This window comes from Eubalaena glacialis, chromosome 18, assembly GCF_028564815.1.
Source record: "Eubalaena glacialis isolate mEubGla1 chromosome 18, mEubGla1.1.hap2.+ XY, whole genome shotgun sequence".
Lineage (NCBI taxonomy): Eukaryota > Metazoa > Chordata > Mammalia > Artiodactyla > Balaenidae > Eubalaena > Eubalaena glacialis.
In genome coordinates, this window is record NC_083733.1 from 52,970,908 (window position 1) to 53,040,843 (window position 69,936).

Here is a 69,936-nt window from a genome sequence, read left to right on the forward strand (position 1 = left end):
CTGGCACATGCTCTCCGGTCCCCCAGTCCTCCCTTGGGCTGGAGACCTGAGTGCAGATCTCAGCGATAGAGCCCTCTGTGGGACTCACTCACGTGTACATCCCGCCCCCAGGGACAGCCTTCATTCAGTTCACACCCGGAGAGACGATAGACGCCCCCCCTAAACTGCTCGGGCACAAGACCCCAAGGTGGCAGGTGTGATGCTGAAGGCTGTGACATATGAGTCCCCTAGGATCTCCGTGTCCTCTCCCAAAGCCCAAGCACCAGGCCACTCTCTTGTCTGGAACCCGGGCATTCAAGCCCCACCCCACTCTCAGTGGGCCTTTGTCCCTGACTGGGAAAGGCACGGGCAGAGTCTGACATCATGAAGCCCGAGGTGGGGGTGGGACTCCCCATCCCCCTCCATCCAGCCTTCTCTGACTCCTCACTCCCCAGTCTGAGGGATTTCCCCACCCATCACCCCCTGCACCTCCCCCCCGCCCCCCCCCCACCCCGGGGGCCGGGTTCTCCCTTGGGAGAAAGGACCCTCCCCGCCTCCCTCCCTACTGCCTTGTCCTGAAGGAGGACAGAAGATGCCCCAGTGTGACTGAACAGCTCATGATCAAACCACTACTCCACTTCATCACACCACCATCACCACGCAAAGGTCATGACCAATGGGAGGGGCTGGGGTGGCAGGAGGAAGACCGTGGACTCTGCGCACAGAGGGTCCCTACCCAGCTCAGAGAGTCAGCACAGCGCTGGCTGAGCACCCTCTGTGCACCAGGCACTGTTCTAGGGGATACAATGGTGAACAAGACAGACAGGCAGGCGGAAACCTGAGCTCAGATGCCAGTGGGGAAGCAGCTCACTGAGGGTGCAGGTTGGCAAACGGCGTGCTGAGGGCCATGGAAGGACCGGGCAGCATTTAAACAGAGGAGCTTGGCTTGGTGAGAGGAGCCGGGCAGGCTTCCAGAGGAAGCAGCATCCACGCTGGGAGCCAAAAGGCTGCACAGGCTATGGCCAGCAGGGGAGTGGGGAGTGGGGAGTGCGATGGGGCAGGGGAGCTTTCCAGGAGGAAGGAAGAAGCGCCAAGGCCTCCAGTCAGGGTATCTGAGGATCACACCCATGTACCCACGCTGCGTTTAGGAATCTTAACTCTGCCAGGAGCCGGCCTCCCAGCAGGATAGATGGGGCGTAAGCAGCCCAAGCCCTGTCCTGCTGGAGGTCATGTTATCACGGGAGGAGACAGTCAACACATAAGGTTGTTTCCGATGGCAAGAAGTGGCTGGAAGACAATAGACCAGGATGTGGGCACCAAACGCGACACCCTCTAGAGAGGGTGGACGTGACTGGAGCCGAGAGTGAGATGTCCTGCCTCCTCCTCCTGGCCACACCGGCCTCTGTGGCCTCCCAGGCCCGGGGTTATCCCTAACACTGCCACCAAGATCCCCTAGACGCTGAGGACAATGCCTTCTGCTTCTCAGCCTGAGACTCCAGAGATCTTAGAGCACCCTCCCAGGGACCCAGAACCAGGGTACGCAGTGATGGAGGGGGGAATGAGTGAGGCAGCCGCCCCCAGCCCCTCCAGGAAGGAGCTCGTAGAACCCAGGCATCAGGCTGCCCAGTTCAAGCAGTGGTGACAAGGGCCCTTTGTGCCCCCCTCCCCCGGGGGCAGGGAGGAGCTGGGCCTTGGAGGCAGGCGGCCCCTGGCACCCAGGGGGAGGGGAGGGGCTGGTAAGTGGGGGCCTAGACCCTGGGAGGCCAGGGGACTGCGAGCGGGGCCTGCGGAGCAGAGAGTGCAGAAGCAAGAGCATCAGGTGAGTGCTGCAGCCGAGAGGGCCGGGGGACGGGGAGGAGGACAGAGGACCGGGGCTGAGAGCACGCGGCAGGGTCGCCCAGGGCATGTGCAATGCGAAGCGGTCTGGGCCGTGGATGGTGGCTGGGAACTGCCACTAATTTAGGGTGGGGGAGGGTGCTGCTTAGGATTGCTCTGGGCGTGGGCTGGGACCGTGGCGGGGATAGTGACGGGGCCTTGGGGAGAAACCACAGAGAGAGAATGAAGCGCCCTCCTCAGCACCCCTCTGGTGGAGGTTCTGCCCTGGGGCTCCTAAGTCTGTGGCAGATGGGGTGGAAGTCATCCAGGGACAGGTGAAGAGTGGAAGGATGCCCAGGGGATCAGACGTCTGCATCCTGCCATCTGGGAGGGTGTGGGCACGGGAGCTGTGAGTGAGCAAGTTCCAGCACCTGAGCACACGACGGGGGCACGTGTGCACACGTGCGTGCACCTCTCTTAGTGAGTCTTAATCCACATCAGTGTTTCTCCGCCTTTATTTACACCCCACTAAGGAAAGCTTTTAGACCTGTTTTTCCTAATCCAACTCCCCCCATGAAATCTTAATATTATGGATAGACTGTATATGTTTATGTACCGTGGCCCTTGAGAGAGCCACAAACCACTGTAATAACTAAGACTTTTCTGGACCCCACCCCAAGAACCAATTTTCACCCCCATTCAGAATGCATGGTCTGCACACTTGTCTCACACGTCTGCCCAGGCCCTGTGGCCCTCACCTGTCTCTACCTCCTGTACCTTCCTGTCGCAGGTGCAAAGGTGGCATCTGCCGCGTGTCCATCAGCATGTGTCTGAGTGGGTCTGTCCATAGCCGGTCCGAGTGTCTTTGCGAGCATGGCACGCAGGCAGGTCCGTGTGTATGCCCGATTGCCATGCCTATGCCCGTCCAGGTGTGTGGTGGGCAGGAGGATGCAGGTGTGTGTGTGTCTGCTGCACGGGGGTCTCGGTGCCTGTCGGTGTGTGCGGAGCCCTGATCGGTGTTATTGTGCGAGCCTGCTCCTTCTGGCTGGGTCCAGATCTGTCACATTTCATGCCAGCATTTGCATGCGTCTGACTGCATGCGTCTGTCCGTGGGAAGAGAGTGTCAAAGGCCAGGAAAAGCAGCCACTTGGAAACACTGGGTCCAACCCTGAGGCAACCCACAGAGGAGCTGGGTGCCAGGGAGTCACTAACCCCAATCCCTGGTCCTTCCTGGCTCCACTCAGAGCCCAGCCAGGCTCGCCCAGCTCTTCCCTCACCCCCACCTACCCCAGAAGCCCCCCAGGATGAGGCACCCTAACCCTGAGGGAACAGGGCTCTTTTGTACCAGGCTCTCGCTTCTGGAGGGTGGGGACACCAGGGGCCGTCTGTAGGGTGGGAGAGGGCGGCAGGAATTCACGCGGCATGTTGGGAATGCTGATGCTGTGAAACCCAGTCATTGATGGGGCTGGGTCCCTGCCTCCCACCCCCAGCCCTCAGCCGTGGGACATGTGCTCCCTCACCGCGTTCACTCGCCCCGCCTCCCCCCACCCCAAAGCTCTGCTGCTCCCCTTTTCTTCCCGAGAGTTCTCCTCCATTGCAACTTGCCTCTGGAGGTGACCACAGAGTAGCTTTGAGGCTGTGTGGGAGGGTCCCAAGCATCCATGGGCAACAGAGACCATGTGGGCAGCCTACAGGATCTACTCACAGTAGATTCTGAAAGCGGGGCGGGGGTGGGCAGGGGACCCTCAGGCCCCCACCTCCTTGCACCTGTCTGACTCTTGTTCCAGGTTGGCCGGCTGACAGCTTCAAGTGGGACCAGAAGACATTCCCAACTCAGGGAGACGGAGGTGAGGGGGAGCGTTCCAAATTCCCCTTCCTCCTGGCTTCCCCTGCTTCCTGCTGCTGGTCCAAACTTGGCTCTCTCCTTACTTTTTGGAGATCCCCAAGGGCAGGATGGTGATGAAGATAATTATTAGCACGTCACTACCACATAGAGTCAGGACAGTTTGGTGGTGAAATCTGCAGACCTGGACAGGCGGACAGGGCTTGAATCCTAGCTCTGCCACTTACCTGCTGTGTAGTCTCGGGCAAGTTACTCAACCTCTCTGGACCTCGGCTACAAAGTGAGGATAATAATTGCACCTACCTCAAAGAGATCAAATGAATCTGTATAGTAAAGTACTGGGGGTGGTTCATGGTTGATGCCCATAGATGTGTTTGTGATTATAAATAATAATAGCATCAGTGGCTAACATCTGAACAGGCTGCTTCCTAAAGCCTTACTAGAAGCACCCTTTTCACTTCCCCTGGCCTTTAACCCTCTCCTCTCTTCTCCTCTATCCAGCTGTTGCTCACTTGCTGTACAAAATGATATTCCTCACGGCGCTGCCTCTGTTTTGGATCATGATTTCAGGTAATGCCTGGGGGTCTGGGGCTCCTGGGGTCTTGGCCCCTGAGCAGGCTGGGGTTTATTCTGTGGGTCTCTGGACCCCGCCCCCGCCCCGCAGGGCAGTGGAAGGTGATGGGAGCGGGGGGGTTGGGGGCATCCGGGCAGGACATGTCCCTCAGCCTCAGCGGTCCTGCTTGCCCACAGCCTCTCGCGGGGGTCACTGGGGGGCCTGGATGCCCTCGTCCATCTCGGCCTTCGAGGGCACGTGTGTCTCCATCCCCTGCCGCTTCGACTTCCCCGACGAGCTGCGGCCGGCCGTTGTGCACGGCGTCTGGTACTTCAATAGCCCCTACCCGAAAAACTACCCGCCAGTGGTCTTCAAGTCACGCACCCAAGTCGTCCACGAGAGCTTCCAGGGCCGCAGCCGCCTCCTGGGGGACCTGGGCCTGCGCAACTGCACCCTCTTGCTCAGCAACCTCAGCCCCGAGCTGGGCGGCAAGTACTACTTCCGCGGGGACCTGGGGGGCTACAACCAGTACACCTTCTCCGAGCACAGCGTCCTGGACATCATCAGTGAGTTCCCAGGGGCTGTGCAGATGCCGTGGGGCTGGGGCCATGCAGGGGGTGCAGGGGGAGCAGGAAGTCCTCCTGGCACCTTTCCAGGGAGGTCTAGCTGGCAGGACCAGGGACTTGTTGGTTTGGCTGGGGGGGAGGGGTGCAAACCCCCCTGCCCACACGGACCAGGCAGATGACCAAAACGGGCAAACAGGGCTCTCAGAGGAAAGCAGTGCTCTTACTCTTCCAGAAACACCTGGGGTAAAGGCAGGGGGCCCCGGGTTGGGGTCAGGCCTCTGGATTCCTATGTTAGCTGGGCTACTGAGGGCAAGTTACTTAACTTCTCTGGGCCTTGTTTTCCTCTTCTGTAAAATGGGGATAAGAACAGCACTCAAAGTTCAATGAGGGAATAGTTGTCAAGTGGGCAAAGCAGTGTCTGGCACATGGCGCCCAGCTCTATCTAAATGGTGCTGGGTGAGAATGCAGGGTCATTGCTGTCAAGCATTCTGAGTTTTCCGTTTGTGTGTTTGTTTGTTTTGTTTTGTTTTTGGCTGTGCTACACGGCATGCGGGATCCTAGTTCCCTGACCAGGGACTGAACCCGTGTCCCCTGCAGTGGAAGCGCAGAGTCCTAACCACTGAAACACCAGGGAATTCCCAAATTTTTCAAAGGGAACTGTGTATTTTTCTATGTTTTTTCAACATCAGCTGCTGATTCAGATATTTTTTTTAAAAATACCCTAAATTTAGGTCAAATAAAGTGCAGCTCTGGGCCAGTTTTGGCAATTAGAGTAGGGTCTACTGCCTCATTTCTGAGAGGCCCTGAGAGGCATGGAACCCTCAGACTCAGGTTTGCCATCAGCTCTGAGTCTATATGAGGAGCCAGATTACAGCCCTGATACAGAAACAGAGCCCCCCCTTTCCGCCGCCAGGCACAGCCAAATAGCTCCAGGACACACCACACACACACACACACACACACACACGCACGCACGTGGAAGGTAAACCAAAGCAAACATGGGAAGGAGAGAGGTTTCTTGAGGAATATAATGTAGTGTCCAGAGCACAGATGGTGAAGCCAGAGTGACAGGGATTGAAGCTCAGTTTTACCCAATGCTAGCTGTGGCCTCAGTTTCCTCATCTGCAAAATGAGCAAAATAACATTACCCACTTTCTACTTTCGGCATGGCTGGAAGGACTGGCAAGTTACATACAGTAAAGTACTCAGACCACTATATTGTTGTTTCCGTTATTATTACATCTGCGGTTGGATCTGCGGAGGGCTTCTGGGTGAAGGGTACCCAGGAGGAGAGAAGGTTGTAGGGAATTCTGCATCCAAGGATGGGGAGGGGACTGGGTACCAGGACTGGAGTCGGACAATGTGGGGGTCCGATGCTGCTTCCTTCACCCTCCATCTCCCCGTCTCACTTAGACACCCCCAACATCATGGTCCCCCCAGAGGTGGTGGCAGGCACAGAAGTGGAGGTCAGCTGCATGGTGCCTGACAACTGCCCCGAGCTGCACCCAGAGCTGAGCTGGCTGGGCCACGAGGGGCTCGGGGAGCCGGCTGTGCTGGGGCGGCTCCGCGAGGACGAGGGCACCTGGGTGCAGGTGTCGCTGCTGCACTTCGTGCCCACCAGGGAGGCCAACGGCTACCGGCTGGGCTGCCAGGCCTCCTTCCCCAACACCACCCTGCAATTCGAGGGCTACGCCAGCCTGGACGTCAAGTGTGAGCCTGGGTGCGGGCCGGGGGGGTGGGGGGCGGGCCGGGGGCGGGGTCTGCGGCACGTGCCCGCTGACGTCCTGTGTCTCCGGCGCCGCAGACCCCCCGGTGATTGTGGAAATGAACTCCTCGGTGGAGGCCATCGAGAGCTCCCACGTCAGCCTGCTCTGTGGGGCCGACAGCAACCCGCCGCCGCTGCTGACCTGGATGCGGGACGGCACGGTGCTCCGGGAGGCGGTGACCGAGAGCCTGTCCCTGGAGCTGGACGAGGTGACGCCCGCGGAGGACGGCATCTACGCCTGCCTGGCCGAGAACGCTTATGGCCAGGACAACCGCACCGTGGGGCTCAGCGTCATGTGTGAGTCGCCGCCCCCGCCCGGGGCGGAGCTGGGGGCCCAGTGGGGGGCGGTCGGGACCATGCCCGCGGTTGAGATGGAGATGGAGAGGAAGTTGCAGGTTAGGGTGAGTTCCTTCATTTTTCCCACGAGTATCTGGTGAACACCTACTCTGCAGCACTCTCCTCGCTAGGACAAGATGGGAAGAGACAGAGGCAATCCCTGCCACCCAGGAAAGCCTGTTAAATTCAGTTTCCTGCGGGTAGAGCTGGGCCTGGCCCCGGGAGTCTGCATTTTAAAATGAGCCCCATTGCAGTTCTGATGGGAGGGCTGAGGAGAACCCAGGCCTCACCCAGCCCCTGAACATTATGGGGCCCCAGGGAGAGGGGGCCCGTCAGACAGGATTCTTAACTAGGAACCAAGGAGAGGTCATTCATTCATTCATTCATTCACAAATATTTATTGAGGCAAAGTGCCCAGGGCTGGGGATAATAAAAATGACAGCACCGGCCAACATTTACTCAGCAGTTTCTGAGTGCCTCCCACAAATACTCTTTCCCTGGGGCCTCCGCACGGCTGGCTCCTACTCACCTCCTTCTAGTCTCACTTGAGCCCTCCCTCACCATCCTAGTTAAAACTGTAACTACCCCGATTTCCCATCCCACCTTTATTTTTCTGCAAAGCACTTATCCCCATCTTGCCAACTATATGTTTGATTTCCTTATATAGCATCTGTCCACGTGGGCAGGGATCTTCATCTCCCTTGTTCAGGCTAAAACAGTGCTTGTCACAGTTGGTTCTCAGTGACCCCTATGAGGTTGGGAATATTATCAAGCCCATTTTCCAGATAAGAAAAATGGGGCCCAGAGGGGTTTAGACATGGGTCCACACACAGCTGGGAAAGGGTAGAGCCGGGATTCAAACACAAGCACTATAGCTGCAGAGACCCTGTCTTTGTAAACGAGACAGCCAGGCCTGGGGTTACCTGAGCCATCCTGAGCTGGTGTGCCCTGACTGGGGTGTCGGGGGTCACATTTGGGGGAAGGAGCTTCTGACCATCGGCCCCCTGTCCTGCCCCCCAGATGCACCCTGGAAGCCGACGGTGAACGGGACAGTGGTGGCCGTGGAGGGGGAGACAGTCTCCATCTTGTGCTCCACACAGAGCAACCCGGATCCTATTCTTACCATCTTCAAGGAGAAGCATATTTTGGCCACGGTCATCTATGAGAGCGAGCTGCAGCTGGAGCTCCCTGCCGTCATGCCTGAGGATGATGGAGAGTACTGGTGCGTGGCCGAGAACCAGTACGGTCAGAGGGCCACCGCCTTCAACCTATCCGTGGAGTGTGAGTACTCCCCTGCATCCGCTCCCCCTGCTGAGGGCAGCCGGGCTTGATTCCTGCCCACCCACCCCTGCGGTGGATGGCTCAATGGGGGGCAGCTGGGCTTGATTCCTGCCCACCCACCCCTGTGGTAGGCGGCTCAGTGGGGGATACCCAGGTTACCGGGAGGTACCCACGCATCCCAACCAGGGGTCAGCTTTGCTCCAGCAGATGAGGATGAGGAAGGGAGGGAAGCGGAATCCATAGCAAGAGAATAAAAGTCCCACCTGAAAAAAAAAAAAAAAAAAAGTCCCACCTGAGAATACAGTATCCCCACATCCTGGTGTGGGCTTTTGACCAAGGAGATTTCTGAATCCTGTGGCCACAGCCCCTTTGCGTTAACTAAAAGAATAACCACGACCTCTAACCCTTGTGGAGCATCGCTAGGCACCAGGCACTGTTGAAAGCTCTGTACAGGGACCCACTCTTTCGTTTTTGTTACATCCAATGAGGGAGGTTCTCTTACTGTCTCCAGTTTCCAGAGAAGGAAACTGAGGCCCTGAGAGGTTATGTCACTTGCCCAAAGTCACAAAGCCAGAAAATGGCAGAACTGAGATTCAAATACAGTGGTCTGGTTCCACTCTTCTGTACTGCCCATTGACCTCATCCTACGTTATGACATCAGAATACATTGATCAAGCGGTTGTTATGTGCACGGGCTGTGTGGCTCAGTGGGAGGTGGGGGGGGGTAGGACCAAGAGGACACCAAGCGTATTAACAGATAATAGTACAGCCAGAGAGATGAGACGGATGCATATAAAAAGCTAACTGTCTTGGGAATGAGGCCCATTGTTCCACTGCCAACCAGAGCCCTTCCCAACCTTCTATGGACATCACCACCAACACCCCACCCCCACCCCAGCCATCACTCGGGTCATAGCTCCCAAGTCGCAGTTTCCACTCCCCCTCCTCCAGCAACTCCCTCTGGAATGTCACCTTCATAGTTCCATTCCCCCTGCTTCCTCCCCTGCTCCAGCCTGGCCTCTGGCACTTGCCTCCAAATTATTCCACCTACAATGGTCCCTGCCACACAAGCTTGCCAGAAGGTTTTGAGCACAGTCCGTATACTCAATATGGCATGTGGCCATAGTGAGTAGAGACAGATTATTCCTGGAGTGCCATCTTCCAGGGCAAGGTGGTGGCCACCACTGCCCTGCTAACCTTTCCTCTTTGGGCACCTTCCTTCCCGGTCTCTGCTCGCTCGCAGCATCCAACGTGATCATGCATATGGGTTGTGCGGGTACCCCGCCTTCTCCATACATGCCCACCCTTCTGCCTCACGCTTTTCCCCGTTAAACCTATATCCCAAGCCAAGGGTTCTTAGGTGTAGAGTCAGAGAAACCCCTGAGAATCTGATGGAAACCTCTGATCATACACACACCTCCAGCTCACGAATGTTTTCAGTCACAGACCCTCCTGTATAATAAGAGTGGTGGCAGCAAACGATCATTAAGGGCCTACTCTAGGCCAGGATTGCATCCCCTGCACGTGTTTTTTTGCTGAGCCCTTGTGGTCACCCCTTGAAGCAGCTACGTGTTATCGTCATCCCCTTTGAGGAGAAACTGAAGGTCAGAATTCCCCAAGGCCATGCAGCTGGAAGGCTGGCCAGTGCCAGGATTCTTCTGGACTCCTGTCTACCCAGTTCTTAAACCTCTGGCTGCTTCATCTCCCCTGCAGTCCTTGGTACCCAAGGTACTCAAGGCCTTCAATCTGCCGGAGGGGAGGAGCAGCTGTGCCTCCCACCCAACCCTTGCTGAGCCAGTCACTGGGCTCCAAGGCCTGTGTCGCTGTGCTTGCCCTCTGGGTGTCCGGCTTCAGGCCCCTCTCTGTCCCCGAAGTCTGCGTCCCCTAGCACCGGGGCTTCCGTGCTCGCTGACAGTGGTGGGTGCTCCTGAGCGGGGCGGGTGCGGGGGGGGGGTTGGGTCCCAGCACAGCGTGGGACCTGCAGGGCACTCACCTCACTGAGACCTTGTGATGACTAGAAGACTGGTTCCAGCCCTTTGCGCATATTGACCTATTTCATTCTCACAACAACGCGATTGGGGGCAGGGACTGCCCTTCACACGTTTAATAGGAGGAAACGGAAATGTTACTGGTGTCCAGCACCCGACAGAGCTGAATCGACCTGGGTCCGAATCCCAGCTCTGTCTCCATCTTGTGATGGAGATGTGCTGTGTGATCCCAGACGAGTGACTTCACCTTTGCTGAGCCCCGATTCTCTTCTCTGAAAAACGGGTATGACGATATCTTACACTAAGGAAATTATGGTCAACGCCCATAGTGCCCGACATGTCCCATGTGCCCCGTAAGTCTTAGACATCCTCTGAGCTTCCCACTCATCTCTCCTTTGAACTCCTGGCTGGGTATCCGCCTGCCTTCCTGCTGCCAAGGCTTTGCTCACTTGCTTCCTCTGCTGGAATGGTTCGATCCCTGGGTGGGATGTTAAGCTTTCTTTTTCTTTTCTTTTTTTTTTTTTTTTCCGCTGCATAGGGTCTTCGTTGCTGCGCGGGCTTTCTCTAGTTGCGGCGAGCGGGGGCTACTCTTCGTTGCGGTGTGCAGGCTTCTCATTGCGGTGGCTTTTCTTGTTGCAGAGCATGGGCTCTAGGTGCACGGACTTCAGTAGTTGTGGCTCGTGGGCTCTAGAGCGCAGGCTCAGTAGTTGTGGCGCACGGGCTTAGTTGCTCCGCGGCACGTGGGATCTTCCCAGACCAGGGATCGATCCCATGTCCCCTGCATTGGAAGGCAGATTCTTAACCACTGGACCACCAGAGAAGTCCCTAAGCTTTCTTTTCAACACACTCATGTGCCCACTTCAGAACAGAGTCCCGTAGCCCCTCGCAAGTCAAGGACCATTACCCCTCTTTGCACACATGAGAAGTCCATCTCGGAGGCCCAGGAAGCTGAGTGGCCTGATCGGGGCCACCAGCCAGTAGATGGCAGAGCTGAGATTCAAGCCAAAGCTGTCCCACCCCAAACTCCCCATCCTTTGTGGGACCTGGGGTTTATCTAGTGTCAATCAGGGTTTCATAGGTCATGAGGCTGCTGGCAATGCTGCAAAGATGCTGAGCACATGCAACAGGGTGTCAGCGTTCCTGCAACACTGTCACAACAGTACCAGTGGTGCAGTCTTGAATGAAAGGATTTTTTAAAAATTAATCACTGTCCGTTCAGGTTTGTCATTACTAATTTACTCTGTGGTGTGTTAATTTGTTAATACTACAGCAAGCATAGTGCACGTCTGCCTCAACAGAATTTGGAATATTTAACTGTTAATTTACTAGACATAGAGATATGTACACATTGAGGTTCCAAATGGAATGATCCCTATTGCAAATACACGGGTCATGTGACTCCCTGCTCCGTCGCTGTTACCTGCATATTCTTTTTTACTGGAAATTGAAAATAAGTGGGGTAGGTGGGCCAAGGATCTTTTGCCCATGTGGAAGTGGGTTTAGCTCAGGGCTGAGAACCAGAGGTCAGTCTAGAGCAAGCAGAGGGGAGTGCCAGACTCTCCATGAGGGAAAGAGAACATAGTTTAAAAAGCAACATTCAATGTTCTATTATAATTTCATATTTTGGAAAATGAAAGGAAAAAAAATACCAGTATCGTTTTTGTAATTTAAATGGCAGCAAAGCAAAGCTCAACAAAATGATCTTGGGTGGAGGGTGGCACCTGGTACCACGGGGAATCCTGCGAGGGAGGGAGGGTCAGGATGCTGGGGGCTCCAGGGAGTGAGCAGGGGCATCTGTAGGATGGCCTGGAAGGGGAGCTGGCTGAATGCAGTAGCTCATCCAGCGAGTCTTCCCAGAACTCCTGCCGGGTGAAAGGGACATTCTAGGGACTTCCCTGGCGGTCCAGTGGTTAAGAATCTGCGCTTCCACTGCAGGGGACTTGGGTTTGATCCCTGGTCAGGGAACTAAGATCCTGCATGTCGTGTGGTATGGCAAAAAAAAAAAAAAGAAAGAAAAAAAGAAAGGAAAGTCATGTTCTAAGTGTGGGGGACAGAGTGGAGACTGAGCAAGAGCCTGTCTCGATGGAAATACAAGACCAGCCACATCAGTGTATAACCCGGGTAGGGATAAGTGCTGGGGAGAAAACTCGAGTGAATGGTTAGTGAAGCGAGGTGCAACTTACATGGGGTGGTCAGAGAAATAGACATGGTCTGCGCAGAAGCTGCCTGGAGTGAGGGCGTGAGTTTGGCAGGGAAGTGTTCCCCGCGGAGGGAGAAACGCAAGACACCGCCCCCCCCATCCCCCGCCCCGGCTGTGGGAAAAAGCTCCACAAGTATGAGAAACAAGCAAGGAGGCTGGCGTGGCTGGAAAGGAATGAGCCAGGGTGACAGCAGGAGACTAGAGCGTGGCTAAGTCCTGCAGGGCCTTGCAGGCAAAGGCAAAGAATTGGGGTTTTATTCTAAGTGACACGGGGAGCAATTGGAGGGGGGCTTTGAGCAGGCAGCACCGTGACCTGATTTATGTTTCACAAGGTGAGCAGAGTTAGAGAGGATGTAGAAGAGAGTGCAGAGGGGAGCAGGCAGCTCATCTCTGTGACAGCCAAGGAGCCCCTGAGGCCCTGTCTCTAGCCTGCGGGGTCTTGGTCTTGCCCCTGCAGTTGCCCCCGTGATCCTCCTGGAGTCCCACTGTGCGGCAGCCCGTGACACGGTGCAGTGCCTGTGCGTGGTAAAAGCCAACCCAGAGCCGTCCGTGGCCTTCGAGCTGCCCTCGCGTAACGTGACCGTGAACGAGACGGAGCGCGAGTTCGTGTACTCGGAGCGCAGCGGCCTCCTGCTCACCAGCATCCTCACGCTGCGGGGCCAGGCCCAGGCCCCACCCCGGGTCATCTGCACCTCCCACAACCTCTATGGCACCAAGAGCCTGGAGCTGCCCTTCCAGGGAACCCGTGAGTGGTGTGGCCTGGGGCTGGGAGTCAAGGGACAGACAGGACCCCTCTTGGATCCAAGCTCCCCTCCCCAAGGCTGATCACCAGCCGCTGCACGTGGGTCAGGCTGCGCAGTTGATCGGGTGGTAAAGATGCCCTTTCCAGCCAGTTAGGAGAGGCTGCCCCGAGCTTGCCTGTACTTTACTGGCCCCTCCAGCAACGAAGGCCTTCAGGCTAGCCAGTCAGTGCAAGGATATGCCAGCGGTGTAAATATTTTCCCGCTCACCCCTGCCCCAGCCTGTCTCCTAAGAACCCAGGTGTCCTCACTCCCACCGGCAGCCCTGAGGGCGCCTGGGTCTTCTCTTTCCTCAGATCGCCTGATGTGGGCCAAGATCGGGCCCGTGGGAGCGGTGGTTGCTTTTGCCATCCTAATTGCCATCGTCTGCTACATCACCCAGACGCGCAGAAAGTGAGTGGCCTTCCGGGCTGAGCTGGGGCGGGGCGGGGTGGCCTCCAAGGGCAGGGCAGGGGCAGATCAGTTGGAGGCTAAGGGTGGGCAAGGGAGGGCAGATTCTGTTCTGAGCATGTTCAGCTGGATGGAGGAGAGAGGGCCCCGGCTAACATGAGCCGCCGGGGTCGGGTCACGCATGCCAGTGCCTGGGCCGAGCACTTCTCACCAGTCAATACCTGTGCCCCACATCCTGTGCTGTGGCCTCCTGCCACTCCAGTGTGATGGGGAGAGCCGGTACCCCTGGCTCGCAGCCAGAACATCAGTCACAGTTGGTTCCAGAAGCCCCAACGATTACACATATCTGTGGTATCAAAAACGCTCCCCAGGGACTTCCCTGGTGGTCCAGTGGTTGGGACTTCACCTTCCAGGGCAGGGGGTGCGGGTTCGATCCCCGGTCGGGGAGCTGGGATCCCACATGCCTCGTGGCCAAAAAACCAAGATGTAGAACAGAAACAATATTATAACAAATTCAATGAAAAGACTTTAAAAATGGTCCACATCAAAGAAATCTTAAAAAAACACAACACAACACAATAAAACGCTCCCCAGTCCCAAGCCACATCCACCTGCCACAAGTGCGCTGCTGTTAGTTTTCTTCCTTGTGGTGCACACATATCAGCTCTCCTGACAATGAATTAATCTCCCGCTCTACATCCTGGCGGCAAGGGGGTGCGGATAGCCCCAGAGAGAATGAGGAGAGCCCAGAGGAGCCAGGCTGGGGTCCTGAAAGTGGCAGAGACCAGGGCCCAGGTGGCTTCTCCTCAGCTGTGAAGCAGAGGAGGGGTGGGCAGTGGTGGGCAGGAAGAGGCTGCTCACCAAAGGGGCTGGCTGCCCATCTTAGAGAGGCGGGCGGGAGCAGCTCTGGGGTCCCTTGGGCCAAACTCCTTAGGTAGATGGGGTTGCAGATAGAGAGGGGAGTGGGGGGACCTGGGGGTCCCACTGGAGCTGACATGTCTTGCCCTGCAGAAAGAACGTGACAGAGAGCCCCAGCTTCTCAGCGGGGGACGACCCCCCAGTCCTGTTCAGCAGTGACTTCCGCATCTCTGGGGTGCCGGAGAAATATGAGGTGAGGCCAGAACCCTGAGGCGCCAGGCTAGCTGGAGATCCTGTGTGCCAGGGACCCCGAGGGCCTGGGGGGCACCTGGGAGGCCCAGGGGCAGAGGGGGAGCTGGCCCCGCAGAAGGGAAGGAGGGGTCGTGTGGAGGGCTGGCTTGGCCCTGGGCTGGGGAGGGGCACTCAGGCTGAGGCCTGGCGGGGGGCTGTGGAGCTCGGGGCCCAAGAGAAGCCCTCATCCACCCCGCCTGCATCTATGACTGCATTTCCTTCTCCAATAGTCCAGAGAGCTCTCTACCCTGGAATGAGCACCCCAGGAGGTAGGTTCCGGGGGCCTCAGTGTGCCCACCTCTGGGCCCTTGTTGGGCCCTGGGGTTGGCGTGCATGTGTGTGCATCACGTCAGGCGTCCAGGTTGGTCCGCACTTCACTCTGGCTCTGCCCAGCACTCCTGGCCTTGTCTAGTCTGTCCAGTTGCTGCTCCCTTCTGTGTGTCTGTGGCCACTGTCCTGTGTGTGTGTGTGTGTGTGTGTGTGTGTCCAAAGGTGGGGGGCAGGGATGGAAAGCGTGACAGGGAAGCCAAAGTTGCACCTGCAGGATCTCCCAGATTGAGGAGGGGGACCACACCAGACCCAAACATACTGAGTCAGGCATTTACAAAAATTGGGGAAGGTGGGCACCCGACCAGGTGGCTTTAATCTAAGAGCATGTTATGGACTGAATTGAGTGCCCCCCCCCAAATTCCTATGTTGAAGAAGGCTTCCTGGAGACGTTGAATTTGTGGGCGGCTTTCAGGCTTGGCAGCGAGGAGGTGATTTTGCGTAGGGGGGATCGGCACAGGCCAGAGCTCCAGAGGGGGACCGGGGACCGTGGGCTGGCTGGGCTGGCGGTCCTTAAGGAAGGAGGCTCACACAGGACTCGGCTCTGGCGGGTGCAAGCGACTCCAGCCTTTGCATCTGGCAAGGGTGGAACAGGACCTTCTAATGGGGTGGTTCCCTTCATAGAGTGAGAGGCGCCTGGGATCTGAGAGGAGGCTGCTGGGCCTTCGGGGGGAACCCCCAGAGCTGGACCTGAGCTATTCTCACTCGGACCTGGGGAAACAACCCACCAAGGACAGCTACACCCTGACGGAGGAGCTAGCCGAGTATGCTGAAATCCGCGTCAAGTGAGGGAGCCGGGGGCAGCCCGGATGGCCACCACCCCTTCAGGACCCTCACTGGCCCCCACTGGCTGTGGGCTCCCTTCCTCCCCAAAGTAGCGGGGGCTGGGGCAGGAAAGGGACGGGGCAGGTGACAGTGAGGTCCTGGGGGCCTGGCCTCCCCCTCCTTCCCAGCTGCCCCTGCCCTGCCAGCGCCCCAGCTCCGCATTGTGGCTCCCCTGTAACCTCCTTTAACCTCATCTGTCTGGAGGGGAGCCCGTCTGTCCGTGTTATTTATTGCTACCCCTGCCTGGTCTCTTGTCCCCATACCTGGCCCCAGGGCCTGTCCGGAGGGACATGAAATAAATGCCCTGAAGCCAAACACCCGTCTAGATCCTGATGATTTCGGACCCGTCCTTGGAGACCCTGCCAACCCCCCTCCTTGCCCTTCCCTGGGTCCTCAGGGATCCTAGCGCTGAGCCCAGGCCAGCCGCCCTTAAGTTGCTTCCACTCCGAGCTGGAAGCTCTGGGCTAACTCTGGTCCACAGTAGGTCATGTTTGACTGCTGGGTGATTTCACATCACAACCCTCATTCCTGCTTCTGCCACAGGTGGAGCGACTGACAGCCCTGAGCTTGTGCTTACACACTGCGACATCTCACTGAAAGAGATGGTGGCTGCTTCTTCTGAAGGGCCCTGGCTCCTGATCTGCCACACTGCCCACCATTTCCTGTTGTCCCACACCTGGCTGGCTTCACTCACTGACATCCTCCCCTGTACCCTGCGGGTCGCGGGGGGGGGCCTCAGATCTCAGTGTTCCATGAGCCTATGTCGGTTTGACCGCTGTGCCTCATATTCATGCTGTACTCTGCAGCTTCAATCATTTTTTTTTCCTTTTTAAAAAAAAAAAAATTTAATTAATTAATTAATTTTGGCCATGCTGTGCAGCATGTGGGATCTTAGTTCCCTGACCAGGGATTGAACCCGTGCCTCCTGCAAGTGGAAGCGCAGAGTCCTAACCACTGGACCACCATGGAATTCCCAATCTTTCAAACTTCACTTGGTTCAAGAAATATCCATCAGGCATCAGCTGTGTATTGAATCCCTTTAGGAAGCTCAGGCTATCCTGGGAAGGGACCTCCAGGACAGTCCTGTGAAGATGAGAACGCTGGGGCTCACGGAAGCCAGGTGATTTTCCCAGGGTCCCAGAGCCAGGAAACGGTGTGGCCAGACCCTGGACTCAGGTCTTCTTGAATTTAAAGAAGGCCAGACTCACTGGCATGAACTGGTATCAACAACTAACATTTTTGTTGAGCGCTTACTACGTGCCACGTGGTTCTACCTGGTTTACATGAATTCATCTCCATTTGCTTTCCTTAACGACTGCGACAGTGGTTCTCCAAGTGGGGTCCCTGCACCAGTGGTAGCAGCCTCACCTGGGCGCTTGTCAGAAAGGCAGATTCTCAGGCCCCACCCAGACTGCAGGAATCAAAACCTCTGGGCTGGGGCCCAGCAGTCTGTGTTTTGACGAGTCCTCCTGGTGACTCTGATGCACTGACGTTGAGAATCTGGAGGAGCCGAGGCATAGAGGCTGCATCACTTCCTCGAGGTCCCCCAGCTGCAGCCCCGACTTGAGCCCCCGGGGCCTGGCTCTGGAGCCCACGCGCTGACCACTGTACGTCACTGCCGTTTCAATGAGAAGCAGCGGGAGCTCATGGGTCTGAAGGTGCCGAGGGAGTGGTAAGAATAGAGCCGCAGGGCTGAGGGCAATGCCAACGAGGTTCCTGAGGAAGGTGGTCCTGCCCTGGTTTTTGAAGAGGGCGGAGGATACAACAGAGGCCAAAGTCAAGGTCTAGAGGCAGAAATAACCAAACTGTGTTGGAAAGGAAGGTGACGAGGCCGCTTCGGCTGGAGTGGGATGTCCACATGCGTGAGAAAGGAAGAGAGGTGCGTGGTAACGGGGCTGTGGGCAGTGGGACGGAACCCCACCCTGAGGCCTGCCCTTTCCTCACCGAGCTGGCAGTCATGCAGGGAGAAGGACATTAAATAAATGACCTCAGGCAGAACACCTGGCTACAAAGTGGGACCCCTGATCCCAAGGAGAAGCACAGGGAAGGCTGGTAGAGCCTAGAATGGAAGTGTGACTTAGGGTCTCGGGGTTGGGGAGGCGTCCCTATGGAAGGAAAGTCACTCGGGGACGCCCTGTGTGAAGGCCCCAAGTGGGAACGTGTTTGGCAAAGTTCCAGGAGCTGAAACAAGGCTGGAGTGGTCAGAGAGGGTGGCAGAGAACAAGAGGGGCTTCATAGCAGCCACACTAGACACTTCGACCAGAGCTCCTGCGCACGTGCAGGGGCCCCGCCCTGACACACCTGTCCCTCGACAACAGGCCCTGGCTCCAGCAGGTCTGGCCTGGGAGGAATGACCCTAAGGACTTCGCCCTAAGAGGCAGAGGAGTGTCAATAATCAGGGCCGTCGAGTAACCCTGTGCTGCCCGCGGTGCAGCCTGAGCGCCGCCCGGGTGAGCTGGGTGTCCCCAGGAGGGGTGTGGAGCGACTCTTACATGAATAGTCATGCTTTATTTAGTCTGTATCAGAGTAAAAGGAAAGCAGCATACCAAACATGATTTTTTGCTTTTGATGAAAGCTTAGGATGAGGCTAAGTTAAAAAACCAATCAAGTGAATTGATTTAAAGAAATGTATGAAATAAAAGTGTTTCAGGTGGTTCACAGACAGGATAAAAGTCCTGAAGGTCACAGGCAAACCTTTAAAGTTTGGAAAGCAGTGATGTGATCTGACACAAAGACCATCTCTTAGGAGGGACTAACGTTCAGTGATGACCCACAATTCAGCTATCACACTCTGCCCAGCGCCTGGACCCCCCAGAATTCATCCATTCTGTCCACACATGGTTACTGAGCACCTACTCTGTGCCAAGCCAGTGCTGGGCTCTAGGGACGCCGCACGGACCAAAAGAACCACACTCTGACCTGGTGGAGCTGACATCCTGTGGAAGAGATAGACAAAGACCAGATAAACACGTGGTCAGATAGTGAGTGTGCTAAGAAGGAAACTAAGAGAGATAGAAGGACAGAGTGTGCTGGCAAGGCTGCCGATTTAGAAAGCGGTCATTTGAGTAGAGACCAGAAGGAAGAGAGGGAGGGAGCTCTGTCGATTTCTGAGGAATGTGGGTCCAGGGAAAGCCAAGATCAGGTGCAAATGCCTAGAGTGGGAATGTACTTGTTATGTTCATGGAATGAGAAGGAAACCAGCGTGCGTGGAGTGGGATGTAGGAGCCGGAGCGGTTGCCCAAGGGAGCCCGATCACAGAGGGGCTTTAGGTCACAGTCAGGACTCAGGGTTTTACTCTGAGTGACCCGGGGAGCTGCTGGAGAGTTATATGCAGAGAAACGTTATGGAGGGGCTGGAGGTTTCAGAGACCCTGCTGGCAGCTGTGCGGACAGTGAATGCAGGGGATCAGCAGATACAGGCAAGGGGCTCAGCAGGCCACGGCTCTTGTCCAAGAGAGAGGGGAAGTGGAGGTGTGAGAGGGAAGAGCATCAGGACCTGTTCTAGAGGGGGAACTTATGGGGCTGGCTGGTACGGAGGGGAAGCAAGACAGGAGTCTGAGATGCTTAGATGCTGAGATCTAAGGCCACTTCCTTGGATGCTGGAGAGGTCGAAAGGAACTAGTTCGGTGGAGAACACAGCGTGCTCTGCTCAGCACGCTTAAGGACAGGCAAGGCTGATGGGACCCCTCCCTGGGGACAATTCAAGCTGAGGAAGAGTCAGAGTGACTCAGAGGGACGGGGACACATGCAGGAGAAGAAGTCTGGCTGGGCTGGAATAGAGGCGAGCAGGTCTCACAGTTGCAGCTGTCGGGAGGGATGGGCCACCCGATGCAGGAGGGAGGATGGCCAGGCACCAGGCATGACAACATGGACCACTTTGTCCCTCCCCTCCCGCCAACCTCCTGGGTCGCTCCTGGCTGAGAAGAGCCATCCCTGGTCGCCCCCCACGCTGTCCTGAGGACCAGTGCCTGGGGTGGGCGGCTCCATTATCCCCATCAATGAAAGGGCTCCAGGCCATGCTGGCTACTCCAAGTCTCCTCCCCCGGGGGGGGGGCTCACAACTCTGCCCAGGAGGATCCAAGCCTCCTCCTTTCCCCACCTTCCTCACTCTCAGTTCCCATCTGCTTCCTGGAGGGGAGGTGACAACCTCAGCTCACGGGCAGGGCAGCAGCCGAAGAGAAGACCCATCCCCCCACCCCCTCCCATCCCCAGAGCTTGGTCTGCCTGGAACATCTTCGCTGGGGAGCAGGAGGGGAACCACTGTTTTGTCTCAAAGGGCCTCTCTGTCCAGCTCAGTCTGGAATTGAGCAGCCAGAGGTATGTGACGTGAAGTCACCATGGAGTATTGGTCAAACAGAGCAAGGGACTGTTGGTAATAATGACAGCTCACTTTTACAGAGTGCTCATTTCACGACGGCCACCCTGCAAAGCGTTTTACATGCTCGCGGTTGCTCACGGCACACTCAGGAAGTCAGAACCGCCAATGTCTGCATCATCCTTAGAGGGGAAACTGAGGGAGGTCACGGCTGACAGATGGCAGGACAGGGATTTGAACCCCAGTCTGTTTACCAGGTGCTTGTCATTCATATGCAGCTGAGTGCAGCACGTGTGTGACCTCACTAACCCTGTGAGAAAGGCACTGTCATCCGCATGTTTCAGCCTGGACAGTGGGCTCAGAGGGGGCACACAGCCAGGTGGGGAAGGCAACCCAGGCCTCACCGTGATGCTCCCAGCTGCTTGGCTCCACTGCTTCCAGGGCAGGGTGGGGACAGCCAAGCCACGTGGCCCAAAACAGAGACCATCTACCTCTTTGGAGGGAATGATGTGAAGGCACCAGAGCTACATTCTCAGGAGTCCTGCTTCCCCACCCTTTCCTCCTCCATGCAGCCCTTGGCCTCCAGAAATCAAGGCACATCCATGAACCCCCTGCCCAATTTCCTCCTGTGGCGGGACCGTCAGCAATGCCTGGAGCTGTGCCAGCAGAGGCCTCAGACGCTCCTTCTACGTGATGAGCAGGGCTGTGAGTCCCCAGTGGGTCCCAGAAGACTTTTGGGATCTTGTCCCTTGGCCTGGGAGTCCCCCATTGAGATCACTGGGGTTTTGGTTTTTTTTTAACTTTTTACTTTGAAATAACTATAGACTTACAGGAAGTGAAAAAGATAGAAGAGAGAAGTCTGGCGTGCGCTGTGTTGAGTTTCCTCCCATGGTTACTTGTTACATAATTATGTTTAGTACAACCTGTGTGTAGTTCTAAGTCCTTTTATCTCTTGTCTAGATGTATGTAACCCTGCAGTCAAGATACAGAATTATTCCATTACCACAAAGATCACCCTTGTAGCCACATCCACTTCCCTTTCCTCTATTGTCTCTAACCCATGGCAACCAGTAATCTGTTCTCCATCTCTACCATTTTGTCATTTCAAGAATATTACATAAAAGGAATCATATGGTCCATGACCCTTTAGGACTGGGTTTTTTTTTAACTCAGTAAAATGCCCTTCAGAATTTTCCAAGTTGCTGCCTATTCAATACTTCATTCCATTGCTACACAGTACTCCACGGTATGGATGTATCACAATTGTTGAACCATTTAGCTATTGAGGCACATGTAGGTTGTTTCCAGTTTGGGGCTATTACAAATAAAGCTGCTATGAACAACCGTGTACAGGCTTTGGTGTGGACATAAATTTTCATTTCTTGGGCATCAATTCCTAGAAGTGCAATTGCTGAGTCATGCGGTAGGAATATTTCATTAGTTTTTCAAGAAAATTACAAACTATTTTCCAGAGTGGCTGTACCATTTTACATTCCCACCAGCCATGCATGAATGATCCAGTTACACTGCATCCTCACCAGCATTTGATATTGTTATTATTTTTTATTTTAGCTGTTTCGTTGGTATGCAGTGATTTGCATGGTCTTGATTTGCATTTCACTAATGGCTAGTGGTGCTGAACATCTGTTCATGGGCTTGTGTATACTCTTCGGTGAAATGTCTTTTCTTGTCTTTTGCGCATTTTCTAATTTGCCATACAATCCACCTACTTAAAGTGTACCCTTTAATGGTTTTAAGTATATTCACAGCGTTGCACAACCATCACCACAGTCAATTTTAGAACATTTCATCACCCCAAAAAGAAACCCGTGCCTATTAGCAGTCACTCCTGGTTTCCTCTCGACACCGCTACCCCAGCCCTAGGCAACAATTAAATCTACTTTCTGTCTCCACAGATTTTCTTTTACTGGACATTTCATAGAAATGGAATCATACAATTTGTGACTTTTCGTGATTGGCTTCTTTCACTTAATGTTTTCAAGTTCATCATTTTGCAGGATCTCTACAGTACTTCATTTCTTTTTATTGCCAAATAATATTTCATTGTATGGATACACCATATCTTCTTTATTCGTTCATCACTTGATAGACATCTGAGTTGTTCCCAGTTTTTTGGCTTTTATGAATAATGTGCTATGAACATTTGTGTTCAAATTTCTGGGTGGGTGTGTTTTCATTTCTCTTGGGTATATACCCTAGGAGTGGAATCACAGAGGTAGATGGGAATTCTATGTTTAACCTTTTGAGAAACTGTCTTGAGACTGTTTTTCAAAGTGGCTGGACAATTTTACATTCCCACTAGCAATGTATAAAAGATTCCATTACTACACATCCTTTCCAGCATTTGCTATTGCCACTATTTTTTTTTTTTAATATAAAGCTCAGATCAGTTCATGTGTCTTTTTTTTTTTAATAATGCGACTATCTTTTAAAATTTTTCTTTATTTATATTTATTTTTGGCTGTGTTGGGTCCTCGCTTCTGTGCGAGGGCTTTCTCTAGTTGCGGCAAGCGGGGGCCACTCTTCATCGCGGTGCGCGGGCCTCTCACTGTCGCGGCCTCTCTTGTTGCGGAGCACAAGCTCCAGACGCGCAGGCTCAGTAGTTGTGGTTCACGGGCCTAGTTGCTCCGCGGCATGTGGGATCCTCCCAGACCAGGGCTCGAACCCGTGTCTCCTGCATTGGCAGGCAGATTCTCAACCGCTGCGCCACCAGGGAAGCCCAACCCCACTATTTTTTAATTTTAGCTGTCTAATAGGTGTGTGGGAGTGATAGCTCATTGTGATCTTAACTGGCATTTCTCTAAAGGTTAATGACGTTGAACATCTTTTTATTGGATTATTTTAAATTATTTATTTATTTATTTATTATTTATTTTGGCTGCGCCGGGTCTTAGTTGTGGCACTCGGGATCTTTGTTGAGGCATGCGGATTTCTTACTTGCGGCATGCATGCGGCATCTACTTCACAGACCAGGGATCGAACCCGGACCCCCTGCATTGGTAGCACAGAGTCTTACCCACTGGACCACCAGGGAAGTCCCTATGTGATTATTTTCTATCCATATAGCGTCTCCAGTGAAATGTCTCTTCATGCCTTTTGCCCACCTTTTTTTTTTTTTTGCCCATCTTTGAATTGGATTGTTTGATTTTTTTTTTGAATGTTGAGTTTTGAGAGTTCCTTATATATTCATTCTATATTTTCTTCTGTTTAAAAATTAACTAATTAATTAATTAATTAATTTGGCCGCCTTGGGTCTCTGTTGCTGCGCGCGGGCTTTCTCTAGTTGCGGCGAGTGGGGGCTACTCTTCGTAGTGGTGCGTGGGCTTCTCATTGCGATGGCTTCTCTTGTCGTGGAGCACGGGCTCTAGGTGTGCAGGCTCAGTAGTTGTGACCTGCAGGCTCTAGAGCACAGGCTCACTAGTTGTGGCCCACGGGTTTAGTTGCTCCGCGGCATGTGGGATCTTCCCGTGTCCCCTGCATTGGCAGGCAGATTCTTAACCACTGCGCCACCGGGGAAATCCCTACATATTCATTCTAGATATGAATTCTTTGTCAGATAAGTGGCTTGCAAATATTTTCTCCCAGTTTATGTTTGTCCTTTCATTCTCTTAGAAAACTCTTTTCCAGAGCCAAAAAAAAATTAATTTTGGAGTCCAGTTTATTGAGTTTTAGGGGTCATGCTTTTGGTCTCATGTCTAAGAACTCTTCATCATCCCCTATGTACCCCAAGTTTTCTCCTGTGTTAGCTTCTAAAAGTTTTATAGTTTAATGTTTCACATGTGAGTCTATGATCCACTTTGAGTTAATTTTTGTATGAAGTATGAGATTTAGGTTGAGGTTCATGTTTTGCCTATGGCTATCCAATTGTTCTACCACCCTTTGTTGAAAAGACTGTATTTCCTCCATTGAATTATTTTTTGCTCTTTTATCCAATATCCGTTGGTTGTTCTTGTGTAGGGCTATTCCTGAGTTCTCTAATCTGTCCAGTTGATCGACATGTTTATCCCCCCACCAATACCACACATTGTATTTTATGTGTATATTCCTTTTATATTATTGTTGTTTATTGTATATTCCTTTATAATAAGCCTTAAATCAGGTAGAGTGATACCTCTCCCTTTATTCTTCTTTTTCAGAAATGTTTTCTATTCTAGTTCTTTTTTCTTTCTGTATAAACTTTAGAATAATCTTGTCTATATCTACAAAAAATCTTGCTGGGATTTTGATAGTAATTGCATTAAATCTGTATATCAATTTGGGGGAAATTGACATCTTTACTATGTTTAGTCTTCTAATTCATGAACATGGTATTTATTGAAGAAGTCTTCTTTGATTTTTTTCAGCAGTGTTTTGTAGTTTCAGGATACAAGTCTTATATATGTTTTGTTAGATTTATGACACCTAAGTGTTTCTTTTTTTAAGCCATTGGAAATGGAATTGTATTTTAAATTTCAGCTGCCACATATGCATTATTAATGTAAAGAAATGTGACTAATTTTTGTGTTGATCTTGTATTCTGCAACCTTGCTGAATTCACTAATTAGTTTTAGAATTTCTTTTGTAGGTTCCTTGGGATTTTCTACATAGACTGTTATGTTATCTGTAAATAGGTTTTATTTCTTTCTTTCAGATCTATATGCTTTTTATTGCCTTTCTTTGTCTTATTATGCTGTGTAGAACTTCCAGTATTATACTGAATAGGAGTGATTGAGAGTGGACATCCTTGCCTTGTTCCCAAGCTTAGAGGAGAAAGTATTAACACTGTTAAGTGTTAAATATGTTAGCTGTATTTTTTGTAGGTCAGTTGTAGGTAATCAAGTTGAGAAGTTTCTATTCTTAGTTTTCAGAGAGTTTTTATCATAAAAGGGTGGTGAATTTTGTCAAATGCTTTTTCTGCAACAATTTATGTGATCATGTGATGTTTCTTCTTTGTCCCATTAATGTGAGATTACATTGATTGATTTTCAAATATTGAACCAGACTTGCATACCTGGAATAATCCCCACTTGGTTATAGTTATATAATTCTTTTTGTATGTTGCTGAATTCTATCTGCTAATACTTTGTTAAGGACTTCTGCATCCATTTTCATGAGGAATATTGGTCTGTAGTTTTCCTTTTTGTGCTATCTTTGTGTTTTTTGTTTTGGTTTGGTTTCAGGGTAATACTGGCTTCATAGAATGAGTTGGGAAGCATTCCCTCTACTATTTTCTACATAATAGATTATGTAGAATTGGTGTTAATTCTTCTTTAAATGTTGGGTAGAATTCTCCAGTAAAAACCATATTGGCCTGAACGTTTCTTTTTCACGTTTTAAATTACCTTAGTAGTTATAAGGCTAGTCAAATTATCTGATTCATATTGATTGAGTTGTGGTAGTTTGTACTTTTTGAGGAATTGATCTATTTAATCTAAGTGGCCAAATTTACATGTATAGAGTTTTCCATAGTATCCCTTATTATCTTTTTGATGTCTGCAGGATATGTACTGATATCCTCTGTTTCACTCTTGATATTAGCAATTTCTCTCTTTTTATTTGTCAGTCTTGCTAAAGATTTGTCAATTTTATTGATCTTTTCAGTGAACCAGGTATTTTATTTCCTCTATTATTTTTCTGTTTTCAATTTCATTGATTTCTGCCTTTATATTTATTATTTCCTTCCTTATGCCTGCTTTGGGTTTGTTTTGCTCTTGTCTAGTTTCTAGAGATGGAATCTTATATTATTGACTTGAGACTCACTTTTTTTTTTTGGCTTGCGCGACCTTATTTCCCCAACCAGGGATTTAACCGGGACCCTCGGCAGTGAAATCACCGAGTCCTAACCACTGGACTGCCAGGGAATTCCCAAGACTTACTTTTTTTAATGTAAGCATTCAGTGCTATAAATTTCCCCCTTGTATTTTAGTTGTGTCCCCCCAAATTTGATAAGTTCTATTTTCATGTTCTTTCAGTTCAATGTATTATTAAATTTCCCTTGAGATTTCCCCTTTGACCCATAGGTTATTTAGAAGTGTGCTGTTTGGTTTCAAGCGTTTGGAGATGTTTCTGTTATTGGTTTCTAGTTTGATTCCATTGTAGTTAGAGAATATACTCTATGTGATTTCAATTATTTCCAAATTTTTGAGGCTTGTTTTATGGCCCTAAATTTGGTTTATCTTGGTATATGTTCTGTGGATGTCTGAAAAGAATGTGTATTATGTTGTTTTGGGGTGGAGTGTTCTATGAATGTCAGTTAGATATTGTTGGTTGATGGTGTCGTTGAGTTCTTATATATCCTTGCTGCTTTTCTGTCTAGTTGTTCTATCAGTTGTTGAGGGTGGGTGTTGAATTTTCCAACTGTAATTGTGGATTTGTCTGTTTCTTCTTTCACTTCTGTTGGATTTTGCCTCACACATTTTGTAGGTCTGCTGTTTGGTACTTACACATTTAGATTGCTATGTCTTCTTGATGGATGGACCCTTTCCTTATTATAACATATCCCTCTCTGGCTTTGGTCATTTTCTTTGTTCTGAAATCCACTTTATCTATTATTATTATAGCCACTCCTACTTTCTTTTTAAAACTGAGGTATAATCAACATATAACATTATGTTAGTTTCAGGTGTATAACACAATGATTTGGTATTTGTATTTAGTGCAAAACGATCCCCACAATAAGTCTAGTTAACATCCATCACCATACATAGTTACAGAATTAATTTTTCTTGTGATGAGAACTTTTAAGATCTACTCCCTTAGCAACTGTCAAATATACAGTACAGTATTGGTAACTACAGTCGCCATGCTGTGCATTACATCCCTAGGATTTATTCATTTTATAACCAGAATTTTGCACATTTTGCCCACCTTCACCCTTTTTACCCACCCCACACTCCCTGCCTCTGGCAACCACCAATCTGTTCTTTGTATCTATGAGTCAATTTTCATTTTTTTTAAAGATTCTACATGTAAGTGAGATCATATGGTATTTGTCTTTCTCTGTCTGACTTATTTCATTTAGCATAGTTCCCTCCAGTCCCATGCATGTGGTAGCAAACGGCAAGATATCCTTCTTTTATGGCTGAATAATATTCTTTTTTTTTTTTAACATCTTTATTGGAGTATAATTGCTTTACAATGGTGTGTTAGTTTCTGCTTTATAACAAAGTGAATCAGCTATACATATACATATATCCCCATATCTCTTCCCTCTTGCGTCTCCCTCCCTCCCACCCTCCTTATCCCACCCCTCTAGGTGGTCACAAAGCACTGAGCTGATCTCCCTGTGCTATGTGGCTGCTTCCCACTAGTTATCTATTTTACATTTGGTAGTGTATATATGTCCATGCCACTCTCTCACTTTGTCCCAGCTTACCCTTCCCCCTCCCTGTGTCCTCAAGTCCATTCTCTAGTAGGTCTGCGACTTTATTCCCATCCTGACCCTAGATTCTTCATAACCATTTTTTTTTCATTTTTTTTTCTTTTTTAGATTCCATATATATGTGTTAGCATATGGTATTTGTTTTTCTCTTTCTGACTTACTTCACTCTGTATGACAGACTCTAGGTCCATCCACCTCACTACAAATAACTCAATTTTGTTTCTTTTTATGGCTGAGTAATAGTCCATTGTATATATGTGCCACATCTTCTTTAGCCATTCATCTGTCTATGGACATTTAGGTTGCTTCCATGTCCTGGCTATAGTAAATAGAGCTGCAATGAACATTTTGGTACATGACTCTTTTTGAATTATGGTTTTCTCAAGGTATATGCCCAGTACTGGGATTGCTGGGTCACATGGTAGTTCTATTTTTAGTTTTTTAAGGAACCTCCATACTGTTATCCATAGTGGCCTGTATCAACTTACATTCCCACCAACAGTGCAAGAGGGTTCCCTTTTCTCCACACTCTCTCCAGCATTTATTGTTTGTAGATTTTTTGATGATGGTCATTCTGACCGGTGAGAGGTGATACCACATTGTAGTTTTGATTTGCATTTCTCTAATGATTAGGGATGTTGTGAATCCTTTCATGTGTTTGTTGGGAATCTGTATATATTCTTTGGAGAAATGTCTATTTAGGTCTTCTGCCCATTTTTGGATTGGGTTGTTTGTTTTTTTGATATTGAGCTGCATGAGCTGCTTGTAAATTTTGGAGATTAATCCTTTGTCAGTTGCTTCATTTGCAAATATTTTATCCCATTCTGAGGGTTGTCTTTTCATCTTGTTTATGGTTTCCTTTGCTGTGCAAAAGCTTTGAAGTTTCATTAGGTCCCATTTGTTTATTTTTGTTTTTATTTCCATTTCTCTAGGAGGTGGGTCAAAAAGGATCTTGCTGTGATTTATGTCATAGAGTGTTCTGCCTATGTTTTCCTCTAAGAGTTTTATAGTGTCTAGCCTTACATTTAGGTCTTTAATCCATTTTGAGTTTATTTTTGTGTATGGTGTTAGGAAGTGTTCTAATTTCATTTTTACATGTAGCTGTCCAGTTTTCCCAGCACCACTTATTGAAGAGGCTGTCTTTTCTCCATTGTATATCCTTGCCTCCTTTATCAAATACAAGGTGACCATATGTGTATGGGTTTATCTCTGGGCTTTCTATCCTGTTCCATTGATCTATATTTCTGTTTTTGTGCCAGTACCATACTGTCTTGATTACTGTAGCTTTGTAGTATAGTCTGAAGTCAGGGAGCCTGATTCCTCCAGCTCTGTTTTTCTTTCTCAAGATTGCTTTGGCTATTCGGGGTCTTTTGTGTTTCCATACAAATTGTGAAATTTTTTGTTCTATTTCTGTGAAAAATGCCAGTGGTAGTTTGATAGGGATTGCATTGAATCTGTAGATTGCTTTGGGTAGTATAATCATTTTCACAATGTTGATTCTTCCAATCCAAGAACATGGTATATCTCTCCATCTGTTTGTATCATCTTTAATTTCTTTCATCAGTGTCTTATAGCTTTCTGCGTACCGGTCTTTTGTTTCCTTAGATAGGTTTAATCCTAGGTATTTTATTCTTTTTGTTGCAATGGTAAATGGGAGTGCTTCCTTAATTTCTCTTTCAGATTTTTCATCATTAGTGTATAGGAATGCAAGAGATTTCTGTGGATTAATTTTGTATCCTGCTACTTTACCAAATTCATTGATTAGCTCTAGTAGTTTTCTGGTAGCATCTTTAGGATCCTCTATGTATAGTATCATGTCATCTGCAAACAGTGACAGCTTTACTTCTTCTTTTCTGACTTGGATTCCTTTTATTTCTTTTTCTTCTCTGATTGCTGTGGCTAAAACTTCCAAAACAATGTTGAATAATAGTGGTGAGAGTGGGCAACCTTGTCTTGTTCCTGATCTTAGTGGAAATGGTTTCAGTTTTTCACCATTGAGGACGATGTTGGCTGTGGGTTTGTCATATATGGCCTTTATTATGTTGAGATAAGTTCCCTCTATGCCTACTTTCTGGAGGGTTTTTCTCATAAATGGGTGTTGAATTTTGTCGAAAGCTTTTTCTGCATCTATTGAGATGATCATATGGTTTTTATTCTTCAGTTTGTTAATATGGTGTATCACATTGATTGATTTGCATATATTGAAGAATCCTTGCATTCCTGGGATAAACCCCACTTGATCATGGTGTATGATCCTTTTAATGTGCCGTTGGATTCTGTTGCTAGTATTTTGCTGAGGATTTTTGCATCTATGTTCATCAGTGATATTGGCCTGTAGTTTTCTTTCTTTGTGACATCTTTGTCTGGTTTTGGTATCAGGGTGATGGTGGCCTCGTAGAATGAGTTTGGGAGTGTTCCTCCCTCTGCTATATTTTGGAAGAGTTTGAGAAGGATAGGCGTTAGCTCTTCTCTAAATGTTTGATAGAATTCGCCTGTGAAGACATTTGGTCCTGGACTTTTGTGTGTTGGAAGATTTTTAATCACAGTTTCAATTTCAGTGCTTGTGATTGGTCTGTTTATATTTTCTATTTCTCCCTGGTTCAGTCACGGAAGGTTGTGCTTTTCTAAGAATTTGTCCGTTTCTTCCAGGTTGTCCATTTTATTGGCATGTAGTTGCTTGTAATAATCTCTCATGATCCTTTGTATTTCTGCAGTGTCAGCTGTTACTTCTCCTTTTTCATTTCTAATCCTATTGATTTGAGTCTTCTCTCTTTTTTTCTTGATGAGTCTGGCTAATGGTTTGTCAATTTTGTTTATCTTCTCAAAGAACCAGCTTTTAGTTTTATTGATCTTTGCTATTGTTTCCTTCATTTCTTTTTCATTTATTTCTGATCTGATCTTTATGATTTCTTTCCTTCTGCTAACTTTGGGGTTTTTGTGTTCTTCTTTCTCTAATTGCTTTAGGTGTAAGGTTAGGTTGTTTATTTTAGATGTTTCTTGTTTCTTAAGGTAGGATTGTATTGCTATAAACTTCCCTCTTAGAACTGCTTTTGCTGCATCCCATAGGTTTTGGGTCACCGTGTTTTCATTGTCATTTGTTTCTAGGTATTTTTTAATTTCTTCTTTGATTTCTTCAGTGATCTCTTGGTTATTAAGTAATATTCTTTTGTATACACTTTCTTTATCCACTCATCCATCAATGAACACTTAGGTTGCTTGCATGTTTGCAGGGAACATTGGGGTGCAGATGTCTTTTCCCGTTAGTGTTTTGTTTCCTTCAGATAAATACCGAGAAGTGGCTTTGCTGCCAAAGAGAGCTGGGGGGGTGTGGCCAAGAAGAGTGAAAATCAGTCACTGGCGACTTTGCTGTGCTTCCGCTTTCACTTTTAGATGCTGCCAGGTTCCCTGAAGACAGAAGACACATGAAGACACAGGTACAAAATTTTTGTTCTCTTTTGCATTCGACAAGCAAGTAGGGAGCCGCTGCCATGTGCCAGGCACAATTCTAGGGGCTGGGAGCACAGTGGGACTCCCCTCCCTTTCTCTTGCCTGTGTGACAACAGGTAGTAATCCCCGGTCTTTGAGCATCTCCCTTGCCAGGCCTGGCAAGTCTTCTGAGAGGAGGCATCACTGGGTGCCCAGGAGGGAAGAATGGAATCAAGGAGGCCAGCTCTGAGGTTCTGCAAGGCTCTAAACAGGCCCGTGTTGAGCAGACCAAGGGTCCAGAGCCTTTGTGCCCAATGCCAACTGTTCCCAGCGTTCCATGCCCCATCCTGCCTCAGCTGCCTTCCAAGCGCAGGCCTGGGGCCCACTTCTTGCGCTCCAGAGACTGCCTGGAGCTCCGAGGGGTAAACATGCAGCCCTGCTCTGAGAAGCACCCCTCTTCCACTGGTCCTGGCGTTCTCCAGCTGGTCCCCAATGAGGGTGTGACTGGTGGCTGCTGGCAGAGGGGGTACCCTGGCCCAGCTACTGGAGGCTAGTCTTTGCCACGGGGAATGGAATCTGGCCCTGGCCATAGCCCTTGTGGAAACCCAAACAGAACCCAAAGTGCATCCCTCAGAACACTGACCTTGCAACCCTGCCAAGTTTCTCATGGAAAACGTAAAATAGTTCCCATGGCTAAAGAAGTATGGGTCGTGTACTCTACTCTAGCCCCCATGCTGGGAGATGCATGATGTGCATACAGCTGGTTAAAGGGTTTGAAAAGGCCTGCACTAAAGACTCCTATTTCACTTTTTTAAATCCAGCTTCTCTCAAAAGGATGTGACCTTGAGGACTTTTTTCTGCATGACACTATTAATACCCGCAGGGCTATGTGAGGTCTGCGTGGAGAGTCTGCCCTAATCCATGCCCAGGTCAGACCAGCACGGCCGCCATGCCTGGGGACAGACCCCCTTCCTACTTTTGGCCAGCGGCCTAGCTTTCCCCACACCGGTCCTGGACACCCAACGGTCCTTTAGCATAAGCCACGCAGCCGGAGGAGATAAACAGCCAGCCGGAGGGGCTTGGGGAGGGGACGCCGATGTGTGGGAACTGTTGGCTGGGCAGGTGGGAGAGACGCAGGTCTGTGCTGAGACAGGAGACACACTCTGTTGGCACGTCCTGCTGGCTCCCCAGGGACAGGCATTCAGGGCACGACCATGTAAATTGGGACTTAAATTTAACTCTATGTAAATGTAACTCTATGTAAAAGTCCAGTGAGGTGGCGGTCCAGCTCACCGCACGTGCGCCCACACATAGAGATGGGCAGTGGTTGCACACCGGCAGCCCTTGGACTACCTCTAGCCCACAGACAGGTTTTGTTTGACCAGCACCGTGTTTATTTGTTTTTTTCAAAGCAGGTCATTTCACATGAGACTCTGGCTTCTTACTTCTTTTAAAACAGTAGAAGATCAGGCAGTGCTGAGCCCACGTTCCCACTTGACTGGAACTGAGATAGTCATGGCCTTTACTCAAGACGTGTCCCCACCTGGTTGATTTGTTTCCTAACCAGCCCATGGGGGCATCTGAGTGGGACCCTTGGACCACATTCTCCTAAGTCCTTTCAGACCCTTCTAAATGCTCTCCTGGTATCATACTTAATGATTGGTTTCAGAGTTATTTTTTTCCCGGTCTTTAAAATCAAGTTTTGGCCATGTCTCTCCCCTAAGTGAAACCCTTCACCAGTTGACCCAAGGTGAGCTCCAGGTCGCCTAGGGCCTGGCGTTCGCGGTGCTCAGTAGTTTGGTGTCACTCAAAGCCTGAGAGCTGGGCAGCAAGTTTATAAAATTCTGGATGGATGGATGGAAGAAAGGAAGGAGTGCTGGGAATAGAGAGGCTAGCCTTACATGGTTCTCAGGCTGATGGGAGAGGCACAGCGTATCCAGAAAAAGACCCTGTGAGCTTCCAGAATTCCATATCCTGCCATGCAACCAGACACGGTCTTCTCGGAATCAGGGAGAAGGGATTGGAGCTCAGTGGGTGAGCAAGAAAAGCTGTCTGGAAGATGTAAGTGACCAGATGGCTTAAAGACAAACTCTTCCTGGCCCAGGCTCCCGCCTAGACACAGCACCATGCATCTCCTCGGTCCCTTCCTTCTGCTTCTCGGTAAGGATGGTGGCTTAGGCGGATACTTGGGTCTGGGATGACTGTGGGAGCTGGAGGAGGAGGAGGAAAGATGGGGGCAGAGAAGAGTAAATGTGGGGCAGGGTGGGGACAGTCAATGTATATGTGTGTGTGTGTGTGTGTATACTTCTCTCTTTGTGTATCTGCCTCTCCCCGCCCCCCACCCCCAACCCCGTCTCTTCAGAGGAAATTCTTTAGAATGCTCTCAGTGTCCTTCAGTAATGCTTTCTGTTCACTCTGGTGGGTTCCAGAATACTTGGCTTTCTCTGACTCAGCCTCCTGGACGTTTGAACATCCCAAGACCCTCTACGCCTGGGATGGAGCCTGCGTCTGGATTCCCTGCCGCTACAATATCATAAACAGGCACTCCATAGATAACCTGACTGTGTACCACAATTATAAGTACGACAACTCCACCAAGAGCTACAGTGGGACCATCCTCTATAAGAACCTAAAAATCAGGGATTTTCCTCCTCATCAGGGAAGGGTACGATTCCTGGGAAACAGCAGATACAACTGCACCCTCCTCATCAATCCCGTGAAAGTCAATGACAGCGGTCAGCTGGGGCTGAGGATGACGTCTAAGGAGGACAAATGGATGGAGCCCATAGGCCTCAACATCTCTGGTAAGGCCCTGAGGATGGGTTCCTTTGTCTCGGCAATGAGGAAGGTGCCACAAAACAGTGGCGCCCGTGGCAAACTGGAGCATGGGCACTCATCCCTCCTTGAGCATCTCCCCTGCCACTCAGCCTCTGCCCATTCTAGAATCTGGCTTCCAGGTTGCCTGGGTTTTCCAGAGATGGAAATCTGAATTTTCAAGTGAAATCTCCCAATGTATTAATGTGGGGGATTAATTCTAATTAGGCCTTCGTGGCTACACGACACACGGATAGGGTGTGAACCAAACACAGGTCTGGGGCCTCCACCCCAGGGAGTGTGCTCGCTCCATTCCACGGTCTGTGTATTCGGTGGCTGGTTCTAAGCAGCCCTGTGTTTGGGGTGAGAGACGAAGCTCCAGACGCTGCAATCTGAGGGCGGCCCAGCCTCGGGGGGAGCAGGGGCTGGCTGCGCACAGGCCTCTCCGCGAAAGGAATCCCCTCCAGGAGTGCTGTGTGGGAGGTCTCCGACACTGAGGCCTTTGGACAGATGCAGGTTTGTCCTCCAAGCTAAGCATGTTGAACTAAACGCGTAAAATCCACTGAGGAGCGTGGGGGGAGTGGCCTGGAAGACATTTAGAAAGCAAACACCAGGGGGGTGTGAATGAAGTAACTATAAAACATAAAACACAGTTTCTAAGGAGGATCAGCTTTCACAAGACCTTTCAGAGGGTGTTTCGGCCGAGCAGAGAAAGGCAGGCCCGGAGAGAGGTGGCCGGGCCGGGCCAGGGATTCCTGATGGGTTACTTGGGGCAGGGCATCTAAAGCTGGTCCAGGCTCCCAGGCCTCCAGCGTGGCCCCTGCTCTTTTGCAGAGACGGCTCCTCCACCCCGCATTGAACTCCCTCCAGAAATCCAGGAGCTCCGTGATGTCACTGTCACCTGCTTGCTGAATTTCGCCTGCTTTGAGTACCAGGTTCATTTGCAGTGGTCCCTGGAGGAGCCTGCGGTCACCTCCACCTGCCTGTCCACCAAGACTGTCTCCACCCAGAGCACTCTCACGTTCCAGCCGCAGTGGACTCACCACGGCAAGAACCTGACCTGCCAGCTCTGGGACCCCACGGAGCAGCAGTTACTCTCTGAGGAAACGGTGTGGCTAGATGTGAAGCGTGAGTCTCCCCAGTGCTTCTGTGGGAGGGCCGGGGGTCCGGTCACAGGGGTAACAGGGGCCCACACAGAAGGGAGCGTGATGGGTCTGTGGGCACGCGCTGTTGGGAATGGTCCAGGCAGAGCCGCGGCCCCTCCTCTACCATTCCCATCGTCAGCTCCGGTGTTTCAGGGGACACCTGATTCAGAATAAAATAATCTATCCTCAAACCATGACCTGATCACCTGGTTAAGGTTTTTTTGTTCCCCTGGGGGGGCGGGGTGAAGAATTTTTTCACATCATTTTTTTGTGCCTCATTCATTCATTCATTCAATAAATATTTGTTGTGGACCTACTAGGCCTTACTACGGCTGCCAGGGATAGAGCAGTGAGCAAAGTTCTTGCCCACGGGGAACTAGCATTGCAGTCAGGGAGACGAAGAGTAGATAGGTGAAAAGGGAAATAGAGAACGTATGTGTAGGCAGTGCTAAGTGTATTACGAAAAAATAAAGCAGGGCTAGGACAGAGGGAGTGAGGGATGGAGGCTGAGCTTGAGCTGAGACTTGGGTGAAGGGAGGGCCTGAGGCAGGCATATCTCTGTGAGAAGAGAATTCCAGGGAGAGGGAAGAGCAAGTCCAAGGCCTTGAGGTAGGAACTTGGTGTGTCTGCCTCAGAGCAAGGCACCAGCAAGCTTGGCACTGCGTCCAAGGGGCCCAGTGGTAGGAAAGGAAGGCCGAGAGGGACCGGGACACGAGATCTCGTGGGCTGCAGTGAGGGTTTTGGATTTTTCTCTAAGTGTGGAATCCACTGAACAGTTTCAAGCAGGAGAGTGGCAAGGTCTGATGGACAGTCCTGGGAATGCTGCTGGCTGCTGGTGGAGACCAGACCTTCGGGGTCTGGGGTGTGGGGAGCAGAGAACCGAGTTGAGAGGCTGTGACGGTCAGTCACCTGGCGCTTGGACCAGCCCACCCTTGTTGACAAGGGTGACAGTGAGTGGCTACGCACCCTCGCCTGCTCTGTATAGGCTGCTGCTTTATCAGAATAAAAGCCCCGCAACTTGTCAGCACTTCGCACCCTCTGAGAATTCCCTATCCCCTCCCTCACTGCCCCTCTGCTCCTCCAGACGCGCCAAAGCTGAAGATCCAGGTCAGTCCCACAGAAGCCACTGTCACAGAGGGAGAGTCTGTGACCATGACGTGCCAGATTGTCAGCAGCAACCCACGGCACCAGGGTGTGTCCTGGCTCAGGGACGGGGCCCCGCTGGTGGGGGAGGAGACGCCCACTCTCACTCTGCCCCAGGTGACCAGGAAGATGAGTGGGCAGTACCAGTGCAAGGCCCACAACGCTGTGGGCTCAGAAAAGTCGGAAGCAGTGGACCTCCAAGTACACTGTGAGCCTGCTGGGAGCTGGGGAGGGGCCAGGCCGGGGGTCAGCAGGGGCGCCTTCCAGGCCCACGGGAGGGGAGCCCCGGAGGCCTCTGCTCACCGCCCCCCCCAATCCCCCGGCCTCGGCCTCTTCTTCCAGATGCTCCGGAACCTTCCAGGGTTCAGATCGTCTCCTCGCCAGCTAAGGAAGGAAATAAAGTAGAGCTGACTTGTATATCGCTGGCCAAACCTCCTCCAACAAATTACACCTGGTACTACAATGGGCTAGAAATGCCTGGAAAGACGGACAGGACCTTCCAGATCCCAGAGGTCCTCCTCAGGCACGCTGGGGAGTACTCCTGCTTGGCGGAAAATAGTCTTGGTCCTGGAGAAGTTGGCCAGGAAGCTGACTTGGAAGTCCAGTGTGAGTGGTCGCAGAGCTGCCGGAGGGAGGAGATGGCTCTGGGGGCGGGAGGAAGGCAGATGAGTCCGCGAAGGGACAGCAAGAAGAAACCAGGGGCTCCTGGCAGATAAGCTTCTTGGGGCGGGTGTTGTGTTCACAGCTGTGTCCTTAGCACCAGACAGGGCCTGGCTCGTGGGAGGCGCTCAGTAGACGCTTGTTGACTTGAATGAATGGCAAGATGCCAGGGTCCCATGAGGGACACGGAGACTTGGCATCACTCAGCAGTGGCTGAGCCCCTGAAGGGGTCCTGACGTTTTCGAGGAGAACTGGGGCCAAATGCTTCATTACCTCTCGGTTGTCAGACCCTGTTTAACACAGTGAGTCTTGGCACTGAGGGGAGCCCAGGACAAAGAGAATCCCTAGGTTTGATCCTTGGACCCTGGGATGTCATAGTCGGGGCCAGATACTCTGATGCGGATGCCCAAATCTTGAAACCTAGACACCGGATATGCGGTAACAGCAGCAGCAACGTGTATTGTGTGTTTACCACACGCCACAGGGCTCTAACAGCATCCTCTCACTGCATCCTCCAATGATTCCACAAGGTTAGGTACTCACGGGACCCCATTTGACAGATGAGTCAACTGAGGCCTGCAGCCCATGGTCACACAACTCCAAGGGGCAGGATCCGGCAGTCTGGATCCAGAGCTATGCTTTTCTTTTTCTTTTTTAAATTAACGCCCTTACTGTAGTGACCCGGCTCCGCGCCCCAGACCCGTGCAGAGACCCACAAACAGTGGCCCCTGCCTTGCACGGCACCACACGTACTCCGCCCAGAGCTGTGCTCTTAACCACTGCACCATCCTGTCTCAAACCACAACCAGGCCAAATGGCCAGGGCAGGGTTTCTGTCCTCAGAGGCAAGAGGGAAGCACAAGCCTTCTAATAGCACAAGCCTGGCTAATAGAGGAACTGCATGAATGCAGGGCACAGGAAGGGGGAAGAGGAAGCAGGAAGGAACAGGTCTTATGGGCGGCTGACTTTTCTTCACCCATCTCTCTGGTTTTCTTCCAGATCCCCCCAAGGAGGTAATCACAGTGATTCAAAACCCCACACCGATTCGAGAAGGAGACAGTGTGATCCTGTCCTGTACCTACAATTCCAGTAATCCCCGAGTTACCCGATATGAATGGAATCACCTAGGCTTCCAGGACCAGCTATTACCTGCTGGGCTGACAATTAGAAAAGTTGCCTGGGACACAGGGCCAGTCAAATGCGCAGCCTGTAACCAGTGGTGTTTGTGGTCTCCCCTTGTCAACCTGGATGTCCAGTGTGAGTGCCCTGGGCCGGGGGAGCTGGGGGGTGGCTCAGTTGGGGTGCGGGGCTCTAAGGGTGAGGAGACCGAAGCCTGAACCACAGTCCTCACAGAGAATTGAGGGATGAGAGTCAGGCCTCAGGGCCAAGGGGAGAGGAATTCTCGGGAACAGGAAGAGGGGAAGAGACCCAAGAGGTCAGCCTGAGGTCCTTGCTCTCCAGATGCCCCCAAAGATGTCAGCGTCCAGGTCACTCCCCACAATGAGATTCACTCTGGGAACCCGGTCCTCCTCCAATGTGACTTCTTAAGTAGCCGCCCCACGGATGTCCGCTTCTTCTGGAAGAAAAATGGAATCCTTCTGGAGGAAGGAAAGAAACTGAGCTTTGACGCCATCTCTCCAGAAGATGCTGGAATTTACCACTGCTTGGTCAACAATTCCATAGGACAGACCTCGTCTAAGGCCCGGGCTCTCCAAGTGCTGTGTGAGTGGCTAGAGCCAGAGGCTGAGAGCAGAGACGGGCAGGTGACTGGCTACCTGGATCCTGACTTCGCTTCTACTTACAGATGCACCCAGGAGCCTGCGTGTGTCCATCAGCCCGAAAGACAGAGTGGTGGAGGGGAAGAAGGCAGTCCTGACGTGCGAGAGTGATGCCAACCCTCCCACCTCCCACTACGCATGGTTTGACTGGAATAACCAAGACCTCCGCCATTATGATCAGATGCTGAGATTGGACCCTGTGACGCCGCAGCACTCGGGCGCCTATTGGTGCCAGGGGACCAACAGGCTGGGCCGGGGCCAGTCGCCGCCCACCACCCTCACTGTCTACTGTAAGGGCCCTTCCCTCTTCTTCTCTGGCCCTGGCCGCTCCTGCGGCGTGCGTTCCAGACCTCCTCCCCGCTCGTGCTCCTTCCCTGCCCCACCCTCCTGTCAAGCGAGTGCACGGAGGGTGGGGAGTGGGCAGCCTGTGCGCTCAGAGGCGCTCCACACACAGCTCCCCCGTCTTCCCTCCTCCCCGCTCAGTCTCTCGCCTCCCCAGGAGGATTCAGGCTGCCCCTACCTTCCAGCCATCCTGAGCTCCTCCTGGCTCCCTCTCTCTGCCTCTCTCTCTCTGTCTCACCCTTGATAGTCTGCTTGTTTCTATCTTTTGAGATTTTAGTGGTTTTTTTTTTTAAAGACAATACAAGTACATGGTAAAAAACTAAAACAGCATGAAAGGGTAAATAGTGGAAGGACGAATACCTCTCCTTTCTTGCTCCCTGAGAACTCTACCCCCTCCCTCCCTTGAGGCTTTCGCTGTTGGCAGCTGGATATGTCCCCTCACAGAGACTTTTCTGTACGTGCACCCATAGGCCTATAGAGATTTATGTCCATACACCCTTCTTTGTTACTTATGTTACTTCTTTGTTACTTACATAATAACTTTGTTATTTATGTCCATATATCCTTCTTTGGTGGGAGAGCTCACACGTTGCCCTGAACTTCCCTTTCTTCCATGTAATAACAGCACTTGGAGATTGTTCTCTATCTGTGCACATACAGGGTGTCTGAAGAGTCTGGAAACACAGGGGAAAATATTTATTTATTGTGCTTTTTTCAGGTTAATGATTGGAGCCATGGCTTTAAATTTAGAGGATTGTCACTGGCAAAGCTGGTGCTAAAGGGAGCCAGCCTGAGGGGGTCATTTGGAACAGTTACACATTGTATAAAAACATGTTCCCTGGGTCTCCCCTCTGCAGGCACCCTGGAGACCTGACTCTTTTGCTGAGGGTGCACTGCGGTCCCGTGTACGGATGTCGAGTAACTATGTGGCCACTGCCCTCCTCAAGGCTGGGTGCAGTCTCCTGCTCTGGGCACACCTGCGAAGAGAATTGTAGGCTAGGTTCCTGCACGGACTGACTGGCTCAAAGGACAAGTGATTTTAAGCATGGCCAAGCTGCCCTCTGAAGAGGCGGTACCACCTATGAGGGTTACGTGTTCTGTGTGTGCCCGAGTCTGTCACACAGCAGGAGCTCCTCTTGAGAAAGAGCTGCCCTTCCCTCCTAATGAGACGTCCAGAGGGCAGGGCTGGCTTCTCCCTCTACTCTGCACCACACCCCCTGGGCAAGGAGCAGATGTCCTGCAGGCCAGAAGGACCGTGGCTATGCAGAGAGAAGCCAAGGATGCCTCCCAGGCAAAGATCACAGGGCAGAGCTGGCCTGCTACCCGACTGAGGCAGTGTCATCAACTGACGTACCTCCTTTCTCTATCAGATAACTCAGCCACCATCAGCAGGCGAGTGGCCTTGGGAGTGGGGCTCTGTCTGGCCATCTTCCTCCTGGCAATCTGGGGAGTCAAGCTTCAGCGGAGGTGAGTTCCTCCCATGCCCACCACCTTTGCTCCCCCTCCGCCCATCCCAGGGAACGACCCCGGTTACTCAATCCTGCAGCCCCCAGCATGCCGTGTCCACAGGGTCCTCTTCCCAGGCCCTTCATCCTCCCTGAGCGGGGCTTTATTTCTCAGCTGGAAGAGGATTCGGAGACAGCAGGGGCTTCAGGAAAGTTCCAGCGGACAGAGCTTCTTTGTGAGGAATATGAAGGTAGGATGGGAGAAAGATGAAATGCAGGGCAGAGCTTCGAGTCAAGAAAGAAACAAAGTAGAAAATCAACTATGTGTCAAATAAAAAAAAAAAGAAACAAAGCAGAAAAGGGTGATAAAGTGTACGAGGGGTGGGGGAGCTAGGGCCGGGAGAGGAGTGGTAAGGGCCGAAACCTTGTCTTCCTCTCAGGCTCGAAGGATCCCCCAAGCTGAAGGCCCCCACTCCCTGGGGTGCTACAATCCAGTGATGGAAGATGCTGTCAGCTACGCTGCCTTGCGCTTTCCTCTTGGCGAGACTGATGCACCGAGACCTGGGTACTGAGGGCACCAGGGGGGTGACACCTGCACCCTGGGAGGGATGTGGGGGGAAGAGCTCGTGTCTCGCCTGCCCTCTTTGTGCCAGGCCCGTGCTTCATCTTCTCATTCCTGCTCCATAACAACCCCCCTGGTAACGGTCTCGGGAATTGGATCTGTTCCTACAAACCAGGAGCATGCACAGCCAGAGTCGGTCTCTATCACCAAGGTTGGGACTTTGCGATACATACATACATACATTCACTCATTTGACACATCAGCCCCTGCTGTGTGCACTAGGCATGATACAAGGGGCTGAGAGGCTGGGGGTGCTCTTAGGGTCTAGGGGTGTTGGAAGAAGGAGCAGATTTCATGCAAAAGGCTTCATTTGAGGCCATCTCTCTGCCTTCCCTCTCAGAGATGCAGGGACCTCAGAGACGCGGAGACTTTCCCCAAACAGGGACGACACGGTCACTTACTCTGTGGTGCAGAAGCGTCAAGTGGTAAGAGGGCAGGGCTATGGAAGGTGGGGAAGTGACAGGACCTGGCCTCGGCTGTGAGTCCCAGAGCCTGGGTGGGCTCAGTGCTCACAGAGGCTGAGCAGCGGGGAGGGCTGCCCAGACCCTGGTGAGGTCAGACCCAGGGCAGGCACCTCCCAGTCTGAGGCCGGCTGCAGCCAGTTTCCAGACAAGAGGACTCCTGCTTGGGCTCTTGGACCCCCAGGTGGAGCCGAGGAGAGAAGGGACAGGGAAAGCGGGCTGTGGGAGGCTGGTGAGCGTGAGGCCACGCTCACCACCATGTGGCTTTCTCAGGGCGACTATGAGAACGTGACTCCAGAGGTCCTAGAAGACGAGGGGATACATTACTCGGAGCTGGTCCGTTTTGGGTTTGGGGAGCGGCCGCTGGCCCAGGAAGGAGTGGAATACGTGACCCTCAAGCACTGATGGGCCAAACCAGCTGAGGTGGAGGTGCCACAGGGGCCGCAGGGGCCAGGGTGGTCCTGGAACTTCCTCAGCCTCTGCTGTTCAGCTGCGAAGTCACACACACACACACACACACGCACACGCATGCACACACACACACACGCATGCACGCACACACACGCACACGCATGCACACACACACGCATGCACGCGCAACACACGCATGCACACACACGCATGCACACGCATGCACACACGCATGCACGCACACACGCACACGCATGCACACACACACGCATGCACGCACGCACACACACGCATGCACGCACACACACACACGAGCACGCATGCACACACACACACACACGCACACGCATGCACGCACACACACGCACACGCACACGCATGCACGGTCACAGTTACTGCAACCCCAGTTGGTGCAGAGAACTTTGTACATGGTCCAGAGACAGTCTTCCTTCTTAGCACTGGTAACCCTGACCCTCCAAAGGGTCTGTCCCTGGTCCTTTCCCACTCCCCTTCTCACCCAGAAATTCATCTAAATACCTACCCTGAGCTGTACAAATCCCCCTGCCCCTTCCCAGCCCTCTGCCACCACCTACCCACTCGCAAACCCCACCCCCGAGCTGGCTGTGTCCCTGCGGGGATCAGCTGGTCATTATTTGTATTGCTCTCTCTCCCCATCCCTTTGACACCTCACCCCTGCTCTGATAACTGCACTCACTAATCTTATGCGTAATTTTAGACTCCAGGGCAAAGCCCAGGGAAAGAGGAACAAAAATGAGGTAGAGGCACTGCCCTGGGCTGGTTTCTTCTCTAAGAGGCATTCCACGGGGAGGATTATGCTGCTGAGGCTCCTTTCCTCAGGGGTCTTGTGGTCTGAGACATACACTGATGTGGGCAAACGTGTAACAGACCCAGAGCTACACAATAAACATGGCTCAGATGCCACGTCAAAGAGCCAGTGCATGATTTCCAGTCTGCAGAGTCTGAGTGGGGACAGGGAGATGGGGCAGGCATGCTGGGGCTTGGAGAGAGGGGAAAGGTGACTTCACGAGCAAATCACCAGATCGGAGGGTCCATCGTCTTGTTGCCAAGAGTCCGCTGGCATCACAGACAGAGTCTGAGTCTCGATTCTTCTGCTCAACCAGCCGAATGATCTTGGGCAAAGTTCACCGGCTTCTCTGAGCCTCAGTCTCTTCGTCTGTAACAGGGAGATGCAGGTGGTTCAAGATAGGAAGTGACGTATAACCTTATGTCATGTTATAAGAAGATTAACGCAATAGCCAAAAGTCCCTAAAAACCACATTCCCATCTGATTTGCATCTCTTGAAGACCATAAAAAGGGGAAGCCAACGCATTACTCACAGCACTTCTCAGAAGTGACCCTGCTGCGTCGTTTCACAGCCCACAGCTGCCTGCCTTCTCGAAGGCCAGCTACCTTGAGGAACCTCTCAGCTTTTCTACCTCCCCCCGTGACCCCCACTAGCTCTCTAGTGTGTTCCCTGGCTGACTTGCCAGGGAGGCGCTTCCGGCTTCTCCTCCGCTTCTCCGTCTGTTCTCTCTCCACCTGTTCTCCTGCTTCTGCCAAGGGGCCAAGGCCCATTCTCCTTCAGGGCAGAAACCTGTGGTTAATCATTCATCAAGATGACAGTCAAATTCCCGGCCTGTGGTGGGCGCTCTGAAGGCACCGCCTTCCTTGGCTGCCCTACTTTCCCGTCTGCTCCATCCAGGTGCTCTCTGAGAGGTTGTCCTTGGGATGCCCAAGGAGTGGGGCACTGATTTCCCCATCAACCTACTTTGTCCCTGGTTTGACATCTTTTTTTTTTTTTTTCCTGGCCGCGCCACGTGGCTTGCAGGATCTTAGTTCCCTGACCAGAGAGTCCACCTGGGCCCCGACAGTGAAAGTGCCAAGTCCTAACCACTGGACTGCCAGGGAATTCCCTGGTTTGACTTGTTGTGAGCACCATCCACTTTTCTGGAGAAAGGGAAGGCTTCGAGAACTGTTGAAATGAGAGGGCAAGGGTCTGGGGACCAGTATCATTCAACCATTTATTCAGCAAACATCTACTGAACACCTCCCACTGCATCCACCACAGAGTCAGTTGTTGGGGTACAAAAAAGATACAACATGGTCCTAATCTTGGGGGTCTCTAGTCTAGGTGTCCAGAGGGTTTTAGGAACTGAAGGACCTAAAGGCAGCCGCCAGCCTGATGAGGCCTGGCACGGGCTCCCTGGCAACCAGCGGGTGACTTCCCATCCTGGACCTGAGCCTGACTGCTGATATCAGCCTACTTCATGACCAATTGCCCGAGAGATATGGCTGTCATCAGGCCCTGCTGAGGTGTGCACAGCAGGTGACTGGGCAGCGCTGGGGCTAGAACACAGGCAGCCCCCGACCCAGCCCCGGACCTCACCGTCCTCTTGGAGCCTAGACAATTGGCCATCCATCTGACTCACTGAGCCCCTGCTATGTATGCAACAAGCAGTGGACAAAGCACACAGAAAGCGTTGCCTTCACTGACCAACATTCTAGTGGAGGAGCTGGCAAATCTGATGTTGCAGAGTCGTGGGTGCTTGGAAGAAACTACAACGCAAGATGAAAGCAGAGGGGCTGGAGCAGGGGAGGGGCCCGTTTGGATGCAGGGATCAAGGGAGGCCCTCTGAGCAGGGGACACTGGGCAGACACCTGAACTGCCAGGTGGGAGGACCAAACAGAGAAGAGCTTGAAGACCCGCTGTCTCCCTTTATAAACTTATTTATCTATTTTTGGCTGCGTTGGGTCTTTGTTGCTGCGCGCAGGCTTTCTCTAGTTGCGGCGAGTGGGGGCTACTCTTCGTTGCGGTGCATGGGCTTCTCATTGCGGTGGCTTCTCTTGTTGTGGAGCACGGGCTTTAGGCGCGCAGGCTTCAGTAGTTGTGGCTCGCGGGCTCTAGAGCACAGGCTCAGTAGTTGTGGCACACGGGCTTAGTTGCTCCATGGCGTGTCGGATCTTCCTCGACCAGGGCTCAAACCCGTGTCCCCTGCACTGGCAAGCGGAGTCTTAACCACTGAGCCACCAGGGAAGCCCCCCGATGTCTCCCTTTGCACCAAGCTTTGCTCATCTACCAAATGCTTGTCACAAGAGGTGAAATGGCACTCCTGTTGACTTTTCCTCAGTTCTGTCAGTTTCTCAGTGTTTCCCAAAGACAAAATACTAAACAACAGGTCGCAAGTTCTTCTACATTCCCAGGGAGGTGCTGGACGACACATGTAGGACTTAGAAGGGGGGTGACCAAGAATCAGTTTGGCTCCTGAGGTATGAAAAGGAAATGAGATCATTTCTTTGGAGGGAGCCGTGGATATGCTGAGAATCTCAGGCTGCCTGCTCTGGAAGCCTGGTGGGAAGCACTTCCAGGGAACCACTCAGAGAAGCTTATTCTGGGTGACTTGGATTTTGGGGAGGACATAGGAGCCTGGTGACTGACACACACACCCAAGAAAGCTGAAGTCCAGAGAGACTGTACTGTCAGCCTGAGGCAGGAGAGAGACAGACAGATAGAGAGACACGTGCACAGTCAGAGACAGAGAGAGAGAATCACAGAGACAGCTTAGGGCCACTTTAAATCTCAGGAGGTCTCCCTAGAAGGGCAGGATGACCCCAACAGAGTGGTGAATGACCAAGTTCTCAGGGCCTGAGAGGAAAGTTAAGCGACCAGCTGGAGGCACGCGCCACCCGATGTCCCTACAAGTGCCCCAGGGAGGAGTCCCTTTTGACATCCGTGCAGCCCAGAGAGAGGCAGGGTGGAGACCACAGCCCGGGTACTTCAGTGCCGCCGAACTCGACTTTTCTTGCTCCAGGTCTCTCCTCCTCTCCCTCCTGTCAACACAAGGAGGGTCATAAACCACTGTCATCAGGTCAGAGGGGAAAGGAGAGGGAGGATGGAGGAGCCCAAGGCCTGTGCAGGTTGGGGGAGAGTAGAAGCTCTAACTGGGAATGATGATCTCATTATCCCACATAGTAAATGCCAAGTGGAGATGGTATGGGTGACTAGAGGGACTTTTTATTATCTGGGAGTGAGCCTGGGCCTGCCCACAAGCTCGTCCAGGAGTAGAGAAGACTAAGCCCCTAGAGCAGGTTTGAATGGGCTGGCGGGGGTGGGGATGGAATAAAGGTGTGCTCTGGTTGTACCACCAACCCTGCTCTTTAGAGGTGCTGATAATTCCAAAAGACACATGCACCCCAATGTTCATTGCAGCTCTATTTACAATAGCCAGGACATGGAAGCAACCTAAGTGTCCATCAACAGAGGAATGAATAAAGAAGATGTGGGTACATATATACCATGGAATATTACTCAGCCATAAGAAGGAACAAAATTGTTCCATTTGCAGAGACGTGGATGGACCTAGAGACTGTCATACAGAGTGAAGTAAGGCAGACAGAGAAAAACAAATATCGTATATTAACGCATATATGTGGAATCTAGAAAAATGGTACAGATGAACCTATTTGCAAAGCAGAATAGAGACACAGACGTAGAGGACACATGTATGGACACCAAGGGGAGAAAGGGGCGGTGGGATGAACTGGGAGATTGGGATTGACATATATACACTGCTATGTGTAAAATAGATAACTAATGAGAACCTACTGTATAGCACAAGGAACGCTACTCAGTGCTCTGTGGTGACCTAAATGGGAAGGAAATCCAAAAAAGGAGGGGATATATGTATACGTATAGCTGATTCACTTTGCCGTACAGCAGAAACTAACACAGCATTGTAAAGCAACTATATTCAATAAAAATTAAAAAAAAAAAAGGTGCTGGCTATGCACTCTTCATTCCCCCCGGAAAAGCCCACATTTCTAACCTCTCCCCTTCCTGTGTTTGCATCATCTTGGACCCTCACCTCCTTCTGAGATGCCCCATTAGCTGCTCATCCAGGCTGTGAGTGCCTCAGGCTAATGGCCCTGCCTCCCCGCCCTTCTCTCCCTTCCGGCTCACTGCCCATCCCGGCCACCCTCCCTCAGGGGACTCCTGAGCCTCAGAGACATCTGGCAGAACCAAGAGGTGAGTCCCTCTTTCTGTGGCTTCTCTCCCCGCAACAATTTTTTGCCGGATCCCCAGATGCCTCCGCTTAGGGGGAACCCCTGAAGCTGGCTAAAGTCATTCCCTGTGACACCAATGGGACCTGGCTTACCCCTGGACTCTCCCCGGGTGACCTCCTTCTCCTGCCCTTTGCTACAACCTACACCCCGACTTCCCCTCGGCTAGGCGTTGCCACCAGCCCCGCACTGCCTGCTGTAGGGGAACAGCTCCTTCTCTTTCCAGGGAACTGGGGAAGGGGTACGAACACAGGAATCTGGCTTCCTTTCCTGAGAAAAACACATACTGTCGGGCTCAACTCTGTGTTCATTTTTTTCTTCTTCTTTTTTTTAAAGATTTTTTTGATGCGGACCTTTTTTTTTTTTAATTTTATTTATTTATTTATTTATTTATTTATGGCTGTGTTGGGTCTTCATTTCTGTGCGAGGGCTTTCTGTAGTTGCGGCAAGTGGGGGCCACTCTTCATCGCGGTGCGCGGGCCTCTCACTATCGCGGCCTCTCTTGTTGCGGAGCACAGGCTCCAGACGCGCAGGCTCAGTAGTTGTGGCTCATGGGCCTAGTCGCTCCGCGGCATGTGGGATCTTCCCAGACCAGGGCTCGAACCCGTGTCCCCTGCATTGGCAGGCAGATTCTTAACCACTGCGCCACCAGGGAAGCCCGATGTGGACCATTTTTAAAGTCTTTATTGAATTTGTTACATTATTGCTTCAGTTTTATGTTTTGGTTTTTTGGCCACGAGGCATGTGGGATCTTAGCTGCCCAACCAGGGATCGAACCCGCAGCCCCTGCATTGGAAGGCGAAGTCTTAACCACTGGGCCACCGGGGAAGTCCCTTAACTCTGTTCTGAATTCTCTCCACCGCTTGTCTCCCCAGAGTCTCAGAAATCAAGAGGCCTTCCCTCTTCCGGGACCTGCACACCTGTGTTCCATCTCCTCCCGTTACACCGCGATCGCTCGCTTCATTTTAAGGGGGCACATGGTGGAGAGGAAACAGAGGACTGACGGCTAGTGGTCCTCACTTCTAATCCAGGCCGCCTCCCCCTACCGGCGTCTGTCTCCCCAGCTATCCCACTGGATGGCTTCTCGCACCCTGAGCAAGTGCTGAAACCAGTCTGTGACTCTGGGAGCCCCCTTTCCCGGGCCCTGAGACCTGAGGGCAGGGAGCCAGTGGCGCGCACGAGGGGCCCCATGGACCTGCCCCCGCAGCTCTCCTTCGCCCTCTACATGGCCGCCTTCGCCCTGGGCTTCCCACTCAACGCCCTGGCCATCGCAGGCGCCGTGTCCCACGCCCGGCTGCGCCTCACCCCCAGCCTGGTCTATGCCCTCCACCTGGGCTGCTCTGACCTCCTGCTGGCGACGTCTCTGCCCCTGAAGGCGACGGAGGCCCTGGCCGGGGGAGCCTGGCCCCTGCCAACCTCACTCTGTCCTGCCTTCGCCCTGGTCCACTTCGCTCCGCTCTACACGGGCGCCGGCTTCCTGGCCGCCCTGAGCGTCGGCCGCTACCTGGGAGCCGCCTTCCCCTTGGGCTACCAAGCTGCCCGGAGGCCGCGCTATTCCTGGGGCGTGTGTGTGGCCATATGGGCCCTTGTCCTCTGTCACCTGGGGCTGGTCTTTGGGTTGGAGGCTCCGGGAGGCTGGCTGGACAATACCACCAGCTCCCTGGGCATCAGCACGCCAGTCAACGGCTCTCCGGTCTGCCTGGAGGCCTGGGACCCGGCCTCGGCGGGCCCTGCGCGCTTCAGCCTCTCTCTGCTGCTCTTTTTTCTGCCCCTGATCATCACGGCCTTCTGCTACGCGGGCTGCCTCCGGGCGCTGGCCCACTCAGGCCTGAGCCACAGACGGAAGCTAAAGGCGGCCTGGGTGGCTGGCGGGGCTCTGCTCACACTACTGCTCTGCTTGGGACCCTACAATGCCTCCAACGTGGCTGGCTTCCTGCACCCCAGCATCGGAGGCTGCTGGCGGAAGCTGGGGCTCATTACAGGTGCGTGGAGCGTGGTGCTCAACCCACTGGTGACCGGCTACTTGGGAGGGGGCGCTGGCCGGGGGACAACACGTGGGGCAAACGCAAAAGGGGGGCCGTCCCAGAAGTAGTCATCACTGCAGGGGGGAAGGGGCAGGGAGCAGGAGAGCCAGACTGCTTCTCCAGGCGCTTGGCAAGGGCTGCTCCGAAGGAACTGCAGGGTGGTTTTGCCTGGGGGGCATCCCCGGAGCCACTTATGGGAAGAACTGAGCCTGGCAGAAGATGGCATCCCAGGTGGAGAGAAGAGTGGAGGCCTGGAGCTGGGTCACAGGAGGAAAGTAAGCTGCCTCGGCACACATCTGCGCGATTTCCCACCTCTGTCCGTTTCTCTTCTCCCGAGTCCTGACTGGCCTGACTGCCCGTGTGCCCTGTGGGGAAGGAGGAGGGAGGTTTGCTTCTAAGCCAGAGGAACTGCCGCCACTCTGATGGCCTACTTTGGGAGATGTTACTCCAAAATCATTTCCTAGGAAAGACCATTTTGAATTTCTGAATAAGAGGCTGGAGGCAAGGTAATGACACTGTTATACCGCTTGACACCACAAGGGAGCAGCATTAGAAATGTGAACAGGACGCTGGTAGGAGAAGATGCCGGGGGAAGGGAAAACACTAGCAACTCCAGAAATACATGTGACAGTCACCATGCCAAGTGCTTTACAAGCATTGTCTCATTTCATCCTCCCACATTCCTTCAATTCAGCCATGCGGCTGCTGTACAGATGAGCAGGACTGCTCACTGCAAGAGGGTGTCAGGCAGAGGCGCAAACACCGACGAAATTCTACCCTGTGCTTTGCTCGCCAAGCCGTGGGCCTGGCATGGGGCTGCTTCCAACCAGGGGAAGCAGCAACTTATTCTAATTTGAACAAAGATACTCCTCAAGCAGCGCACCCTGGTGCTGGGCTGTGCTCACCTGCAGGGTGTACATTTTCCTAATTTGCACTAAGGTGCTGCATGCGTTGGCTGTGGTCCTGGAACCAGGTATGATTATCATCTTCATTTTGCGGGGTTTAGAAATTTACCCGAGGCCCTACAGCAAAGGAGGGGTGGACATAGGATGTGATCCTTCCAGGAGGATCAGGGGACATTTGGAAAACTTGGGGTATCAGGCTTAATGCCTGTCCTTGTGGTCCCTTTGGCGAAGGTGAATGGTAGCACCCTGAACCCGAGAGAGAGTGGGCAGAGGACAGTGGCCGCGAGAGACAAATGTCTGGGCGTCTGCTCTGAGGCGAGGAGCAGGAAACAGACTTGTTCCTCTAATGACGATAAAGACATGAACACACAGAAGCAAAAAAGTGGTAGCTATGTGCCTGACAAGCACAAACTGGTTTACACAAGTTATCTCTTTTCGTGCCTAAATGTCTACAAGGGGGGGACTCCCCTGGAGGGCCAACGGTTAAGACCCTGCCCTTCCACTATAGGGGGCACGGGTTCGATCCCTGGTCGGGGAACTAAGATCCCACGTGCCGCGTGGTATGGCCAAAAAGAAAAAAAAAATGTCTACAAGGGCAAGGATTTTTGTTTCATTTGCTGATATATCCCCAGCAACTAGCAGAGAGCCGAGCACACGGTAGGCTTGCAGTAAATATTTGCTGAATGAGTGAATGCTCATAACAGCCCTCCAAAAGAAGTCTTATTATCCCTGTTTAAAAATATGGAAATGGGCCAGAGAAGTTCAGTCACTTGCCCGAGGCTCTGCCGAAGCCAGAAACAAGTTTGTTCTCTGCTCAGTGGTGACATCAGAGGATTTCAGCCGAAGCCCGAAGCCTGAACTCCAGCCCAGGCAGCCCCTCCTGTAACCCGAGAACCACCCTCCCTTCCACCGCACCCGAGCACCTGCTGGTGCCGGGCCACTTCTTCCAGTGACTTGTGCCTCCTCCACTTAGGGGAGATTTCAGTTCCTCCCTGGGGTCCCTGGGGCCCCGCACGACCCACCCCCAGCATCCTCTGGTGACCCTCGCTCCTTGGGCCCTGAACTTTCTACCAGTGCCCCTAGCAGGTCAAGCCTGTACACCGCCCCCCCCATTCCCTCTGCTTGCGCTGTTTGCTCCAGGGGCTCTCAGCCTCTGTGTTATTGATGTCTTTATTATACTCCCACCACTCAGACGCCCCCGAGACTGCTATACTTCTAACAACTTATTGGAGATAAAATTTACATATCATAAAATTCACCCACTTTAAATGTACAACTCCGTGATCTTTAGTGAATTTACCGAGGTGTGGATTATATTATATCACTATAATCCAATTTAGGACATTTTTATCACCCCAGGAAGATCCCTCATGTTCACTTACAGGTACTCCCATTTCCACTGTCAGTCGCCAGGCCACCAGTAATCTACCTTCTGTCTCTACACATTTGCCTATTCCAGACATTTCATAAAAATGGAAACATACATGGTCTTCTATATCTGGCTTGTTTCACCGAGCACAATGTTTTTAGGTTTATTTGTGTTATGGTATACATGGGTATTTCATTCCTTTTCATTGCCAAATAGTATTCCATTGTATGGCTATGCTACATGGTTTATCCATTCATTGGCTGATAGACCACCAGGGGATGTTTCCACTTTTTGGTTATTATGACTAATGCTATTATGAACATTTATGAGCAAGTCTCTGCATGGACATATGTTTTCACTTCTCTTAAGTAAATACTTATAGCAGAATCGGGTTACGTGGTAGATTTATGTTTACCTTTTTAAGAAACTGCCAAACTGCCCTCCAAAGTGACTCCATCATTTTACATTCTCACCAGCCATGTATGAGGATTCCCATTTCTCCACATCCTCACCAACACTTGGTATTATCTGATTTTTTTTTTTTTTTTTTTTTTTTTTTTTTTTGCTTATAGCCATTCTAGTGGGTGTATGAAATGGTATCTTATTGCACTCCATAAATATTTGAATGAATAAGTAAATACTCTCTGAAGCTGGACAGAAGTTTGAACCCTGGTGGCGATACTTAACAAGCTGTATTACCTGGAGCAAATCACTTCCCCACTGTGAGGATTTCAAGACATAAGGTTCTTCTCCCCTGAGAAGCAGTGGGTCTGCTATGGATTATGTGCCCACTAAAAGGTAGCTGTCATCATCATTGCCACCAATGTTAATGTTATTACTATCAGCCCAGAGACAAGCCCACACGAGTGACCGGCAACCGGCATCTGTCAAGGGCTCACCACACTTACCACTTAACTTAGCCTTTGACATGCATTAACGCTTTAATGTATGCAAGCCTATGAGATTGGTTACGATTATCCCTGTTTTATAGATGAGAAAACAGAGATACAGAGGGCTTAAGTCACTTGCCCCAAATCACAGAGTTAGTAAGTGATAGGACCAGCATTGAACCCAAGCCCCGGCTCCAGAGCCCAAGCTCTACATCACTGTATCACACTTCCTGCCCTTACAACAAGGCAAACTGGATGAGTGCCATTCTAGAGGAGCAGATGAAATTCAAGTAGAGGATCAGAGAGAAGAAGACGCAGTCTGCTTATGCCATCTGAGGCTGCTGGGGAGCAAGGCACGCAGGCAGTCGTGGAATTTGCCCCTCATTTTGTGTACTGGGCCGGCACTGCTAACAGAGCTAAAGGCATCTTTTGGGCTGTTGCTCAGCAGCGAGTGACATCATGGGCACTGCCAGGTTTTTATCAGTTCTGCCAGATAATAGCTCACTGGACTCGTTCTGGAGGAGCCAGCAAGTTGCTGATCGGCAGAGAACTTGGGTTCTCAAACCAACAGGTAAGCACGGGACCCTGAGGGGCTCTGTGGAGGGCACCTTGGTTCTTAGAGAAAGGAGACAGGAGACAGGGTGTGACCAGGAAGAGAGGGACAGGAAAGGGATAGGAGACAGGGTATGACCAGGAAGACAGGCAGGCTGACCCCGCTGGGGAAAGCACTGTGGGCATGAGGGAATGAGGCTGGAGATGATGTTCCCTTCTGATAGCTGAGAAGCGGATGGTGCAAGATGCCCACCCAGACTGCCATCTCTGTCCCTCTCTTGCTAGTGGCCATGACCATGAACACCAGCTCAGACCGGTCCTTCTTCCCCGGCAATCACTGGCTCTACTTCTCCGTGTACCTCTTCACCTTCCTCTTGGGGCTTCCCCTCCACCTGGTGGCCCTGGTGATCTTCGTGGGCAAGCTGCAGCGCTGTCCGGTGGCCGTGGACATGCTCTCGCTGAACCTGACCTTATCGGACCCGCTCCTGTTGCCCTTCCTGCCATTCCGCGTGGTGCAGGCAGCGAGCGGCACGCGCTGGTCCCTGCCCTTCATCTTCTGCCCCTTCTCCAGATTCCTCTTCTTCACCACCATCTATCTCACGTCCCTCTTCCTGGCAACTGTGAGCGATGAGCGCTTCCTGAGCGTGGCCTACCCAGTTTGGTACAAGACCCGGCCAAGGCCGGGACAGGCTCGCCTGGTCAGCGGGGCCTGCTGGCTCCTGGCCGCTGCTCACTGCAGTGTGGTCCATGCCATTGAATTCTCGGGGCGCTCCTCCCCCACCCAGGGTATCAACGGGACCTGCTACCTGGAATTCCGGAAGGATCAGCTGGCGGGACATGCTACCTGGAATTCCAGAAGGCTCAGCCGGCCTTTCTCCTGCCTGTCCAGCTGGAGATGGCTGCGGTCCTTTTTGGGGTGCCCCTGCTCATCACCAGCTACTGCTGTAGCCGCCTGGTGTGCATACTCGGTAAGGGAGCCAGCCAGCGCCGGCGGAAGAGGCTGGCAGGCTCGCAGCGGCCATGCTGCTCAACTTCCTCGTCTGCTTTGGGCCCTACAACATGTCCCATGTTGTGGGCTACATCCAGGGTGAAAGCCCCAAGTGGAGAAGTTACGTGCTGCCCCTCAACACCCTGAATTCCTGTGTTGACCCCCTTGCCTACTATCTCTCATCATCTGGGTTCCAAGCTGACTTCCGGGGGCTGCTGGGGAGGCTGACTGGAGCCTGTGGCCCTTGGTGGCAGGAAGGCAGCGTGACACTGCAGAGTGAAGGAGAGGGGCCACCGCAGGAGCTGTCTAACATAGAGGCCAGGTAGTGGACTCTAGGAGGGCTCTGCAGCGGGTGGCCAGGTGGAATGGCCTGCAAAGCGGATCATCGCTGGGGCAGTTCCAAGCTCAAGTCAGGCAGAACCTTGGAGAGGCAGGCTGGGGATTGGCACTGTTTGGGTCAGAGCAGGTACCCAGCCTTCCTCAGGATGTGCCCACAAGAGCCCAGCTCTTGATCTCGCCATACTGCCCTCCCTTCTCGTGCCCCAACATGCTCAGGGAGCGGTCAAGGTGAGAGAGAACTCTGGAGAATAAGGAGCTCCCCAGGGCAGCAGGCGAGCTCCTGTGCTTTGCTGAAGGTGAAGGAGGAGTTGAGAGCAGTGTCCAGGGTCTGAGGGAGCTGCCCAGTGACTTGGGACAGAAGAGAGGAGGAATCTGTCCTTCAGAACTACTGACTCAGCTGGGCAGGAATGGGGACACAGGACTCCAGGAATGAGGGAGCATCCTGCTGTCACATGCGCTCTTCCAGAAAGTTTCCACTCTTCAACAAATTCAGACTTTCAGGGACACTTATGAAAAATGACAGAAGAAAAATTACCTAAATAAATTTGGTAGCAAGCAAAAGAGAATGGTTTTTTCTTAATCTTTTTTTTTTTTATGGTGTGTGTGGGTGGTGTATGTGAGTGTATCTTAGGTGGTGTTGATGGATGGAAGGATAAAACACGAAGACTCTGAAGGAAAAGTGTTAAACTATAAGATGCCTAGTTGCTGGGAGAGGATTTGGATTGGAAGAATAAAAATAATAGCTAACCTATCTTAAGGGCTTAGCCTGACATTGTCTTCAATCTTCTCAGTAGCCGTGAGGCAGGTACTATTACTATTCCCATTTTACAGGTGAGGGAATGGGCCCGGCGAGGTGAAGTCTCTCACCTGAGATCCCATAGCCAATAAGTGATTGAAGCAGGGCTGGAGGCTGAAATCAGCTGACTCCGAAACTCAGGTCCCTAAGCCACTCTGCCACCAGCTGTGTGTCATCTACCGTGACTGGGCCCAGTCAAACGTCCAGAGTCGGCTGAGGCAGTCTGACCAGGACAAATGTAAACAGGGCACAATGAGAAACAGAACTAGATGCAAAGCAGATCAACTATTTGTGTGGATACATCCTCTTCCCAGTAAAGAAACCCTCTTGGAAAAAAAATAAATGAAGAGAATTAGTCAGCCCAGTTGACTTCGGGTTACTACAAAGACAAATGTGTGTTCTTAAGAGCTATTTTTATCAAACTGCAATCACTTAGTAATTTTTCATTTTCCACTGAGGGGTGGTGCATGAGAAAGAGTTGGTCAAGGCCTCCTCCCCTGAGAAAGCAACCAGAGAAATGCTGGCACCTGTTTGCACTGTCAGCTTTATTATTTCTTTTTTTAATTTGTTGTGTTTTTTTTTTTAATGACAAACCAAGAAGTCTCTTACTTTATTTTTTTATTTTGGCCGCACTGCACAGCATGTGGGATCTTAGTTCCCTGACCAGTGATTGAACCCGCGCCCCCTGCAGTGGAAGCTCGGAGTTTTAACCACTGGACCGCCAAGGAAGTCCCGGTCAGCTTTAGTTCAAAAACATTTATGGTGCACTTACTGTGTGCAGATGGCTGCGCTCAGAAATTCCGGGATTTCAATACTAACATCTTTAGCATCTGTTTTCTTCCTGAGGTTAAGGTCGCTGGGGAATGAGGACTGGCTGTGGATGGGGACTGGGTCTCAGGTGGAGGGAGAGAGACATCGTCTCTGTACAGAGATGAAGGCATGAGCTGTCCCTCTGTCCCATGGCTCATCTGTCTGTCCCAAGGCACTCAGACCTTGATGTGAACATGGGTCTGCGTGGTTCAGAAAGGGCACAGTGGTGACGTGGAGTCTTGCAGCTCCAGGAGTGGTAGCCAGGACCCACGAGCGAGGACAAAGAGGAGTTGGAAACCCCGCGTTCCAGAGAGAGCCACGAAGAACAGGAGTCTGACTCCTCCCCCAGAGTTTACACCAAGGAAGAAGAGGCAGCTTAGCTGGCTGTGCTACCCCCAGCCATCACCCAGGACCCCACCCCTACCCCAGTCTGTGTAAACTGAAGGCTGACGGGTGGGGAGGATGAAAAGTCATCAGAGGCTGGGTGGTGGTGAGGGCAGAGTTGTAGTGTTCTCCATATCTCTCGGAAGTCAAGGGAAAGGGGTGCTCAAGGAGCAGAGCGCGTGTTCTGGGGCTGCTGCCCTGTGCCCATCTAAGCAGAGGAGGGAGACGGGCAGAGAGGTGGTGTGGGCGCGTACCTGTGAATGACGGGGCACCAGGCACTCTCCCCATTTGGCAGAGTAAGCAGGTATGAGGCTCCCATGGATGAGGGCATCGCAGGCACAGGGCTGAGTGGGGGAGTTCTGGGGTGCTGGGAGAGGTCAAACCAGGTTGGGTCTCCCAAGACCGAGGTCAGAAGAACTCAATTCTAGCTGCCAAAGAGAGCCAGCACCCGGGCACCTGACTCACAGCAGACACCAAAAGCTATTCAGTATTAGCTAAAGCACTGTTTCTCAAACTTTTGGATCATTGTTCCCTCAAGGAGCCTTTTTGGATCTTTTCCTCCTACTCAGTACCTTCCCCTGCCTGCCCATGAAATTTTAATACAACAGACATACTATGTATCTGTTTATGTGTGTGCGATTTGGAAGGCCACAAACCACTGTAAGACTTTTTGGCTCCCCCAGAACTAATTTTCACATCTTCGGGAGCAATACTGCCTGTGCTGAGAACGCATGAGCTAGATAACAGGTCTCCTCACTCACAGAGTGATGAAGCCTGTCTCACACAAAACTGTAGCCCAACAAAGTCAGGTTCATTATCTTGCTGGAGCAAAGGAGACCACATTCCAGAGGAAGCGTGGGGCATCTCACGAAAGAAGAGACGGGGTTATTAGAGGTTTGGGGTAAGGGTGACTTTCAGGTGATGCTTTGATGAAGTAGTATTTGATAGGCTCAAAGCACAGCAGGCCTGGGTGGAAAGAGGTCAATTTCAGCCCTGGGCTGAGAAGCAGACCCAGGGTCCGATTCTTTGGAAAATACAAAATAAAGATAAAGGCAGAATTTCGTGCCTGAAAACTCCTTATCTGAAGCTCTGGGGGCTGAAAAGCAAGGCTGCTTCTCTGTGTCACAGGCTCCTGCCCAGAGCCTTCAAGCAGCAGAGGAATGTTCCATTCTCACTGATGTGATTTCAAACAGCCACGTTTCTGACAGTCTGTGATTTTACTTTAAATTTGGCCATGCCACACGGCTTGTGGGATCTTAGTTCCCTGACCAGGGACTGAACCTGGGTGCTGGCAGTGGAAGTGCGCAGTCCTAACCACTGGACCACAAGGGAGTTCCCAGTCTGTGATTTTTAGAGAACTAGGTTTCTTAGCAGTAAAATTTTGTCAATTAACAAAACAAGTTGTTTTTTTTTTTTAAAGTAACTTGCCCTATTCTTTTTTTTTTTTTTTAAATTAATTAATTACTTTATTTATGGCTGTGTTGGGTCTTCGTTTCTGTGCGAGGGCTTTCTCTAGTTGCGGCAAGCGGGGGCCACTCTTCATCGCGGTGCGCGGGCCTCTCACTGTCGCAGCCTCTCTTGTTGCGGAGCACGGGCTCCAGACGCGCAGGCTCAGTAATTGTGGCTCACGGGCCCAGATGCTCCGCGGCATGTGGGATCTTCCCAGACCAGGGCTCGAACCCGTGTCCCCTGCATTGGCAGGCAGATTCTCAACCACTGCGCCACCAGGGAAGCCCAAAACAAGTTTTTAAAGGTTTATAAAAGGGAGTCATTGATGGCCATGGGAGTAGGAACCTTTCCCTCTTAGAAGGAAGGGTCCACCCCCAAAACCTAGGGCAGTGTAACCCAGAAGGATGGGAGGAAGTGTAGACTAGATTCATCTCTGCCATAGGTTCCCAGGGCCACAGGTCAAGTCTCAGCTCATAGGAGAATGGTGAGGAGGCTAGGAGTTTTAAATCACCAAGCGTGACCAGAAACCTAGGGAAGCCATTCAAGAAGTCATTAAGAAATTGGCAAAGATGGTCCACTGCAGCCTGACTGAAGGCAGTGAGTGTTGAAACCACTGCAGCTCAGACTATCCATGAACCAGTGTCAGTCAGAGTAGGGCAGAGGGGCAGGCAGGAAGCAGGGAGGCACAGGGAGGTGGCTGACTTGATAACTTTTCCTGAGCTGAATACATCACCTGTGACCAGAATCTTAGGATAGTTTAGCAAGTCTGTGTATGTGCCTGGTGGGGCAAGGGAAGCTGTGATGCAAAGCAGGAGAAGTAAATCTGCTTCACTTGGACCCTGGGAAGGGGCAAACCAGGCCAGGTTAGGGTTGGGGGAGAGGGGGTGGGAGGTGAAGAACAGATGGGGGTAGGTAGGAATAAGAAGACTGGGAGTCTGCAAAATTAGTTGCAAGAATCATCCAAAAGGAAGAAGCAGAGCAGCAATAAGAAGTAGAAAGAGACGTGGTGGAGAAGTCAGGCCATAGATTCTGGGAGAGGAGAATCAGAGGTGAAAGACAGAGGCTAGGGTGGGGGAACAAATAGAGTAAACTAGTGTGAGAAAGTGTTCAACTTTTTACCTTCCCCTCTCTGATGTGACCCCTATGGTTGAAAAAAAAAAAAGGCCAAAGCAATACAGGTAGTTGTGGCCCTAAAACTCCGCAAAGAGAAGTGAGAAGCTTGCTGACTTCCCTTTAAGGCCAGTTCTGAAAAATCACATGGAGGGAGATCAAGGCATCAAGATGGTGGCCCATGTTCTGGGAAAAGGATGCTGGGGTCACATACCAGAAGAAGAATGGGCTAGAATGAATGAAATCTGATGAACACTGTTGGAAGTGTGAAGGTGCATGGAGTTGATCCCCACGGAGGCGTGGAACTAGGGGAGAGAAAATGTTACAGAAGAGGAAATGGGGTAGAGAAATATTTTTGGAAGAGAGTGATTTTACTGAATTTATACTAGAAGGGTACAGTGAGACAACTAAATCAATCATCCCCCGTTGCAGATCCCCCAGCTCCAGGGGTTGAATCGTAATTGGAACTAGTCATGACAATCTTGTTCCCCTTTATAGGTGACTGGTCTCAGGAAGGACACATGACCCAATTTTAGCCAAAAAATGGTAAGAAGTCTGCTGAGGGTCTCTGGGAAAGGTTTTCCTTCTTACTAGAGAGATAGATGTGTGAGGACCTTCCCCCTCCCTTCCTGGTTTGGAAGATTTTACATGAGGATATGACACTTGGAGCTATAGCAGCCGTTTGGGGGCCATAAGACCACATACTTGAAGAAGAAAGGTAACAAGCTAAAGGTGGCAGAGAAGAAGGATGGAAAGGGCCTGGGCCCTTGATGAGCTTGTTGGGCTGGGATTACCACCTCCAATCATCCCTATGGCTGACTCACTATTGGCCAGGTATTCTCTAACTTGCAGCCAAATGCATCTTAACTCTAATGGATAAGATGCTGTACCTCAGCATCCTATATCCTACTGGAAACTACCCAGTGATGTCTTCTTTTATTTTAAATTGTTTTATGATCCTGGAATTGCTAAACTCTATTTACTTTGTAGGAGTTATGAAATCTTAGTGTTTATCCTACCTATTATGGCTGTACTTAGGGGAGATTTCTTATGGTTCCAGTCAGTAGTTCTGGCATCAAAATATTGGGACACCCTATCATTCAGAATTTTGAGAGCTGGCTGGCTGGGGCTACGTGGACATAGCACTATAAGACAAAGAACAGACTACTGGATGGGCACTTTCTAAGGTCGAGTATCATCTGACTGATAGTCTCCACTGCAAGTTCTCCTCCTTTTATTGATAAAAATTCCCATGCTTGTTATCGGATTTTTAAAAATTTTCTATTGAAGTATAGTTGATTAACAATGCTGTGTTAGTTTCAGGTGTAAGGCAAAGTGATTCAGTTATACATACACATGTATCTATTCTTTTTCAAATTCTTTTCCCATTTAGGTTATTACAGAGTACTAAGCAGAGTTCCCTGTGCTATACAGTAGGTCCTTGTTTGTTATCTACTTTAAATATAGCACTATGTACATGTCAATCCCAAACTCCCAATCTATCTCTTCACACCCTTTTCCCCCCCGATAACCATAAATTCATTCTCTAAATCTGTGAGTCTGTTTCTGTTTTGCAAATAAATAAGTTCGTTTGTATCATTTTTTTTAGATTCCGCATATAAACGATTTCATATATTTGTCTTTCTCTGTCTGACTTACTTCACTTAGTATGATAATCTCTAGGCCCATCCATGTTGCTGCAAATGACATTATTTCAGTCTTTTTAATGGCTGAGTAATATTCCATTTTATATATGTACCACATCTTGTTTTCCCATTCATCTGTCGATGGACATTTAGGTTGCTTCCATATCTTGGCTATTATAAACAGCACTGCAATGAATATTGGGGTGCATGTATCCTTTCAAACCATGTTTTTCTCTGGATATATGCCCAAGAGTGGGATTGCTGGATCATATGGTAGCTCCATTTTTAGTTTCTTAAGGAACCTCCATACTGTTCTCCAATATGGGATCTTGATTGCCATGGAAACAAGAGAGGATTGAATGAGTGGGGTGGAGATCATGAATGATGCTGCTCTGTGGAAGGGTACTTAGCCCTGTGCAGGGTACTTGGTCCTGCGCAGTGTTCTTGGAAACAGGAGAGCAACACAGTCTTCGTACCCGTGGAGTCACCATCACACATGCCCTGCCCATATGAAGATGAGGAGATGTGTTCCTGGATGCCTAATTTACTACTTGTAATTTATGCACAATCATGGGCTTGCAACTCACTGATTCCCTTGTCCCCTCCCCCCTTCCTAATAATTGTTTTCTAGCGGTTCTCTATGCTTAGAGCACAGCCCACTCTTCTAGGGTGTTCCCTAAAAGCCTCCACTAAAATAACTCCTTGTTTGCCTATCCTTTGGAAAACAATCAAATTATTTGCTATAAATCAAGAGGTCAGCCAGAAAAAAAAAAATGTAAGCAGGAAAGTTCACTGCAAAGTGAACTGAACAAACAGGCCAGCAAGCTTCGGCACCGATTGCCAGTACCAGCAGCACTCCTGCTGCTGCATGCCGACCACATGCCAACCAGCCTGGTGAGGAATCGCCCAGCTCAAAAGCACAGGAGGGCTTTGGAAGCATCACTTCTGAGGTTACGAGCAGCAGGGTCCTCCTAGGTATTACTCAGGAGGATGAGAGCATCCCTATATACACAAAGTCTGCACGCAAATATTCAGGGCAGCTTTAATCATAGTAGCCCCAAACTGGAAACGGCCCAGGTGTCCATCAAAAGAGAATGGATTTTAAATCTGTGATGTAGCCATGCAACGGAACACTACTTGGCAGTAAAAAGTAACAACCTGCCCATATAGATAACAGTATAGCCTCTCACTGTGATATTGTGATTTATAATGAATATATATTTGGTCTTCATCCCCATTTCTGGCACAGAACTCTTAAAATCCTTGGAATTTCCTAAGTGATGAGAGCAACAAAGGTGTCTTTTGTTATGCTAATAAGGTGACTTTTGGATCCCGACCTAAGGATGAGGGCTGATTGCCAGTGGGACCAACTATGTGATTGGAGGGTTGGAACTTTCAGTCCTACCACCCCTCACCTCCAGGGATGGGAGAGGGGCTGGAGGTTGAATCAGTCACCAATGACCAATGATTTAATCCATCTTACCTTTGTAAATGAAGCCACCATAAAAACCAGAAAGGATGGATTTTGGAGAGCTTCTGGGTGGCAACTTGGGGAAAGCGGCGTGCTGGGAAAGGGCATGGAAGCGACTCACTCTCTCTGGGTAGACAGTGTCAGGATTGAGTTGAATTGTAGGACGCTCAGCTGGTATCGGGGGAACTGCTTGGTGGTGTGGGGGAAATGACACCCCAGGTTGGAATTGGTACCAGAACGCTTTTAAGTGACAGAAAGTATATCAGTGGTTGTCAGGGGTTGGGGATGGGACAGGGCGGGGATTGGCTGGGAGGATACCAGAGGGACATTTTAGGGTGATGGAAATCTTCTATAACTTGATTGGGGTAGGAGTCACACAGATTTGTCAAAACTTAGTGAACTCTATGCTTAAAATGGATGCTAAAATGCAAATTAAGCCTCAATAAAAAGAAGTTGATTAAAAATGTGGTAACACCTCACCTCTGGGCCCATATGATAGGTGTACATACCATCATCAAAAAAATCTTCCCAAGTTTCAATAAGCCAAGCAGGTCTCTGCTTTTACTGTGCCACTCTGCAGAAGTTCAGACGGCTGTGGAACAACCCAGGTTACACAAAAGGGCAGAAACCATGGTGCAAAGAGATGATAAATGGCAACCAGCTCTTGATGCTGGAGATCCGCAGGGAGTAGTAAGGACTATGTCCACCTGGAGAGTGCATGGCCCATCTGAATTCAACACCTGTCTTGGTACCACGCAGGGCTGTGGACTCCATGTTGCCAGACCTTCCAGTTTTTCCAGTTGGATATCCAGCTGTTGCTGCTGTTTTTGAAATTTTATATTCTTTTAAGCTGATAACCAATTCAAAATGTGAAAGGATTGTGTGTGGTGAAAACAAACCAGAACTGAGGGCTGTGGACGGCTCCTAGGCTCCCAGTTTGTGGACTCTGCAGCAGTGGAGGTTGAGGTGGGTTCAGATGTTGAGGATGGACGGGTAGGGAAGGAAGCAGGAGGAAGTGTCATTTTGCCACAAGCGCGGCTCAGAGAAAAATTTTCCCGGATCTGATGGCAAACAGCCGCAAAGACCTGCTGACTTTCTAAAATCATTCTTACGAGTTCCTCGTTCTCATTTAGAAGTCCCTGTCTACCTCAGCAGCCCTCCTCACAGGGAAGGTCCCTGGAGGACAGTCAGTCAAAGGAGACACACTCCTAATACCCCATGATCCCCGGATCCCTCCATCTCGACCCTGGCTCCTCCTCCTGCCCCCACTCTCTGGAAGGCATTGTTCATTGCTCTGGAAGGTTCTCCCCTTTTGTTCTTGCCCTACACCCTCTCCCCAGGTGTTCTTCTTTTTTTTTTTTTTTTTTTTTGGTCACGCTGGGTCTTAGTTGTGGCTCACTGGCTCCTTAGTTGCAGCTCACAGACTCCTTAGTTGTGGCATGCATGCGGGATCTAGTTCCCTGACCAGGGATCGAACCCAGCCCCCCTGCATTGGGAGCGTGGAGTCTTAGCCACTGGACCACCAGGGAAGTCCTCCCCAGGTGTTCTAATTCACTACCATGGCTTTAATCATTGATGACTCCCAAATCTCTATCTCCGGCCCCAGACTCCTGTGTATCCAACTGTGTCCAGGGAGCATCCCAACTTCACAAGTCCAAACCGAACTTTTCATTCCATCCCCCAAATCTGGTCCCACCGCCCAGCCTATTCCACCTCTGTAAATGGTGGAATCTACCTTTCTACCCATGCCAGAAACCCAGGAGTCATTTTTTTTTAACAATTTAATTTTCTTATTTTTAAAATAATCATACTATAAAAAGGAACTTTTTTCAGGGAGAGCTGTACAGTTCTGTGAATTTTAACACACATAGATTCCTATAACTACCACCATGATCAAGATAAAAAGGGGGCAGAGTCACATTTTCCCCTCACCCCTAACCACAGATCTGCTCCCTATCATCATGATTTCACCTTTCCAAGGATTTCACGTAAACGAAATCCTATAATTTTAACCTTTTGAGACTGGCTTCTTTCACTCAGCATAAGATCTTTGATATTCATCCCAGCTGATACTATCACAGTTTGTTTCCTTTTATTGCTGAGTACTTTGTTCCACTGTATGACTGCACCACAATTTGCTTATTCATACACCCACTGAAGCACACTTGGGTTGTTGCAGTTTAGGGCAATCATGGACAGAGCTGCTCTAAACATTCATGCACAGGTTTCTATGTGGATATAAGTTTCCATTTCTCTAGGTCAAATATCCAGGAGAAGGATGGCTGAGTCATACGGTAATTGTATGTTTAACTTTTTAAGATACCTTCAGTCTGTTGGCCAGAGACGCTGTACCATTCTGCATTCCCTCTGGCAATCTATGAGAGATGCACTTGCTCCACATCCTTGTCAGCACTTGGGGGTGTTTTAGCATTTTTATTTTAGCCCTCCCGATAGGCGTAGAGTGGTCAGGAAGCCATTTTGGATGTCCTCTCCCTTACCACCCACATACAATTCACCATCAAGTCCTCCTGGTTCTGTCTCCAGAATATATCTTGTATGAATCTACTTCTCTCCAACTCCACGGCAGCCATTACCTCTCACCTGGCCTGCTGCAAAATCTTCTAACCCAGTCTTTCTTTTTGTCCTCATCCCGATTAGTTCACACCACGCCAGAGGAACCTTTGAAGAACATAACCTAGATCATGTCATTGCCCTGAATAAAACCTTTCACTGGTTTCCTATTCCGATCCCCTCTTCCTGGCCTACCAGGCCCTGGGCCCATCTGGCCCTGACTCTCTCTCCAGGCTCCTGCGACGCCTTTGCTGATATCACTCTGCTGGCCTGGCCTCAAGCTCTTAATCTCTGCACACAGTTTCCTTCACACTTTGCTTGGCTGGCTCACCCCCTTCTTTCAGGTTTTCTCTCCAATGTCATTCTTTAGAGAGACGTTCCCTGATCACCCAATTTCAAGTAGCCCTCACCCCCCTTGAGGTGCTGTGACAGTTTGACTTACATACTTGTCTGTTCATTTGTTTCATATGTGATTCCTCCCTCTAGACCGAGAAGCCCTTGACAGCAGTCATCATGTCTGTTTTACTCATTACGGTATAGCCAGGTGCCTAAAACTGAACCTAGCACAGAGCAGGCATTTGGTATTTGATAAATAAATGAATGAATAATAAAAAGAATCTCTGATTTTCCACTATTATAAATAATGCTACCAGGAACATCCTTTTACATAAATGCTGTGCATTTGTACATTTCCTGAAAGTGGTACTGCTGTATTAAATAGTATATACATTTGAAATTTTTATAAATATTGACAAATTACTTTCCCTGGCTGAATCAACCTTCTCTCTCCTAAATAGTCTATAAGAGACTCCATAATCCTGCCAACAAGGAAAAATATCATATTTTAATTTTTTTTTTTAAATTAACATTTAAAATTTAATAAATCAGTGTATTAGTCAGGGCCCTCCAGAGAAATGGAACCAAAGTGTATATACATCGAAAGAGATTTATTTAAGGAGTTGGCTCATATGATTGTGGTGGTTTGGTGAGTCTAGAATCTGATGGAGGAGGCCGGTAGGATGGAAACTCAGGAATAAGTTGCTGTTCAACTCAAAGGCTGTCTGCTGGGAAACTAGGAAGAGCTGACGATGCAGATGCGGTCTGGTGGAGAATTCCCTCTTGCTCAGGGGCGGTCAGCTTTTTATTCTATTCACGCCTTCGACTGATCCGAAGAGACTCACCCACATTAATGAAAGGGAATCTGCTTTACTCAAAGTCTGTCAATTTAAACATAAATCTCACCCGAAAAACATCCTCACAGAGCAGCTAGAACAATGTTTGATCAAATATATGGGCACTGTGGCCCAGCAAAGTGGAAAACATAAAATCAAACACCACACTCAGTACTATTTTAATTTCTTGGATGAAAATTGAGGTAGAAAATATTTGCATATTGTATATAGTAATTTATGTTTCTTTCTTTCTTTTTTTAAAGTAAATTTATTTATTTTATTTATTTATTTTTGGCTGCGTTGGGTCTTTGTTGCTGAGCGCGGGCTTTCTCTAGTTGCGGTGAGCGGGGGCTACTCTTCATTGCAGTGTGTGTGCTTCTCATTGCGGTGGCTTCTCTTTTTGTGGAACGTGGGCTCTAGGCGTGTGGGCCTCAGTAGTTGTGGCACGCGGGCTCAGTAGTTGTGGCACGCGGGCTCAGTAGTTGTGGCGCGCAGCCTCTAGAGCGCAGGCTCAGTAGTTGTGGCACATGGGCTTAGTTACTCTGCGGTATGTGGGATCTCCCTGGACCAGGGCTCGAACCCGTGTCCTCTGCGTTGGCAGGCAGATTCTTAACCACTGCGCCACCAGGGAAGTCCAGTAATTTATGTTTCTATACTTGGTTTTTTCTTATTTGATTTGCAGAAGTTCTTTGAATGTTAGTATATAAACCCTTTATCAGTTATATATGTAGAAAGACAGTGGTCTTATTTTGTGAATAATTTTTCCATAGCTTTATATTTTTAATGTGCTCATGTTTGTCATTTCTTTGATGACTTCTATGTTTATATCACACTAGGAAAAAGCCTTCTCATTTCCAAAGCTTAAGAAATTATATAATGTCTATACAACTTCTATATTTTTGAAAAATATATTCAATCTTTAAAACACTTGAATTTACTTTTGTTGTCTATTTGTAACTTTTCCAAATAGACAGTCAACTACCCCAGTATTATTTACTGAATACTCCATCATTTCCCATATTTATATGAAATGGATTTGGATCACCTAAGTTGAAAGAATCCTCAAAATGTAAACTGAAACAACAAGATACCATCATTTTTACCCATCCTATGAGCAAAAATGTTAAAGATTCAAAATATCTAGTGTTGGACTTCCCTGGCGGTCCAGTGGTTAAGACTCCGTGATTCCACTGCAGGGGGCACGGGTTCGATCCCTGGTCAGGGAACTAAGATCTCACATGCCGCACAGTTCGGCCAAAAAAAAACAAATCCAGTATTGGAGAAGGTGCATGGAAATGGGTACTCTCATACACAGTTGGTGGGAATGTATATTACTGAACATTTTCATGAAGGTGATATGAAAATATCTATCAAAAAATTTAAAGAAGTGCCTCTCTTTGACCCAGGAATTATATCAATTACATTTCTAAAAATTCTATCTAACCAAAATACTCGCACGGGTCTAGATAGATAGATAGATTGATTGATAGACAGGTATTCACCAAAGCACTGTCTGTTATAACAAAGGAATTGAAACATGAAAGTGGACCCTGAATGACTGCATACATTATAGGATGGTCCTAAAATAAAATACCATGTAACTATCAGAAAGAATACAGTAGATCTATGTGTACTGACATGGAAAGATTACTAAGGCATATTACATGGTGAAACATGAAGTTTCAGAACATTACATATAGCATGATTCCATTTATGCACTTTTTAGAACTATATATTTATATATGTACACATATGGGTATAAATAAAAGAGAGGTTACTAGGAAAGGAAAAGTGTCAGGGGGAAGTGAAGCTGCCTTTCATATTTTACTTCTGTATTGTTGGATTCTTTTACAATAAGAATATATTCATGTATTATTATGCAATTTTTTAAAATAAAGAAATAATATTGGAAGAACATTCATCACATTGATTCTGACCAAGCTAGAACAGGGAATAGGGCACAGAGATTCAAGCTGCCTGAAAACTCACAAGGGCCACTGTGAGGTCAGCTGGGATTATGGGGATGAATCATGTCACCCACTCAGGCCTCCAAGTGTCCACCCCTGGAGCTGAGGAGGGGTGAAGTGGCTACACTGCTCTCAAACCTCAAGCAGGGAAGGCGGAAGTGTTTTCTCTAAGAAAAATGGGTATGGTGTCACTGGGAGAATGTGAGCAGGGCAGGCCATTAAAAAATCCGACCACCAGGGCAGATGCACAGGAGATGTGTGTTGGGAGGGTCATTACCTCCTGTGCGGGGAGGGGCCAGCACATGCCCTTAGGCACCACCATTTCTCCCACTGATATAATATAGAAAATGCACCCCCAGGGTGAGTATCAGGATAATCACACCCAGACAGAGCCCTGTCTGCCTTGTCTCCTGTGAACAGTCACACGGAATCATCAGCAATGAGTTCAAAAGAACCCTCTTGCACTGTTGGTGGGAATGTAAATTGATACAGCCACTATGGAGAACAGTATGGAGTTCCTTAAAAAACTAAAAATAGAACTACCATACGACCCAGAAATCCCACTACTGGGCATATACCCTGAGAAAACCATAATTCATAAAGAGTCATGTACCAAAATGTTCATTGCAGCTCTATTTACAATAGGCAGGACATGGAAGCAACCTAAGTGTCCATCATCAGATGAATAGATAAAGAAGATGTGGCACATATATACAATGGAATATTACTCAGCCATAAAAAGAAACGAAATTGAGATATTTGTAGTGAGGTGGATGGACCTAGAGTCTGTCATACAGAGTGAAGTAAGTCAGAAAGAGAAAAACAAATACCGTATGCTAACACATATATATGGAATCTAAGAAAAAAAAAAAAAGGTCATGAAGAACCTAGGGGTAAGTTGGGAATAAAGACACAGACCTACTAGAGAATGGACTTGAGGATATGGGGAGGGGGAAGGGGAAGCTGGGACGAGGTGAGAGAGTGGCATGGACATATATACACTACCAAACGTAAAATAGATAGCTAGTGGGAAGCAACCGCATAGCACAGGGAGATCAGCTCGGTGCTTTGTGACCACCTAGAGGGGTGGGATAGGGAGGGTGGGAGGGAGGGATACGCAAGAGGGAAGAGATATGGGAACATATGTATATGTATAACTGATTCACTTTGTTATAAAGCAGAAACTAACACACCATTGTAAAGCAATTATACTCCAATAAAGAAGTTAAAAAAAAAAAAAAAAGGCAATCAAGCTTCTGGCATGCTCTATCGGTCCCTTCCCAGACTGGTCTCCGGGCGCCCCCAGAGAGCAGGCACAGGATTTCCCCCAAATTAAAGGGCTCCTGTGAACCCTTGAGATGCATGGCAACAGCCTCTGAGGTACAGTGTCGTGCTTTTGGGGGAGGAGCCTCCTATCACAACAGCTAGATAGTGGAATTTTAAAATGGTAACTTAGAAAAAGAAAAAACCGCACAGAGCCAAGGCTGTCCCGGTAAGTGCCGAGTGTCTGGCTCACTCTTCAGTGAGCATTCTTCAGTGAGCGAGAAGAGGTGAAGTTATAACTGGTGCACTAGGGATTGCTCAAAACTGTTCTCCCTGAAGGCAGGTGTTACATACACATGGGAGCGTCATTCCTCCTGCATAGTGTGGCCGAAAAAGATGGAGAGCATTGCCCTAGCCTGTGAGGCTGTCCGGCAAAGAAGCACAACAGCAGAGCAGGTGGAGTGCTTCACAGTTTGGTAAAGCTTTCCCCCGGGGATGATCTCTTTAACCTGTAAAATAATCTTGAGGGGTTGGCATCATTCTGCTTTCTTTACAGACGACAGAATGGAGCATCACATCTATGAGTTGAATACAGGGCATAAAAAGGAGGACCTATGCTGTTTCAGTTTCAGCCAAAGTCAATCAACAGATACCAAGTATCACCACAGCCCGATGGTGTTAGACTTTCCATGCAGACTCTGGAAACTGGTTTCGTGAGCGGTGGCTCAAGACTCACCCCTGGCCAAATACCAGGAGCTGGGACGTGGAAGAGGCAGACAGTGAGGACTGTTTGGGAGAGCTGTGAGTGTGCCATGTTCTGACCCCAGTGGGAAGAAGAGGGGGAGCTTCCTACTCACCGATGAAATAACAATAGAGGGACTTCAAGACAGCCACTGGCAGAGCTGGATATGTCCCTGAAGTTTAGGGAGTACAAAGGCTAGTGCCAGATGCTTGCTGGGAGAAATCAAAACCTAAGAGGCTCGCTGGGTCTGGCAGAGCAAAACGGGAGAGTGAGCTGCTGTTCTACCAACAATGGGACCTTTAAAGGTGTGTGGCTCCCTTGGACCAAATGAAGGCCCTTTGCTGAGAAACCAGCCTAAAGTCATTTTATAAATGATCCTATCCAAGGGTCAGCCTAGAGGAGCAATGCAATCCTACAGAGGGGATACCCAGGGGCTGAGAATGGGTCAAATGTGGCCAAGGGGGGGAGGCACCCCCCACCCATGGTGCCGACCAGGGAGGTCCAAGAACCTGCGAAAGGTCCTTATGGGAGAATGAGTTGGCACTAGATGTCTGTCCCATCCAGAAGGCATCGCTCCAGGTCATAACTGTACCAGGCCAGCCAGACATTTGCCGCCCCTAGCGCCTCCTCTCTGCCCACAGGGCGGGACC

At 50.4% G+C, this 69,936-nt stretch overlaps 3 protein-coding genes across 6 annotated transcripts; all 3 read left to right on the top strand.

Annotated features, from left to right (window-relative positions):
- The first annotated feature begins 4,146 nt into the window (after positions 1-4,146).
- MAG (myelin associated glycoprotein) lies at positions 4,147-16,022 on the top strand. Of its 2 annotated transcripts, none has more exons than XM_061174101.1 (9): positions 4,147-4,207; positions 4,388-4,756; positions 6,170-6,466; positions 6,561-6,818; positions 7,878-8,138; positions 12,784-13,071; positions 13,423-13,519; positions 14,528-14,627; positions 15,617-16,022. In XM_061174101.1, exons 1-9 carry the CDS (start codon positions 4,162-4,164, stop codon positions 15,779-15,781), a joined length of 1,881 nt encoding a protein of 626 aa, XP_061030084.1. In that variant the 5' UTR covers positions 4,147-4,161; the 3' UTR covers positions 15,782-16,022. The 2 variants fall into 2 exon arrangements, with proteins under 2 accessions (XP_061030084.1, XP_061030085.1); XM_061174102.1 differs by lacking the exon at positions 15,617-16,022 and adding an exon at positions 14,896-14,928 and having other exon boundaries at positions 4,162-4,207.
- A 17,023-nt stretch (positions 16,023-33,045) lies between these two features.
- On the top strand, positions 33,046-41,764 carry CD22 (CD22 molecule). 3 transcript variants are annotated; one of them, XM_061174052.1, is made up of 13 exons: positions 33,046-33,098; positions 33,368-33,742; positions 34,587-34,880; positions 35,982-36,248; positions 36,383-36,646; positions 37,699-37,956; positions 38,161-38,421; positions 38,504-38,767; positions 40,190-40,286; positions 40,440-40,515; positions 40,705-40,829; positions 41,227-41,311; positions 41,621-41,764. In XM_061174052.1, the coding sequence occupies exons 1-13, from the start codon at positions 33,065-33,067 to the stop codon at positions 41,750-41,752; spliced, it is 2,532 nt and encodes an 843-aa protein (XP_061030035.1). In that variant the 5' UTR covers positions 33,046-33,064; the 3' UTR covers positions 41,753-41,764. The 3 variants fall into 3 exon arrangements, with proteins under 3 accessions (XP_061030035.1, XP_061030036.1, XP_061030037.1); XM_061174053.1 differs by lacking the exon at positions 36,383-36,646; XM_061174054.1 differs by lacking the exons at positions 35,982-36,248; positions 36,383-36,646.
- A 6,153-nt stretch (positions 41,765-47,917) lies between these two features.
- Positions 47,918-53,892, top strand: LOC133078904 (free fatty acid receptor 3-like). Its single transcript, XM_061174107.1, is given in 4 exon segments — positions 47,918-48,820; positions 52,864-53,408; positions 53,444-53,585; positions 53,588-53,892. Coding segments are annotated over 4 exon segments (1,785 nt in total). The 5' UTR covers positions 47,918-48,027.
- The last annotated feature ends 16,044 nt before the right edge of the window (positions 53,893-69,936 follow it).

Bases quoted from the DNA above. Each gene is read 5' to 3' on its own strand.
- MAG (XM_061174101.1), top strand. From the start codon at position 4,162: ATGATATTCCTCACGGCGCTGCCTCTGTTTTGGATCATGATTTCAG. The intron at 4,757-6,169 runs GTGAGTTCCCAG...CGTCTCACTTAG, and splicing joins CAGCGTCCTGGACATCATCA to ACACCCCCAACATCATGGTC. The intron at 8,139-12,783 runs GTGAGTACTCCC...TTGCCCCTGCAG, and splicing joins CTTCAACCTATCCGTGGAGT to TTGCCCCCGTGATCCTCCTG.
- CD22 (XM_061174052.1), top strand. From the start codon at position 33,065: ATGCATCTCCTCGGTCCCTTCCTTCTGCTTCTCG. The intron at 38,768-40,189 runs GTAAGGGCCCTT...TTTCTCTATCAG, and splicing joins CACCACCCTCACTGTCTACT to ATAACTCAGCCACCATCAGC. The intron at 41,312-41,620 runs GTAAGAGGGCAG...TGGCTTTCTCAG, and splicing joins TGGTGCAGAAGCGTCAAGTG to GGCGACTATGAGAACGTGAC.